This window comes from Biomphalaria glabrata, chromosome 7 (assembly GCF_947242115.1).
Source record: "Biomphalaria glabrata chromosome 7, xgBioGlab47.1, whole genome shotgun sequence".
NCBI classification, from domain to species: domain Eukaryota; kingdom Metazoa; phylum Mollusca; class Gastropoda; family Planorbidae; genus Biomphalaria; species Biomphalaria glabrata.
The window spans coordinates 1,511,634-1,571,901 of NC_074717.1; the positions used below are offsets into that span (position 1 = coordinate 1,511,634).

At 36.9% G+C, this 60,268-nt stretch overlaps 2 protein-coding genes across 6 annotated transcripts; one reads left to right on the forward strand and one right to left on the reverse strand.

Moving 5' to 3' along the window:
* The first annotated feature begins 1,769 nt into the window (after nucleotides 1-1,769).
* Nucleotides 1,770-53,734, forward strand: LOC106076930 (fibrinolytic enzyme, isozyme C-like). Its single transcript, XM_056035761.1, has 6 exons — nucleotides 1,770-1,821; nucleotides 2,387-2,535; nucleotides 3,244-3,453; nucleotides 44,393-44,606; nucleotides 53,326-53,430; nucleotides 53,603-53,734. Exons 1-6 carry the CDS (start codon nucleotides 1,770-1,772, stop codon nucleotides 53,668-53,670), a joined length of 798 nt encoding a protein of 265 aa, XP_055891736.1. The 3' UTR covers nucleotides 53,671-53,734.
* Nucleotides 18,052-27,174, reverse strand: LOC106063034 (fibrinolytic enzyme, isozyme C-like). Of its 5 annotated transcripts, none has more exons than XM_056036969.1 (6): nucleotides 26,987-27,172; nucleotides 26,315-26,463; nucleotides 23,466-23,684; nucleotides 21,740-21,830; nucleotides 19,192-19,299; nucleotides 18,052-18,191 (listed from the first exon to the last, which is right to left on the reverse strand). In XM_056036969.1, the coding sequence occupies exons 1-6, from the start codon at nucleotides 27,051-27,053 to the stop codon at nucleotides 18,124-18,126; spliced, it is 702 nt and encodes a 233-aa protein (XP_055892944.1). In that variant the 5' UTR covers nucleotides 27,054-27,172; the 3' UTR covers nucleotides 18,052-18,123. The 5 variants fall into 5 exon arrangements, with proteins under 5 accessions (XP_055892944.1, XP_055892942.1, XP_055892946.1 ...); XM_056036967.1 differs by having other exon boundaries at nucleotides 21,617-21,830; nucleotides 26,987-27,167; XM_056036971.1 differs by lacking the exon at nucleotides 19,192-19,299 and having other exon boundaries at nucleotides 26,987-27,174.
* Nucleotides 53,735-60,268: the final 6,534 nt, after the last annotated feature.

The window sequence follows — 60,268 nt, forward strand, 5'->3', positions numbered from 1 at the left end:
CATCACAACTCTTAGGATGAATTTGTTAATAGCAACTAGTTTGGTTCTCTTATTTAGTGACATCTATGTGACCAGCAGCCGTGGTAAGTACATTTCTATTCCTACGCTGACAAAGTAGTTCGGAACTCTGAATCAGATCGTGATAGAAAGTAAAAAAATCGACTAGAGAAATATACAAGTACCAATCCTTTTCGATTTGAATATTTACATAAAGTTGAGCTGTTAGCGTTGTTGTGGGCCGTTATTTAAAGTTATATTTCAATGTGTCGTACCAACATTAGCCTATCCTGTTTATTGGATATAGATCAACACCACTAATTGGTACTCAATGGCGTAGCTAGAAAGGGGTAGAATTTGAAAATCCCTTAATTGAGGGGGAGTGGGCTAATGAATGTTGTTACATCAAAAATTAAATATTCCGTAAAATGTTGGGGCCCCCCAAAGAGGTTAAGCCCCGGGCACTCAAACGATGGAAAATTTCCTAGCTACGCTCCTGTCGGTACCAGCGAATTCAAACAATGGCCTTATTTTGTTTGTGTCGCTATTTCTTATTTATGTGGCAATATTTGGGACGAATGTAAAGCTCACTTTTAATAGTATTGATGTTAATATTGGTTTAGATCAGTGATTCCCAAAGTGGTCTATATAGACCCCCAGGGGTCCATGAGGACTTCCAAGGGGTCTACGAGACAAAAATGTTTAGGAACCACTGGTTTAGATGAAGCAGGGCATGAGATAAAGCATGCCATTGAAGGTTATTCGCTTGAATACATGGCGATAATGTTACTCGAGACAAGATTTGTCAACCGTCTTTCTCCATTCCATTTTGTCTTTTGCATTGGATAGAACCTCTTTCAAGGGCAGGCCCGTCCATTCTTTTATGTTGTCCTCCCATCACTTTCTCTGTCTGCCTCTTCTTCTTTTTCCTGGTAATATTCCCTGAAGGAAGGTCTTTGCGAGCCCCTAAGACCTAATATGGCTAGGGATTTTTAGTTTCTTTGTTTTTATAATAGTTAGCTTGTGATGGAGGGTTTTAAATCGACCTTCTTAATTATATTACATTCAATTTAGGTTGAAAGGTCCATTATTGATTTTCAATAACAACGAGTAAGAATCCAAATATACTAATGATCATAGCATTATAATCTTATTAGAATAACAACGGGTAGGAATGCAAATATACAAATGATCATCTCATTATAATCTTACTAGAATAACAATGAGTAAGAATGCAAATATACTAATGATCATTTCATTATAATCTTATTAGAATAACAACGGGTAGGAATGCAAATATACTAATGATCATCTCATTATAATCTTATTAGAATAACAACGAGTAGGAATGCAAATATACTAATGATCATTTCTTTATAATCTTATTAGAATAACAACGAGTAGGAATGCAAATATACTAATGATCATTTCATTATAATCTTATAAGAATAACAACGAGTAGGAATACAAATATACTAATGATCATAGCATTATAATCTTATTAGAATCTTATCTTTTTCTTATTTATTTAATACAAACGTTAATATATAAAAAAGAAGATATTTTTGTGGTTTACACAGGGCCGTATGTGGAGGCCTAGGGGCAGAGTTTTCCATGGGGTCCCCTAAATTTTTTTCAAAACTTATTAATAAAAATACTAATATTTAAAAGCATGCCTTTTTTTTTTTAAAGAAAGTAACAGATTACTTGTAAATTTAAACTAATTTTCCTTCTTCAAAAAGTAATAAATTAATATGTACATTGTAAAAAAAATGGATATTTTTGAGTTTGTGGACTGTAATGCCCCTGGAATGACGTACTGGCGTAAGTCCTGAGCTGCATTGAAATGTTAAGAGCACGCTGCAATAGGATATTTCTGAATCAACTAAATGTTGCCAACTGATAGATTTAAAATATCGTCCCTAAAATTCGAACAAAAATCGAGTTGTTTTTTTTACCTATTTTGTGGAAGCCCCTCTGTTGTGGAATTCCCCGTCCCCCTTTCCATTAAATCCAGACCTAGGTTTATATCATTAATATCTAGAATACTGTCTGTTTTTATTTCTTTGCAGTATTTCTATTTTCAATCAAAAAATTGGTACATGGTTTGAATATTTCTTTATCATTGCATAGATCCGACAATGGGAGCTATGAGTTTTTTTTTATAACATAAACTCTCTTTGTAATTTAAATTTTTTTTTTTTTTTTACATTTGAAGAACTTAATTCATCAAATATAAATATAAGCACCTAAATGGCAAAATTTTTACTATTATAGCTTCGTACGAAGAATTTAAATTTGTCAAAAACTCCAATCGGAAAAATAAAAGAAAACAAAGTGTTTTGACTTCAACTTTGAGACAACAAAATTCTTTGTATTTATGTTTCAGCACGACATTCAATCGGTGGATTCAACAAGAGAATTATTAATGGCAAGAATGCCGAACTTTACGACATCCCTTCCCAGGTTGGGATATTTGTTCTAATCAATAACGAATGGAACCTGCTTTGTGGAGGAGTCCTGATTAAACCAGATAAAGTATTTTAAAAAAATTAAATTCCATCTTTGTTCATTCTTTTGAAGTGATGTATGCGTCAAGGTCATTAATTAAAAAAATTAAACTTGTTTGTTTGTCACTTGTGCATTTTGAGAATACAGAGTAATTGGACTCAGAGTAATTTGAGAATAGTATACAAGTTAATTTAAAACAGTAACTGGCAAACCTTTTTTGAGAAGAGAGGCAAAATCTCAAAATAAATATTTAAGCGGGCCATAATCTCAAAACAGATAAAAAAGTTAAGCGGGCCAAAATCTCAGAAGGATTGTGTATGCGGGCGCATAATTTTTATTTTTAATAGAAAAAGAAAGACATTGAGCATTGAATTTTATGGTATAAGACTTAGACGAATTCGGCCCTGCAAAGTAGCGGTCGACTAGTATGTCTAGTAATAATAATTTTAGCTTTCATATAGCGCTACGTTCATGCTTATCGCTTGCTCAAAAGAGCTATGGTCCAATCTCATATATGAACCAGTGGGGAGGGGGGTATCTGGGAGAAGGTTTTTCCGTTTTGCCTCAGTAAACACAACTCGAGTCCGGTGTCGAACCTCGAGCCCCCTTCATAGGTAGCCAAGCCAAGCGGAGTTCAAGCGTACTTAGCCTGTCGATCACGCTTCTTACAATCGTAAGTAAACATCGCTAATTAATTTACTAGAAAAACAATTTGTTTCGCCTTCTGGTTCAAAGGTTCTTACCGCTGCCCACTGCATGGAGGGTAAAACGGTCTCGAATGTCAAAGTTTCTGTCGGGATGCTAAACAGTCATGGACCACCCACTCAGTACGAGCAACTTAAGTGCGTCACTAAAATCAAAACGCACGAGGATTATGTAGACTTGATTAACGACCTGGCCATTCTGGCACTGGACACTCCTGTCATGCTTAACAAAAATGTGAAGGTGAGTCTCAGAGTTTCTCAAACTGTTATGCACACTTCCTCCTTATTGTAAATATGGAGTTGAAGCTAGGTGCTGAAACAAATGTGAAACATACATATATTAGACATACATGGATAGCAGCACCAGGGACCAAGTTTCTAAGAGAGAAAGTTTTGAATTAGTGAAAGTAGGGAATGCGCTGACCGAGGCTCGAACCTGTGACTCTGGATTCGACACAACCTTTGACCACTCGGGTGGTAATTTTCATGCGCGCGAAATGACTCTGGATCAGAAGAATGTTTTTTTGGACATTCCGATGGTCTAGAGCAGTGATGCCCAATTTTACTCGTCCTGCGGGCCATTTTAATTTCCAACATTCGTGTCGCGGGCCACATCAACGAAAAGATACAAACACGAAATGAAATTAGCCTGAAACTATTTGATTAGAAGCCCGTGGATCTAGAACCCGTAAGGTAAACAATCTTCTATTCACGTCTCAAACCAAGAATGCCGCCATATTTGTTTTAGAATGCCGTTTAGATGTTTTTTTTTTTTAAACAGCTCCACTTTCTTTATAAACAAATATGTTGGTTCATTATGTTCTACACGTAATGATCCTATCACTTTTACTAATAGATTCTTCATTCAGAAATGTTAAAGGTCACGGGACCAATCCATTCGAGAAGAAATGAGGGGCCTATTGTAGGTAAAGATACATTTTTCAACCTTTTTTTTTTTTTTTTTTTGAAGAAAAAAAAAGGGGGGGGGGGGATTTTCTATACTTTGTGCCGACGTATCGGTGGGCCGGATGAAACCACTTCTCGGGCCGGATCTGGCCCGCGGGCCGTATTTTGGGCATCACTGGTCTAGAGTGTCGTGCGCGCGTGAAGTTTTCTTTATATTTAATATTGGTGTTTTAGCGTATAGGAAGTAGTTTCTTTTAAGTGCGTTTGTTGTCTAGAATATTGTGTGTGTGTGTGTTTACGTCATCCTTAGTTCCCGCAAGAGAGAGAGAGAGAGCTTCTTTTGTGAGCTAGGTAGCTGGTTGTTTGTTTCCCCCTTGTAATGGGTGTTAGGCTTTGGGCTATGGGAAAGTGTATCGCCTTTCCGCCCTTGGAGTTGTGCAGTAACTATTGTTGTTGAGGTGTAGGGAGTTGAGGTTACGTTGGGCGCCGAGATGGAGTGTGAGCGTGAAGGTGTGTTATGGAAACTTATTGGCGTGATATTAGACTAATTATTAATTCAATGATGACTTCAATGATAGTGATGTATATGTAAATATGTAGATAACTTATAATTAATTATTATTAAATATTGTTCATGTTGACAACTGTTGTTATTCACTAACTGTTCAGTTGACTAACTGTTATTCGATGTTCGTACTTTACATGCCATTACCTTTAGGTTCTTGGGTTACTCTGTTCAGGCTGGGGATACGGGACCATCATATCATACCCTACTTAAGCGACTAAACCCACCTGACATAGAGGTTAGGTCGCTTGGTGCGTTATCGCTAGGCGGTGGTGTCGAATCCGGAGTCACCGGTTCGGGCCTCGGTCGGCGCATTCCCTTATTTTCGTAGCATTTTAATTCACTACTTTCTCTCTTAAAAACTTGGTCCCTGGCGCTGCTATCCATGTATGTCTAATATATGTTCCTCCTTATTGGATGCATGTCAAAGGGGGAGGAGAATAAGTCTCCTTTTCAAAAGACTGAAAATGTGTAGTTATTCCATTGTAATCATAGATCATTGAGCATTAATCAAATATCAACGATATGTACTAAATTAATTTTGAAATGAAGTGACATGACACCAACATTTAAGTAGGGTCTTTCATAAAGTGTTTGAGAGTTAATGTCTGCAACAAGGGACATTCAAAACGATCTCTTATAACAGATAATGTATTACGACTTAGTTAATACGGTTCTAGATCTGGGCAGTCCACAATATGTCAGAACTGTCCATTTTTTTCTTTACCGTGACGTATCAACCACCTGTTATAGTTTTTACGTAAAAAAAACAGGCCCTCTTCATCTGTAAGCCTCACAAGAGTTTGTGCCAATATTGTTCTTTCTAACACGTCACAGGTATCTGCTTTGTTTTCTCTGTTATCTTGCCTACGTACAAGAAATGACCCTGAATGCACCTTCGATAAAGTCCAATAGGGAATCGGAGCCGAAAGCGCCATTATCCGGTTGATCGCTAGAAAGGATTTTATCCAACGAACAGGCTTGGACTGGAATTCTTCACCTAATGTCCTGTCTGAGGGCCCCCCTTCACCTCATGTCCTGTCTGAGGGCCCCCCTTCACCTCATGTCCTGTCTGAGGGCCCCTCTTCACCTCATGTCCTGTCTGAGGGCCCCCCTTCACCTCATGTCCTGTCTGAGGGCCCCTCTTCACCTCATGTCCTGTCTGAGGGCCCCCAGCAGTAACATAAACCGAGTAAGACAGCGGTTCTCAACCTTTTAAGCTCGCGACCCCTTTTTACAATCCCCCACTCTGACGCAACCCCCCCCCCCACACACACACACACAGATACAGCAAAAGAAGAATAGACAATAAAAATCCATATTTTCGATGGTCTTAGGCGACCCCTGGCAAATCATCGATCGACCCCCAAGGGGGTCGCGACCCACAGGTTGAGAACCCCTGGAGTAAGGGGACCGTAGCGTTCACAGCGCACCCTGACTAAGCTCTGGTTCCACTCGCTATAAGTGGCCGAGGGCAGAGCTCACCTCATATTCCTATACTGTATCTTCCACGTTCCGTGCGGGGACCGCTACTCCAGCTGACGGGATACTGCTGTCGGCCCCCTTTGTGGCGGACTTTTCGGACTGGTCTCTGGGCAACTAGTTCCGTCCCCTCCCTGAGTGAGAAAAAAAAAACAACTCAGATAACTTAGAGAATTCAGCCCCGTCGCCTAAGCGTGGCGTCTAGTCTAGTAGTGTCTAGTAGTGTTAGTAGTGTCTAGTAGTGTCTAGTAGTGGAACTAGATAGGACAAGAACGGGAGGCGAACAAGCATTGGAAGCCGGGTCGAGAGGCAAATTACGCTTGAACTTGGCTTGGCTACTTGGCTTGTTAACAGAGCGCCTAAAGGCAGCATAAAAAAACCTCCGAAATACCCCCCACCTCCCTCATGAGATCGGACCACAGCGCATGAAAGTAGCGCTATATAAAAGCTCTAATTTAAGGCCCCGACGTGTCGGACCGTTAAAGTTGTTTTGGGTCACGTTGACCTCGTTTTTATGTAAGGAGCTTTAGTTGATCTCCCCTTTACTGATCAGAGCGTGATTTTAGACGAGTGTTAAATAAGTGGCGATAGATAGATCCACTAATGTACAGTGCAATGTGGGGCTGGTTCTTCAATATATTCAACAGACTCGACTAGAGATTTGATACTAGCAGTGGGTATTTGCATATATATATATATGCATATGTATCTTAACGAAATCACTCCATATTTCCATAAGAGAGCCTTGCGCTCCATGGCCTCTACGCTTCTAGTCGGGCCACGTTTCTCTCTCAAAAGTTGCGGACCTTTTCAGTGCACGGACCAAAGGTTTGGAACTCACTCCCCATTGATCTCAGACAGACAACACGCTACACTACATTCAAGAAAAACATTAAGACATAACTGTTTAAAACTTTTTTTTTTTAGATTAGTTTGTCATATTAGCTCTCGAGTTTATTTGTGTAATGTTATCATAGCTCTCTATAAATAAAAATTATTTTTATTATTAATACAAAACATACAAACAGACGTATATTCCCTTTATGCACTGCTCCTGACCAGGACCAGATCAGCTCTTTAACTATAAGAACTGACCTAACACGCATTATCTTCCCTGAATAAATGAACACAATCCCAGTATCCAGCTTACGACTCACAAAAAATAAACAAACTCAAACACAATCTTTCAAATCTTACAAACCCCTGTTCCTGACATGTTAGTACTAAAAAATCTGGGATAAAAGTTTTCTTCAATCCTATCAAAGGAGGCTTCAAACGAACAGTGCCTTGTGGGAAATCCTGCCGAATTTACTATTTTAATATAGATCTATAACTTCACTAATTCAATATAGATCTATTACTTCACTAATTCAATATAGATCTAATACTTTACTAATTCAATATAGATCTAATACTTTACTAATTCAACATAGATCTAATACTTTACTAATTCAATATAGATCTAATACTTTACTAATTCAATATATCTCTCCAAAATAGGGCTCCACAGCCTCATGAAAAAGTGTTCGAGATGAGCCATAGTCGTTCTACGACTGAAGGAGCCAACTAATTAATTAGTTTGGATCAGTCGTGGGAAGCGTGGTCGAGAGGCTAAGTGCGCTTGAACTTGGCTTGGCTTGGCTACCTAGAAGGGGGCTCCAGGTTCGACATCCGACTCGGGCAGAGTTGTGTTTAGTAAACGCCTAAAGGCAGCACGGAAAACCAACTCCTAGATAACCCCTCCCCCCACTGGTCCACAAATGCTATAAGCATGAAAGTAAAAGCTATAATAATAATAATTAAATTCTAATAGATCTAGACTAAGAATAATAAATCTGCGATTAGAAATGGTTAAACTATTATTTTTTGTTTAGCGCAATGACATGCTTTTAGTTTTCTCAAAACGCTATCATACTATCCCATGTCAGGACCAGTAGGAAAGGGGCAGTGGGAGAATTGTTATTTTTTAAAATTGATTCTTTTGTTGGTGTGCTGGAATAAGTCCGCCGATCGGTCCGTTTGTACTTCCCGGTGGGGACGATGGCCTGCGACTCCTAGTGGTAAAGTCTTAGAGCCACAACGTGGTAAATATTTTGTTGGCATTATATAGGCACATAGACAGACACAAGCAAAACGCAAAGCTTAATGATTTTGTGGAAGAACAAATATTTAATAAAGAATAATTAAGAAGAAATACAATCAGCGAGTAAAAGGGGGGGGGTGTACAGAATGATTTAGGATTTTATGATAACGTTTAAGATAATATCATCACTGGGATGTTGCTCATAAAAACTCGTGTATGGTTTGCTTATTCGGCTGTCTCTCACTTATCTGTATTCAATGTTCTCCTACGGGGTGGGGTAAGTTGAAGCTCCGTTGTGCTGGCAGCCAGTTGCTGGTGCCCTGCAGGTAAGCAGGCGCTAGTGTGGGCTTACTCCTGCGATAGGTGCAGACCGGTCCTGGGACTTCAGCCTGGAATGCCTTCAGTTCTGGTCGAGGGTGATGAGTGACTCACCCTCAACGGGAAGGTGTGGAGAGCTGCTGAGGTCTGCATTCAGGCAACCAAAACACGCCAGCCCTGATGTAGGAGGCTGTGAGATGAGACATGAGAGGAGCCTGAATTATTAAACCATACCGGCTGGTTGGCGAGGGGCGCATCCTTGATAGGAGCGTCTCCCTCAGACAAACTAAGATACATGTTAACGACATTTCACTAGGTCTGATAATAATTGCTGTACCGATGATATAATAACAATATTACGAATACACATATAATTGTACAAGGCAGGGGCATAAATGAGGAGGGAAACTGGGGGACCGTATTACAGGGTTGTAGCCCCTGTGACCTCATTGACCCACAGGTAAACAAGTCCACGGTCGCTCGTGACCAGAGGACTGTGACGAGAAGAAAGCAGGGGGGGGGGTAGAAAAGGGCACATAACTATGCAGGCCGACAAGCCGAAAATAGTGCGGTAGACACGCGAGACTGATTCTCGGACCTAAGGATGCATGGTAACTACACAGTATGTGTATAAAAAAAAAACAAGCATAATTATATGTATATAATTATATGCGCACATATACAGGTACTTAATGCACAGGTAAGGAAATAATCTAGACGCGAGTAGGTCCAGATGGATATGGATATGAATAAATAACAAATGCATAAATAGACAATAGGGTTAACTAAGTTGTAGGGTGGATGTCCCCCGTTGGGAGTACAGTTAACATTGACGAGTTAACGAGGAACAGATACTCATAGAGAGTTACAAATATAATATTTGGAAGCAAACAAGTGTTAACATGGTAATGATACATGAACATAAATGTTGCAGGTGAAGACACACTAAATAATAATGATAAAGTTTTTCCAATTCACCCGCTTTGCCTCACACAAGTTTCTAAATGAATCGTTGACTTGAGAGTTTTCTGACTTCTCAGTGATTCTGATATAGAATGGCATTAACCTGAAACTTTCGTCTCCGGCTTTTATAGGTTCCCGAGCGGTATGTTAAGAGTAGTGACGATCCAATGGCCATCGAGTCTTTCGAATTTAGAATTGTTAAATTGGACCAATCTTTTCATTTGGGGCTCACTCATTTGACTTCTTTAACCCGCGCCCCGGGAAGGGGGGGGGGGCGAAGGAGGATAAAAGCGGAACCATGCACCAATTATCAGGCTGGACCATCGCTAGATGGCACAGCGGACGGGAGCAATTTGAATAGCCCTGGGCTTTAGGAGTGTCGACTCAAAATTGGTGTACGTGGACATCAAATTTTAATTCCCCTGGACTTTACGACTGTATGTGTTTGTTCTGGCGTTTGGGGCGTAACTTTCAATTTTAATGTTCCTGGACTTAATGGCTGCCTACGTTTGTTTCGGCGTTTAGGGCGTAACTTGGGAGGTGTGTTTATGGCCTATAATTTGGGGGTTGGATCTAACTTTGGTGTAATAGGATGTTTGTGTTCTACGCTGGCCAGTTTAGTGTCGAGAGGGGGCTATACAATGCTAAACTAGTGGTTAAGAGGGGGGGGTAGTTCCGCACTGGTCAGTTCTGTATTGAGAAGTGACGCGTTTTGTCACAGTTAGCATGTAACGATTTTCGTAGAAATTTAACAGTTTATCGCTAAGAAAAGAATTACTAGCTCGTTGGCCACATTGGGAAAATCTCTAGTCGGACCGTTATAATTTTTAAAACTAAAAATGAAATAAATGTAAATTTGGCTAGAGACTAAATCTAGGTCTAGATCCTACATCGGTGTTGAAAGGACTATCGCTTTCGGGAATTTCCGAACCTAAGGCTTTGTTGATTAAACAGTTTTATAAATTAATGTTCAGGAAAATTTCTCCATCTTCTTTAAATCTAGATCTTAATGCTTATAATTAGGATATTAAAAGGTGTACTAGATCTATACATTCGCTTAACCAGGATTCTTTCTCAGGGAGAAGGGGGATAGCCGGGGTACGAAAATGTTCCGTTGTATTTTAATCTAACATTCAGTCATTTTTAAGAGAAAACTGTTGCTCTATACGCTGTAGAAAGGAGGTATTCTTTTAAATATTTTTTGTCTTGTTTTTATTTAACATGAAGATTCAAAGAATTAAATTTATAGTTAGCGTCGAGCTACGTCATTCAACATGTAAAACAATTTACAAACATACATTGTGCTGTGTCCTCGTTGTGTGTAGCGAAATTATAGGCACCTCCGAATCTTTGTATGCCATATGATTATGGAGACAATACAAAGCTCTAGCCAAATATAAACCTTAAGACACATATTTAAGAAGCCGAACAATACTATCACCTCGGTAACGCCTTCGACTTGCACAGGCCTATGTTCTATGCAAGAAAGTTGGATTATGGTTCTTGGTAGCTTGTAGAGGTATGTAAAGTAAGAGTTAAGTTTCCCTTTCAGAACTGCTATCTATAGGGCAGATGATGGTAAGGTCATCTGTTTCTTTGGCCAACGGTCAACGAGCAGGGTGTCACGTGGCCAGCACTACGACCAACCGCCTTTACATTCCCAAACTAATGTCAGGTACTCATCAGACTCAGGTGCGCCCTGAAAAAGCCGAAATTCAAAATCCCAGTCTTCACCACGATTCGAATCCTTAGGTCCAGAAGCCAAGTGCTTAACCGCTCAGCCACGCGCTCCCCTTCCCTTGCAGATGTATAGATTTTTTTAATTTCATACTCAAAATTCGGACAATTTTTACCTGCATAGCTTAAAAAAACAGATGATTCATTGCCATGAAAAAAATCCTTTGATGGGAGAGTGGCTACATTAAAGTTCTATATGAAAACACAAACTCTATTTTGTACTTTTTTTTCAAAATGCGTTTTCACTGAGAAAAGGTAATGTCATGTACTCTGATTCTAAAAAATCGATTATGTTATATTTATTTCCATATGAAATTGGAACATAGGCCTACTTTGCAAGTAACATAAGTACGATAACCGCCATTTTCTTTTCACACCCAAGGTAAACTCAGCAAAAGCTGTAGTGGAGATAGTGGCGGCCCTTTGCTGTGTGGCCCACAGCTGGATAAGCTGGTCGGAATCACTTCCTTCGGGATAACAGATTGCAGTAGTAAGTTAATGCATAGACTATATATATACAGGACTGCCAACACTAAGGGTAACTAAGCACAAGTTTCGTTCAACTCCAAAATGTGAGTCGAGGTACTTCCGGTATACACTAATTTTATGACATTCACGATGTTTGAATGATGATGCCAGCTTGGATAATATATTTCTCTTTACATCACATTTCACAATTTCTTTTTACATTGTATACTATTAATATGAGTTAAATGTAAATGCTCTTTTTTTTAAGTTGGTAAATCAGATTTTGTTGTTATAAAAATCTGGCTATGTCTATCGCACTGTTACCAAAAGTATGACTAAGAAATATTGGGAACGTAGTGTTTATCTTTAGTGATGGTTTCTTTCTATAGTAAACTAATTCACCTTAAGTCATTCTACTAACACTACACTGCAACCAAGGACGCCTCGGTGTACGGGACTTATTTAATTGAATAATGTAGGCGTGGTGCGCACAGTTGGCAGTCCTGTATATATATATATATATATATATATATATATATATATATATAGTCTAGGGTTTATGTTCTATGTTTCTTGTTCCTGTGTAAGAAAGTTTTCCTAAAAGCTTTGTTATGACTTGAATCATTAAGCTTCTGTAAATGTGTGATAATCATGTGAGTTCATCCTGATTTTCTGGAGGTGTGTAATTGTCCTTTCTTTTATTTATTTTCAATGTTATAGCTGAATATCCTGACATGTACACAGATGTGACGCAGTACTACCGACGTTGGATCGAGAAGAATTCTTAAATTATCATTGTCGAGTCGAAGAATGAAATAACATTACATAACAATAAAACAATGATAAAAGTCATTGGAGTTTCCAAGGAATCATTTCTTGCTATTTTTCTGTTCAATATTTTAATATTACTTTTTAGTCAACCATTTTTTTATCTTTAATGTTATCTTATAAAATACTAATACCGCGTGTTCTCGGATATAGGCAATAGATGCAAAGATATAGGCACATTCCTCGTTCCATATGCTAGGACAAAGTTATACAAACTCTCCTTTTTCCCTAGTGCTATTAGAGCATGGAATGGGTTGCCTGAGCTAGCAGAATGAAGTGGAATTAATTTGTTTTAGCTATTTCGTTACTCTTAATAACTGACATTTTTCTAGGTGGAAAGACATGCTCCATTTTGATTCCTAATTCTGTAATTCATCTAATTCTCTTTGCAAAATATCTAAGTCTTGTGTTGTTTTTTTTGTTCTTTTTATTATGCAATCGTCTGCAAATAATCCTACTTTTGTTCCTGGACTAATGCAATTATCTTATTCATGGTAAACCAGTAACACAGGCTAAAAACGCAAAATACCTCGATGTAAAACTGTCATGGAATCCCCATATTGATGAAACTATCAAAAATCAAACAAAGCATTCGGGTTTATTAAAAGTAATTTTTATAAAGCAGACACAAAATAGAGTACATTTGACTGTAATTGGTTTTTAATAGCATATAAAAAAAAAAGGGGGCGGCATAAATTCAAACTTTTGAACAGAAAGATTGACAGATTAAGTTGATTAAAGCTTTGTACAAAATTTAAAAAAAAATAAACGTAATTTTGAAACTACTACTGTGATGACTCTGTATTAAGACGCGCAGAAGTTGAGACTTATCCCTATTTTCTTTAGTGACGTGACGATACATTAAAAACTTTAAACGGAAAATGCTGGAGAAAGATTTACGGAATACAGCTTCTAATAAAAAAGCAGAATGAAAAATATTAATAAGAATAAAAACATAAAAAAGCTTTTATTATGTGTAATTGTATCAGTTAGTTTGGATCTGTCATGTTATTAAATTTGAAATGAAATGTAGTGAAGTACTCTTGGAATTAGGGACAGAGTAGACGTGTACTCTGGTGATTATTTGTTTATACGTAAAATAAACTATTGTGCAAAATTTCAGCTTAATCCGAGAGTGGGTGTGGGAGAAATAACGTGTACAAACTTTTTTACCAGACAGACAGACAGTGACTAAATATAAGCTTTATAAAAACGTGCCCGACTATCAAAAGTCAACTAGATCTTCAAAAGAATACACATATATCTCTTAGTAATGTTGACTTAGAACTTTATTACCACAATCTAATTAAACTTAATAGATTGTCATGAAGCTAGTCTTATCGACTTAAAAGCTTACTGCAAATGAAACAACAGACAAGGCGTTTTTCATTCAGTCTATGTGCTCAAAATAAAAGTCCGTGATTGAGTTCTCATCAGATCGAAGCTTGCCAGGGAATATTTACTATTAAATAGAAAACAACGTCACAACTCTTTGGATGAATTTGTTAATAGCAACTAGTTTGGTTGTCTTACTTGCTGACTTCACTGTAACCAGCGGTCGTGGTAAGTACATATCTATTCCTACGCTGACAAAGTAGTTCGGATCTCTGAATCAGATCGTGATAGAAAGTCAAGAAATCGACTGGAGAAATATACAAGTACCAATCCTTTTTTATTTGAAAGTTTACATAAAGTTGAGTTGTTTGCGTTGTTGTAGGCCATTTTTTTTTTAAAATTATATTTCAATGTGTCGAATTCACATAATCGTATCCTGTTAATTGTATGTATAAGTGTTGATCTGCTAAAAAAGATTTATAAACTATATATATGTATATTATTATTATAGCTTTTATATAGCGCTACTTTCATGCTTATAGCATGCTCAGAGCGCTTTTGGTCCAATCTCATTTGTGGATCAGTGCGGGGGAGGGGGTATCTAGGAGTTGGTTTTCCGTGCTGCCTTTAGGCGCTCAGTCAACACAACTCTGCCCGAGTCTGGTGTCGAACCTCGAGCCCCCTTCTAGGTAGCCAAGCCAAGTTCAAGCGCACTTGGCCTCTCGACCACGCTTTCCACCAATATATATACATACTCAGTGGCGTATCTAAGGTGGGGTAGAATTTGTCCCCCCCCCACGCACCCACTAATTAGTAATTTTACATTAAAATTAAATATTACGTAAAATGCAGGGGCCCCCAAAAAAGTTTAGCCCCTGGCCCCCAAAGAAGTTTAGCCCCTGGCCCCCAAAGAAGTTTAGCCCCTGGCCCCCAAAGAAGTTTAGCCCCTGGCCCCCAAAGAAGTTTAGCCCCTGGCCCACAAAGAAGTTTAGCCCCTGGCCCACAAAGAAGTTTAGCCCCTGGCCCACAAAGAAGTTTAGCCCCTGGCCCCCAAAGAAGTTTAACCCCTGGCCCACAAAGAAGTTTAGCCCCTGGCCCCCAAAGAAGTTTAGCCCCTGGCCCACTAAGAAGTTTAGCCCCTGGCCCCCAAAGAAGTTTAGCCCCTGGCCCACAAAGAAGTTTAGCCCCTGGCCCACATAGAAGTTTAGTCCCTGGCCCCCAAACAATGACAAAATTCCAAGGTACGTGTTATGAATATAATGGTAACAGAGTCGAGAACCATGTCCGCTTAGTATGGCTTTAACTCTTTCTCTCCGTAATTATTTACCACATTCTGGTGAAATCAACGCTGGTATCGTCAGTTAGGAGAAAAAGAGTTAATACACTGAATGACTTACACAGCACAAATTTCGTGAACACATTCTAACGGACGAGTTACAAGCACATGTAAACATAAGAACGACAACCGATACAGCATAATATATTCATAACATTCACCCCCAGTTCAAATTGTGCTTACTAGTATTATTGATAATGAAAGAATTAACCCTTAAAGTGCTGAGCTGTTTTTCCAGTGAGTGCAAACAAAATGGAATGACAATTCTGATGTTTAGAGGCTAAACTACCATACGCGTTTTAAGGGTTAAGTAAATGCAGAGCAATAATAGAGATTCAAGTAAACCAACAATGTAGAATAGCATGACATGCTGTAACAGATATATAACATGATAGATCAAATATGATATGACAGTCAGGTAACAAAGTAAAATGAAGATAATAAAATAAAGAAATTTCATTTAAGTCACTAGTATTGACACAATGAATGCCAACGTGAGTATTGTAGAAGGCTGATGAGCCTAGTTCTCCTTACTCTAAGATTGTATCTATGTGTAGATTAAAGGAGATATTATTTCTGCATCTTGTGTACTGAATATTTGGGGTAATACTATATTGTGTCATTGTGGGAAGCGTGGTCGAGAGGCTAAGTGAATCACTTGGCTTGGCTACCTATGAAGGGGGCTCGAGGTTCGACACCCGACTCGGGCAGAGTTGCGTTTACTGAGCGCCTAAAGGCAGCGCAAATGAGATTGGACCAAAGCGCTCTGAGCATGCTATAAGCATGAAAGTAGCGCTATATAAAAGCTATAATAACAATTATACCCCTAAGTAGTTTATTATCTAGTCTATGCGCCCTGGAGTATTTTAATTGGGCACGTTTAGTATTGTCAGTATTGATGATTGTGTATTCTATATTATATTATGTGTAATCCGTTGTTTGCTGTGAATAAACAATAATCTCTACTCTGCTGTGGAGTGCACTTTATAATACAAATACAAAAACAAAATTTAATAAAATACTCGGAAAGACACAAAAATAAAAGGCACATTCGTCGTCTCATATGCTAGGACAAATTTGTACAAATACTCCTTCTTCCTTAGTGCTATTAGAGCATGGAATGGGTTGCCTGAGCTAGCCAGGAAAACCAGTGACTTGTCAGAATTTAAGTCATTGGTTAATATGCATGACTAAATGCATGACGCGTAGGACGTAGTCATCTTCTTTTTTAAAGTAACGTCTGTATTATATAAGATGGGATAAGATAGTACTTACACGCTTTAAGGATCGACATTTTGAGAATCATACCCTCAGTACATCGACCCATTTGTTTACAGTGAGAATTAACCTAAAAGTTCTTTATATACTCATTAAAGTTACGTAGTCCATATTACCCCACAATCCTCTAACTTTGTTTATTTTACTTCTTGCCCTGCTCTCAGAGAGCTCAGACATAAATGAGTATTTCAAAGAATTAGAACACATTGAAGAATACTGTTAAGAAAATTTTTTATTATTAAATGTAAAAAAAACCAAAGAAATGATAATCGATTTTCGTAGGGACAAGAAGGAAAATGATATTGTTTCTGTAGCTGGAGAGACTATTGAAATTGTGCAAACCTTTAAATACCTTGGTACTATCCTAGACAATAAACTAAATTTTACTGCAAATACTGATTATATCAGCAAAAAAGGTCAGCAAAGATTACGACTACTAAGAAAACTGTCCTCGTTTAATGTTAGCGAAAAGGCCTTGGCTATGTTTTATCACGCTCACATCTGCAATATTTTAAGTTTCAATATCACTGCCTGGTATGGCAATCTGAGCATTAAAAATAAAAATAAACTTAATAGAATCCTAAATGCTGCTGGCAAAATCATTGCCCCATTTGGGCAGTTGTTTGATACAAACATCTATAAAAAAGCTAACAAGATCCTCGAAATAAAGAATCACCCTTTGTGTCAGGATTTTGTGATTTTACCATCACAAAAGAGATACAAGACACCGATAGCAAAGACAAACAGACACAAACACTCTTTTGTTCCCCTGGCAATCAAATCATTAAATAAGAACAATCTGGTATAAACTTTGTCACATGTAAATTATGAGTGAGTCTGGTGTGAATGTACACTTTGGTTTCTTATAGTTATAATGTTTTTTTGTTTGGTGTAATGCACAAATTGTAAGACAAATTTCCTTACGGATAATAAAGATTATTATTATTATTATTATTATTATTAAAAACAAACGATAGCTCAGGTCATGACATAGCTCAAAAACTGAATGTGTTTAAGTTAATTGTATGCGGAATAATGAGAAATAGAAAGATCATTATGTCGTAACATCTTGACAAGTCGGTGTACCCACATTCAGAAACTTATCTGTTACCAACACACATTAAATACAATGTTTTCTATGATGGACTGCTTTAAATACAGTGCAAATCTGACCAAGTAAAAATATAATAACTGCACAAATACTGATGTTGCCAACTCTTAACGTATGACATATGTTAATGTAATCTAGTGGTGTTTAGTAGAACAGCATTAAAAAAAACGCTTAAAAAACAACAAAATTTATTATATTATGTGTAATGGTATTAATAAGTTTGAATCAGGCATGTCATTAAATTTGTAACAGATCTAAACTAACCACAATGAATCTGTTGTTAGTCTGATTTTTAAACAATTGATTTTGTAAAGCTTTAAGCTATAAGATTAAAGATGAAAAAAGGTTGAGTAAAAAAGTAATATAAAAATATTGAACAGAAAAACAGCAAAAAATAATTCCTTTAAAAACGTCAATGACTTTATATTATTTTTTTTATTTATTTATTATTACTTTATTGTTATTTAATGTCATCTCCATCTTCGAATCTACGACGATAATTTAAGAATTTGTCTCGATCCAGCTTCGGTAGCACTGTGACACATCTGTGTACACGACAGGACTATCAACTGTAACATTAAAAAGTAAAAAAAAAAGGATAATTACACACCTCCAGAAAAAAATGAAAAAAACACACAGGACTATTGTTGTGGGCTAATCTAATCTAACTTGGATTCTATCTCAATTATTACTTATCATTAGCCACAAATTACATTACTAATAAGAGATATACTTAATAACTAATTTCCCTTCTATTCAATGACACTCTATTTCTCAATGGGAAATCCGTCTAGCCTTCCTAAAGCCTCTCTATTTCTAACTACTATTCAACTACTATTCAAAGCAGACTACTTCTATACTAACGCCATGTTGGTCTCTTGTTCGCCTAAGTCTACTACGTCATTAGCCTGTCTTGCTACGTCACTACTTTTACCGTCGCTAAAAACAACACACAATATTATTTGTCGAACAAAACTAACCTACTCTCTAAACTATAACATAACACCATCCCACATTTACAGAAGCTAGAAAACTATCTTGTTGATGTCTAAGGGCTGAGCCGAAGGCTCTTCGAGCCCTAAGTTTGAAAAAAAACCTGCTTGGACGCCAAACAGTAAAAAAAAAAAAAACCTGTGTGAACACACAGTTCTGTTTGGGAGAGACCCTAGACAATGCCTATATAAAGCATTGCTGTTGACCGATGCATTTGGCCCCCAACGCGTGGGCTAGACAGGGCCGAAGGCCGAGAATACACTGGGATCTTCTGCCATTTTCCTTCAATGTACCAAGCTAACTGTGCGGGACCCGCCATTTATGTAACGGTCCCTTTGAGGAACAGCGCATGGATTAGTGACAGGTTTGTGGGGACTTTTTTACAACACCGCCCGTGCAATGAGTGGACTCTCGTCTACCCGTGGGCATCCCCACGGGAGTCTTGTGTTGCTACCCTTTTAGCCTAGCCACTTCCTCTAATGGCCGTTTCCACGCGGGCGCCACGATGAGGCAGGGCAACGTGCCCGCGAGAAAACTATCTTGCACATCAACTATAAACTTATAACATAAACTTACTAGGACAACCATTTCTACCAAACGAAGTGACTCCAACCAGCTGATCCAGCCTTGGGCCACAAAACAAAGGGCCGCCACTATCGCCATTACAGGGAATGCTGGGTTCACCTTGGGTGTGAAAAGAAAATGGCGATTATCGTAGTTATGCTACATACAATGTAGGCCTATGTTCCAATTCCTACGATAATAACAATAAGATATACGATTTTTATAATCATTTTACCCAGGATTACCTTTGCTCCTTGAAAATGAATTTTGAAGTAAAAAGTGCAAAGAAAGTTTGTGTTTTTATATAAAATTAATGCTGCCCCTCTACCCACAGAGGGTTAATTCAAAGAGATAACTCATCTGGATTTTTTTATGCTATGCAGGTAAAAATGAAAATTGTCAGACTTTGAGCACAAAATAGAAAATTTATACATTTGCAAGTGGAGGGGCGTGGCTTGGCGGTAAGGATTCAAATCGTGGTGAAGACAGGGATTTCGGGATTTTCAGGGCGCCCCTAAGTCCAATTTTTATCTGACTTTAGTTTGGGAATGTAAAGGCGGTGGGTCGTAGTGCTGGCCACATGACGCCCTGCTCGTTGACCGTTGGCCAAAGAAACAGATGATCTGAACATCATCACTGCCCTATAGATCGCAAGGTCTGAAAGGGGGACTTTACTCTTACTTTACAATACCTCTACAAGCAACCAAGAACCATAATCCAACTACCTTCCATAGAACATAGGCCTGTGCAAGTCGAAGGCGTTACCGAGGTGATAGTATTATTCGGCTTCTTAAGTATATCTCATAAGTTTTATATTTGGCAAGAGCTTTGTATTGTCTCCACAATCATATGGTATACAAGGATTCGGAGGTGCCTATAATTGTTTTGCTACACGCACCGAGGACACAGTACAATGTATGTTTGTAAATTGTTTTTCATGTCGAATGACGAAACTTGGCTCTAACTATATCATTTTTCTTTAACAAAATATGACAGTACCTCCTTTTCAATATATTGAGCGATTGTTTTTCTGTTTAAAATTATTGAATGTTAGAATTAAAAACATATTTTTGGCCCATCGCCATTTCCCCCCCCCCCCCCTCCATTTTCCCTAAGACAAATTCCTGGTTAAGCGAATTGATAGATCTAGTAAACCGAACGCGATAGTCCTATCAAAACCGATGTTGGATCTAGACCTAGATTAAGTCTGTAGCCAAATTTACATTTATTTATTTTTACTTTGAAACATTATAACGGTTAAACTAGACTTTTCCCAGTGTGTTTAACAAGCTAGTGATTCTTTTTTCAGCGATATGCACCAGCTGTTAAATTTCTTGGAAAATTGTTACATGCCAACTCAAGAATTAATAAAAAAAAAAATTTAACAGTTCTTCCGCTACCCCTTTCCAACTGGTCCAGACATGTGATAGTATGCTATCGTTTTGAGAAAACTAAATGTATGTCATTGATCTAAACAAAAACAATACTTTAACTCTTTCTCTCTTTAATTATTTACCACATTGTGGTGGAATCAACGCTGGTATCGTCAGTTAGGAGAGAAAGAGTTAATTATTTTCTAATCGCAGATTTATTATTCTTAGTCTAGGTCTAATAGAATTAGTCTACACGACTAATCGAAACTAACTAATTATTGGGCCTCCTTCAGTCGTAGAACGACTATGGCTCATCTCAAACACTTTTTCATGTGGCGGTGGAGTCCTATTTTGAAGAGACAAAATATATCGCAGGTTAAGGTGACTTTTTCGCTTGGGTGGTAGAGTAACCTAACATTTTTCGCATAGCACGCTTTTTTTCCCCCAGAACAGAGGCCCATGTTTTTTCGTTGTCCTAAGCATAGGGCTATGGTCATTATCTACTTGAAGAAGCAGAGAAGACCGGGAAAAGCTGGGAAACCATAAAAAAAAGCTAGCAAGCGACCGTGGAGAGTAGCGTGTTTTTGTCGAGGCCCTATGTTCCATGAGGAACTCAAAGGAGAGATGATGATGATGATGATGATGATGATGGTCAATATCAATGTTCATGGTTTTAAGGTCCGGTTTTATTATATCCACGTAATGGAGATCATCATCATCATCATCATCACCAAACTCCATTAGAGTGAGGGCTTGAGAGGCTCAAATCCTCTCTTGCAAAAGCCCTGGACAGAAACCCTGCTGTCTTGCGTAGTGCATAAATGTCGTCATACAGGTCGAGAATTTTGGGTTTCCCAGACCTGTCGAGACGGAGATCAGCAAGTCTGGGGCTGTCAAACAGGATATGAGGCACGGTTTCCTAATGGAGATGGGGGAGATTAGTTTTTCTTGAGCCAGACACGAGTTGCCCCTAGAGAATGACTTTCGGGATGCGACTGTCATTCGTCCGGCTTTTTGATTTAAAAAAAATAATTTCTTCCAATAACTTTCTCTCTCACAATTACCTTGTTTATCTAAGACACACACTAACTGTCTGTCGTTTATTCGATCGCTGTATAATTTCCAATTAGATATGCACTCTTCTTTTGAGAGTAAGGTTATCGATGTTTTCTGGAGCCTATTTTTACCTGAAATATCTGTATAGTTGCTTTTACCCCATCCACTTACGATGCAGAGTTTATCAAAAAAGTCTGAGCTATCAACCGCTAATTGTGCCACCTAAGAGAAAAACAAATGTTAATATAATTTTACCACCCATGGCTAAAAGAAGAAAATGCTAACAGAACCATTTTTTTTTTTGGTTACAATATTCTAATATAACATCCGTTATGTCCAGTAATTATACTTCAACAAAGATATAGCTAATGACTGGTTATGTCCAAAACGTCTAAAAAAACAAACAAACTGTTTTTAGGATATGTTACAAATATTCTACAAAGGGAAATAATCTTTAAGCAATCTATAAATAGAATTAAGTTAAAGGCGTAATTTTACAAGAACCATAATCATGAGATTTTAACAAGGTCTGCACGAAGGTAGTTATTTAATTTTTTTTTTTAAAGGGGGGCGGATCAAAAGACACACGATCTATTGTGTTTACATTGTACTAATAAAAAGGTTAAGATAATAGTGAGCAAACAGATGCTATCTTATTAGATTTGTCCAAGGCTTTTTTGATAAAGTTCACCACCTTAGTTTGCTTTAAAAAAATTAAAACATTTTGGCATTATAGGTCCATTGCATCAGTGGGTTTTGTGATAGGGGGAGAACAAACTGTAATAATAAATGGCTCTAAATCAACACCAACAGTAAACTCAGGTGTACCTTAAGGAACAGTCTTAGGACCACTACAAGTTTTAATTTACATACATGACTTACCAAATTTTATTAGTTTAGGAACAAAAGTCATATTATTTCTAGACGATTGCATAATATATAGAACAATAAAAAAAGAAAAACACAAGATTCAGAAATTTTACAAAGAGATATTAGATGAGTTACAGAAATGGGAATCAAATTGGAGCATGTCTTTCCACCCAGATAAATGTCAGTTATTAAGAGTAACAAAAACACTAAAACAATAAGTTCCATTAATCTTAATAGTAATAATAATAATAATATTTTTTTGTTTAAAAGGAAATTTGTCTTACAATTACACCAAAAAAAAACACAACATTATAACTATAAAGAAACGAAATGTACATTCACACCAGACCTATATATAATTTACATGTGAAAATTTTGTATCAGATTTTTCTATTTAATGATTTGATTACCAGAGGAATAAATGAGTGTTTGTGTCTGTTTATCTTTGCTATCGATGTCTTGTAGATATATATATATAAAAATGTGTGTGTGTGTGTGTGTGCTGTATTTTTTTGTTTATACATAGGGTTGGGGTTTACTGGGCGATAGAGTTAGGGAGTGGTAAAAAAATTGCAATCCCCACTCCGAAGTTCTGGATCCGCTAGTCGTGATACGTCACGGTAAAAAAATAAAATGGACAGTTCTGACGCATTGTAAACTGCTACAATCTAGAATCGTATTAACGATGTCTTAATAAAATATGTTATAGAAGAGCTTATTGAATTTACCTTGTTGCAGACACTAACTCTCAAAACCTTTATGAAATGCCCTACTTAAATGTTGGTTTGATGTCACGTTATTGTAAAACTCAGTTAATACATATTGTTGATACTTGATAAATACTCAATGATGTATGATTTCAATGGAAATACAACACATTTTCAGTCTTTTGAAAAAAAAAAAAAGACCTACTTCGCCTCATTGACATGCATCCAATAAGGAGAAAGTGTGCACAACAGTTTGAGAAACGCTGAATTAGAGACTGACCTTCACATTATTGTTAAGTATGGCTGGGTTGGCCAGTGTCAGAATGGCAAGGTCGTTTATTAAGATTGCTTTTGCATCAAAGTCTTCATGTATTTTGATTCTCTTGACGTAGATAATTTGCTCGTACTGAGTAGGTGGTCCAAATTTGTTTAGCATACCAACAGAAACTTTGACATTTATAGCTTTTACACCTTTCATGCAATGGGCAGCGGTAAGAACCTATGAACCAGAAGATGAAACAGGTTATTTTTCTAGTATTGAATTAGCGTTGTTTACTTACTTTGACGTAGATCTCCCAACCCCCCGCAACTTTCAGCACACAAGGCGAAAAGCTGTCTCCATTGGGGTCTGTCACTTGCAACGCCTGCAGCCTCTTCTCAACTAGTGTCCATTGAGATTTAGTCAAGCTTAAGTATTTGTTTTGAGATTTTGGCCTACTTTAATTTTTATTTTGACATTTTTTCCCCTCTTAAATATTTTGTTTTGAGATTTCGGCCCGCTTAAATATTTTTGATTAAGATTTTGCCTCTCTTCTCAAAAACGTCTTCCCGTCTCTGTTTTAAATTAACCTGTATACTACTCTCTAACTACGAAGTTCCAATTACTCTATCTTACTCTATCGGTGGGAAGCGTGGTCGAGAGGCCAAGTGCGCTTGAACTACCTAGAAGGGGGCTCGAGGTTCGACACCCGACACTCCTAGATATCCCCTCCCCCCCCCCCCCCCACTGGTCCACAAATGAGATTGGACCAAGTGCTCTGAGCATGCTATAAGCATGAAAGAAGCGCTATATAAAAGCTATAATAATAATAATAATAATCTTCTCGAAATGCACCAGAGACAAACAAACAAGTTTCATTATAAATAATGACCTTGACACGTACATCACTTGAAAGCAAGAACAAAGATCGAATATATAAAAGTTTCATTTGTGCTTAAACGTTCGTGAGAAAAATTAGATCCAATGGACCTCATTCACCAATCGTAAACAAACAACATTTAGTCACGTGATCTCATTGATAAAACAATGAGAAAAACTGTCACGTGACAACCATCATGAATTAAACATGAGATCGTAAATTATATAGAAGAGATAAAGCACCACGTGGCTAAATGTTGTTTGTTTACGATTGGTGAATGAGGTCCATTGACATAACAAACTCAACACCAGAATAATAGTTACAACATGTAGTGTCTCGCTTTATGAAAATAGAGTAGTATAGTGAAAGCGGGAGGAGGGCGGGAGGCCAGTCCGAAAATTTCCCCCAGGTCACCCCGCCCTTGGTATGGGTTGAGTCACCTTGTCGCGATCTAGCTCTACTGGAGCGACCGGATCTTTTTACAAGATTCCGAATCGTATACTCTCTTACTAGATCCATGAATGTGTTTTGCTGTACCACATGTCAGCTTATTTTTAGTGACGGCTTGTGATATACCACATCTGTCTATGGCATTTACAGTCTTTATAATTTTACTTCTATTCAATCTCGCTATGTCGTGAATAAGATTTGATATATGATCATATCATTCCCTACCCCTTTATATATCTACATATTTACCCCATTAGTCATAAATGATTTATATAACATTGCCCACTAGAGATATATGCAACTCTCTTCTTTTATGTTGGTTTTATTACCATATATTCTTGTTCACTTTTAAACATCTTTTTTTGGGTTATCTCCCTTATTTTGTTTTGTTTTATATAATATTGAAGTTAGAAGTTTAAACCTGTGGTTTACTTGTATGATCGTAACATCATGGCTTACAGCCTCAAGTATTACTTAATGCAGTTATTTCCCCTGTTTTACTTTGGTTAAATGTATTCATTGAACGGAATGAGCTCTTTGCCTCTCGTGCACAATCTGATTGATTGCATGGCATACGAGAGTTCCTACCTATTGCCATGAGGAAGTTTCTAAGTGCTTCTTTCTTTTCAGCCTGGTTGTTTATTGGTGGTGCAATATCACGCACACTAGACTTGCAGTCTTTTTACTACTAGATCTGCACTGTCTACACATGTTAGATCGTCAGCTTCGACTGGATCTGCAGCGCCACCAAACCTGAGCCTACAACGCCTGAACCCCCCCCCCCCTTCTGTCAGCGAGAAGGAATCTCAGTAGTGCCCACTACAAACGGCCCTAAAGCCTCTAAGTCTACAAGTCTCGATCTAGATATAGAATCTTGATATAGACTATAATATATCTAGACTAGAACTCGTGTTATTAATATAGATCTATGTATATCTGGCCTCTATTTATTGTAATTTAAATTGTCATCAAGTGTATAGCCTCATAAGGATGTGCAAAAACTGCGCGGTGTGAAAGTATTTTTTTAAACTTACAATTGAAACAAAGTTTGTATTAAAATTATTTTTAAAACCAACATTTGAATCAGTGTTCTATTCCATGAGTTAGTTAATAAATGGAAAATCTATTTTATAATGATCCATTGATACTTTTTTCAATCGTGACCTTAGATACACTTGTTTTTGTACCAAAGGGTGAATCTATGAATGAAGCTTGATTTATTAATGAAGAAGCTTTTGAACTTTTTAATAAGATGTACTTCCCATGAAGTTTTCATTTAAAAGTGGTGTAATTTTTTGAAAAATCTGATTGCATATATAATTTTAATAATTTTAAAAATTAGATGGCTCACTTTCGGAAAAGAAAAAAGTAGCCTTGAATCAGAATTTTTAATGATCTAAAATATCATGATGTCCAATTCTCATTTTCTCTTCTGAGATCTAAAAGGGACAGACGGACGGACGGACGGACAGACATACCACACAAAACTAATAGCGTCTTTTCCACTTTCGGGAGCCGCTAACAAGAGAAAAAAAATTACCTTATCAGGTTTAATCAGGACTCCTCCACATTCCAGGGTCCAATTGTTTTCCCGTCGATAAAATATCCCAACCTGGGAAGGGATGTCGTAAAGTTCGGCATTGGTGCCATAAATAATTCTCTTGATGAATCCACCGATTGAATGTCGTGCTGAAAGAATAATATACAAAAAAATTGTGTTGTCTAAAAGTTTAAGGGAAGATCTTTGTTTTCTAATTTGAGCTATTGAAAAATTTAAATTCTGCGTACAAACTCAGAGGCAGCCCTGTCGGGTCCAATAGCGTATCTAGGGTATATGAAGCCCAGTGCTACAGCTCCTCATGTGGCCTCACATTCCATAACAAAAAGGGAGATAAAGCAGCACAAAGAAGTTTTTTTTTTCCGAACTGATGTATGGTCATTTTGTTTTTTAAATATCGCTGCAGCAAAATAAAAATAATTTAACAAAAAAGATACTTGCTTGCAAATTCATAAATAATTTTATCAAAATCTATAGTTTTGTAATCTTCTTTTTTTTTTAAGTAACGTCTGTATTATATAAGATAAGATAAGACAAGTAAGCTTTCAAATTAAAATGATAGGTACTATTAGCTCTCTACAGTCGCTTTATTGAATTTGTAGAATAATCTTCAAACGTTTCATCCGAGTATGAAAAAAATAACAATGTACTTACCACGGCTGCTGGTCACATCGATGTCAGTAAGTAAGAGAAACAAACTAGTGGCAATTAACAAATTCATCACACGAATTTTTTTTTTTTTCTTTTTAATATCAATTCACTGGCCAGTTTTGATCTGCTGAAAACTAACAATCACGGACTTTTATTCTGGGCTTATTGCTCAGCGGTTCTCAACCTTTTCGCGACCCTATTTTGCAATGTCCCTCTATGTTTTTGTAAATGTAAAACAAAATCGGAATCATAATTTTAAATGTCTGCCGTTTAGTTTTCTACTTTAAAAACGAGGATAAGAAAACAAGAGTTGTAGAACTTTGCTTCATGACAACCATCCGACCTCAGTGAGATATAGTTGAACATGTGTGATGCATTAAACACATTACAACACTTTGAAAGCAGTTAATTATTTCTTTAAAAAACAAAACATTAAAAGCACCGACCTTTTATTTTGTTAATTCTTGTGGAAATAACTAATAATAGGTGATGAATTATGTAATGATTTTGGTGGCTCATTTGATACCAAAAGTTGAGCTCAAGATACTAAAAAATATTTTTTCAAGAGATTTTAAGCTTTTCCAGACGGTAAAGCGCTTGGCTTCCTAACCGGGGAGTCACGGGTTCGAATCCTGGGGAAGACAGAGACTTTTGGCGCTTCTGAGTCTACCCAGCTCTAATCGGTACCTGACATTAGTTGGGAAAATGTAAAGGCGGTTGCTCGTTGTGCTGGCCACATGACATCCACGTGAACCGTACGCCAGAAAAAAAGAGATGACCTTTACATCATCTGCCCTATAGATCACAAGGTCTAAATGTGTCACACTCTCGGTTGACATTACCTGTTAAATGTTCCCCTCGGGTTAAGACGTTAATAAGACATGTGAAACTCCTGATATAGGAACAGGAAGTAGAATGACTAAAATTGACTTTTAGTTCAGTCAAGTCAGTCAAATAGTATCCTTTGGATCAGGCAGTCAAGTAGTATCCTATGGTCCAGAGCAAATCAGTAGTATCTTTTGGTCTGGTACGGACAGTAGAGACTTAGAGAGTCGAATAGTAGCTTTGAGTTAAGTAGTATATTTTAGGCAGTTGAAGCCAGAGGTCTTTTTGAGACTTGTATTTCTAGTAGTTATTATTCTGTGTTATTCCGTATATGGAAGTTCATGTTACCCGCTGTGATGCGGACGTTATTTGTAATCTACTCTGAAGAATTTAACATATTGGATATATTTGATACCGCTGTTATGCGGATGTGATTGTTTCTTATGGACTTATGTAACTGACAAGGAGTTCAGTGCTGTTATTGTTATCAAATAAAGTTTATATTTTGTCTGCTGAAATGGATTTAAGTCAATCTGTGGTATCTATGTTTGTCACGTGTCAAGTGTGACTCCAGGAAGCACGAACCCCCAGCATTCCACGACATTGGCGACACATTAGTAGTGACCAGTCCCTTATGTGTAGTATTAAAAGACATGTAAGCAAACGTAACGGTTAAAACAAGGGAAACTTTACTTTTACAGTATCTGCTGTTATAGTCATTTCAAGAGATTGCCCCTCTCCCCCCCCCCCCCCAAAAAAAAAAAGAACTCGTGTTTAAATGCGCCATCATTTGAAATTACCTTTCCTGACTCAACTTTACATCTGAAACACTGGAAATCTCCTGAAATTGCAAATTATACACACAAAAAGTCCTGGAAATCTCCGGAAATTATTTAAAATCTTTTGGAAAACTCAAAAACATTTAATAAAATTGTCATTTTTTGGTGTCATTCAATATGGAAATCGCCAATCCTAAGCAAGAAATAAATAACAGTTTTGTAAAATACCCGTAATTGTGTAATCTGGTGAAAGAAGCTTCTCGCGCCTCAAACTAATGATGAATTACTTCAATTCAACAATTCTTGAAGATAGATTGAAACATTTGGTAATTCCTGCTATTAAGCATGATCTATGTAGGAAAAAGAATTATTATGATATACTTTTTTTTACTTCGCTACACGCAAAGTAATTCTGAAACAATGAATAAAATGCAAAGACTTCCACTTATTATCCGTATCCCTCCTACCCAAACTTGGCCCCGCAAAATCTGTTTTGCATATGGCTCGCAATGGTTATATCCGGCCCCGCTATTCAGTGACGGGTGAATACAGAGAATATTACTTGTTCTCCCTCACCTCTCTTTTTTTTTCGAGAGTTTCGTGTGGTAACTCCAGTCCGACTCGCAGAAATAAAAGAGTTATATTTCCATGATTTTTTCATGAAGGATTAGAGACTCGGCCTGCTATCCCGCATGGTTGGGCAACGAAGAGAATTATATACATATATATATAGAAAGATGATTCTGCAATGGCGTAACGTGGCGTTTCACCTAGCCCTTTGATGGACAGTATTTTAAACTGTTACAAATATGTATACAGTGAGAATTAAAATGATTAAAATGATTCCGATTTTCTCGTCCACTCTACATCATCTATCTTAGAATGACAATTATAACAAATAGGTAAACTAACCGTTAAAAATTCTACACAGTGGAAAGTTGTTCTTTTTAAACGAAACAAAACCCCACTATCTTTCCAATGGTGCTAGGCGACTACTGGAAAAATCTTTATTCAACCCACAAGGGGATCGTGACCTACAGGCTGAGAACCTCTGCTATAGTTTGAAACAACACATTGTTTATTTTTCTACTGACAGTCAGCTGTTGTTAGAAGCATTAGACTATCATAGTGATTATGTGCAACATTCAATTAGAATATAGTGATGGAGCTTGTAGTCTTGATTTGTAAGATATGTGTAATCATTTTAAATTCTATTTGACGTGTAATAGTCGGATGCGTTTTGATCTGACAGATTCAGTAATTGGACACTGATGGCTACTCGGCGACAATAAAAGGTTAAGCTACACATGTGTGTTTTGAAACGCTTGTCTCGCTTCTCTCTCTGTGAGTGCTCCTTACTGTGTTAAGTGGTAATACACTCTTGATTGTCTTTCAGTGATTACTTTTAGTCAGTTTACTTCCCTTGATTTTAAGCGTGGAAGGGTTTGTTACATCCCCTTGTTGACGTACAACGCTTACAGACTTAAGCCTTAAACAATGACTCCTTCTGAAATCTGGGAAATTATTAACTCTTTCTCTCCGTAATTATTTACCAGATTCTGGTGAAATCAACGCTGGTATCGTCAGTTAGGAGAGGTAGAGTTAAGAGGGATGACTGTGGGAAAAATCTTACTGCAGTGATGCCCAACCTCGTTGGGGGGGTAGATGATGTCTCTATGGCCGTGGTTTACGATGAAGTGAATTAGCCAGCACAACGACCAACTGCCTTAATTGCCTCAATCTATGTCAGGTCCCTATATCGTCTGCAAACAATATAAGTTTTGTTCCTGAACTAATGCAATTAGGTAGGTCATTGATTTTAAATTAGAAACAGTAGTGGGATAAAACTGTTCCTAGAGGTACACGTGATTCCTGAGTTTACTATTATGGTGTTAATTTGGAGTCATTTATTATTACAATTTGTTCTCTTCCAATCTGGAAATACTGAATCCACTGATGTAATGAACAACTAATGCCAAAGTATTAATTCATTATTTTTTAATGGGATTAGATGCAAGTGAGCAAATAGATGCATATTTATTAGACATTTCTAAGGTAGTGCAAGGTCACTACCAAAGCTTTCTTAGCCTTTCAAATGCGTGTGATATTAGATAGCCTCTAAAACATCAGAATTGTAATTCCATTTTGTATAAACTCATTGTAAAACAGCTTATCACTTTCAGGGTTAAAAAAGCACTACAATACTTTGGCATTAGTTGATTACATATATATATATCTTACAAATCGAGACTTGAAGCTCCATCACTACATTCTAATTAAATGTTGTACATCAGTGATGCCCAAAATCCGGCCCGCGACGTGGTTCCATCCGGCCCGCCGAAATGTCGGCACAAAGTATATAAAATCCGCTACCCCCCCCCCTCGTCCAAAGAAAAGGTTTAAAAATGTCTCTTTACCTACGTTAGGGCCATCAATTTTACTCCGATTGATTGGTACTATGACCAACATTTGTGCGTTTATGAGACTCTTAATGTAGAATTTATTGAAACAAAAATTTACTTTTTTGGCAGAACATGACAATAAGCCAATATTTTTGAGTTGTAAATAAAGTCTGGCTGTTTTATTTTTAAACGCAATTATAAAACAAATTTGACGCCATTTGAATAAAAAGATTGCTAATCTACGTCTAGAGATTGGTAGATTAATGTTAATATTTACCAAAAAGAGTCAAGAATATGAGTGGTTGGTAAAGCTAGCTACACTGTTGCTCAAATTTTTAGTAGAGAAATGAAGCCTTTTTCTGACGCATGAAAAAAAAAAGATACTAATATATCATTAGTGAATGTAAGTGATAGATCCACAGGTTTCTAATCAAATAGTTTCAGGTCAATTTCATTTCATTTTTCTACCTTTCCTTTATGTGGCCCGCGACACCAGTGTCAAATAAACTGTGTCAAGTGACTGTGTCAAGTGACTGTGTCAAGTGACTGTGTCAAATAAACTGTGCGCATTCCAGAACTGATGAGAAAAAATAATTGTCTTCATTTTAGAAAAAAAAAAGTTTTCCCATTCAGTCCTTGAGATCTATGGGGCCGATGATGTTAAGGTCATCTGTTAATTTTGGTCAACTTGGACAGCTTAAAAGTAAGTAGCTTGAAAGTAATCGATACAATGAGCTCTTCTTCGCGTGGAGATGTGTATGTTCATGTTTTAAAGTACGTTGTAAAGAGAACTGCCATCGAGAAAAAAATAATTTTGAAAACACTTTATTTCAAATTTTAATATATATGGTGGTACAACAGATCTTTTTTTTTTTTTTAATTTCATTACGCCTAACATCTCTGTTTGGTAATATAATAAGTACTAACAATAAATCTTCAATTTAAAAAAATAAATTATATCTTTCATATAGCGCTACTTTCAAACTTTTTGCATGCTTAGAGCGCTTTGGTCCAGTCTCATTTTTGAACCAGTGATGGGAGGGGTATATGGGAGAAGGTTTTCCTTGCTGAGTTTAAGCCTCTAACTCTGCTCTAGCTCAGTGACTGTGGTGTATTGTTTTGTTTGTTTGTTGTTGTTGTTTTTTTTTGGTAAAAAAATATGCTACATTTTTAGTGGACCCCGAAATAGGAAAAGAAGGCATTATTTTTTTGTGGAATGTCTGTCTGTCCTTCCGTCCGTCCCATTTAGATCTCGTAAACTAGAAAAGATAGTGAAAATCGACATTATAATATTTTTTTTATGAAACAACAGTCTGCATAAGTGATTAAAAAAAATAGATATTTATTTATCTAACCTGTTGCGCCGCATAGAAAACATTATAAAAAGGGCATCAAAAATCACACGCGCATCACTACCATATTTAAATCAACTTTTTGAAATAAAATGTCTAAGAAAAATCGTAAAAAAATTTTGGAAGACAACAGCAACTCACTCCATCATAACTACGTCAAGTCGTCATGAAGTGGGTGACTTCTGTCAATCAAGACAAGAACAGAGCGTTACCGATGCCTGTGTGTAGTCGCTGAATGAACTCTTTATGTTGTGTCTGTTGTATTTATGTGTATGTTTCTGTTGTGTTGTCCTTATATGAGAAAAGAGTCCTTGTAATCACAACAAATTTCCATAAGGATAAATAAAGCAGTCTAAGTCTTAGTCTTAGAGATACTTAGGCTGACATTTTTTCTTATATTACATTTGATTAAAGTTTACAAGTTTTAAAAGTTAAGCTAAAGCATTTTAAAAGCTGATTTTTTTAGCTGCTTCTGTGATAGATATTCATCTTGGCCATTTAAAACCGAGTAATTTTTGCCAATTATTTTTATCTTCGGGATAACTAGAAGTCGAGAGGCTAAGTGCGCTTGAACTTTGCTTGTCTTGGCTATTTACGAAGGGGGCTCGAGGTTCGACACCCGACTCGGGCAGAGTTGTGTTTACTGAGCCAACTCCTAGATACCCCCTCCCCCCCCCCCCCCCCCCACTGTTCCACAAATGAGATTGGACCAAAGCGCTCTGAGCATTGCCATAAGCATGAAAGTAGCGTTATATAAAAGCTAAAATAATCATCTAAGCCTATTTTAAATCTCTGCTAAATAAGATTCTCCAATTGGAAAGACTTAGTTGAGTTCCAGTAGGGGGCGTGGTGGCTGAGTAGTTAAGCGTTGGCTTCCTATTAAATGTGTAATAGATCTAGACAAGTGATGCCCAAAATACGGCCCGCGACGTGGTTCCATCCGGCCCGCCAGACCGTCGGCAGAAAATGTAGAAAATCCCTACCCTTCAAATGAAAAAAAGGTTGAAAAATGTATCTTTACTTACGTTAGGCCCTCACTTTTTCTTTGATTGATTAATTGGTACCATGACCTTTAATATTTCAACGTTTATGAAATTGGAAAGCCGAACAAATCACAAGTAGACTCTGAATGTAGAAGCTACCAGGAAAAGTGAAAGTATCTTTACTTTTTTGTGGAACATGGGAATAAGCCAACATATTGGATGTGTAAAGAAAGTTTTTATTTTTTTGTTCTTTTTTTAAAGATAAAACAATATATAAACGGCATTATAAAACACATATGACGCCATTCTTGCTTTGAGCTGTGAATAAAGATTGCTACACTTCGCCTAGAGATAGAGGATGAAGGGAATATTTACCAAAAAGAGACCAGAAAATGAGTCGGTGGTAAAGGGAGCTACAATGATATATATATTTTAAGTAGAGACGTGAAGTCGTTTTCCGATACGTAAAAAGAAAAATAAACTTCAAATATCCCATTAATTAATGTAAGTACTAGGGCCAATTGTTTCAGGTAATTTCATTTCGTTTTTGTACCTTTTCGGTCATGTGGCCCGCGACACGAGTGTCGTTAATGAAAATGGCCCGCAGGGCGAATTAGGTTGGACATCACTGATCTAGACTAAACAACAATAACTCCGTGTGCTTCAAATCATTTTCACCAATTGTTTTTATTTGGCGTTACTTAATGCGTTTAGCTTTCTCATTACGCTATGATCCTATCACTTATCTGGACCAGTTGGGAAAATGGGGAAGGGAGGAATGTCTAGCTGAATACATTTGACTGTAATTGGTTTTCAACAGCATTTAAGAAAAAAAAGGGGGGTTGTCATATATTCAAACTTTTGAACAGACAGATTGACAGATTGAGTTGATATAAACTTTGTAAAAACTAATAAAAATGAACCTAATTTCGAAACTAATACTGTAATGACTCTATATTAAGACGCGAAGAATTTGAAACTAATCCCTATTTCCTTCAGTTTCGTGAAGGTACATTAAAAACTTTAAACGGAAATAGCTAGAGAAAGATTTACGGAATAAAACTTATAAAATAAAAAGCAGAATCAAAAAATATTAATAACAATAAAAAACAGAAACAAACTTATAGTATATGTAATTGTATCAGTTATTTTGGATCTGTCATGTTATTAAATTTGAAATGAAATATAGTCAGTTACTCTTGGAATTAGACATAGAGTAGACCTGTACTCTGGTGATTATTTGTTTATACGTAAAATAAACTAAAGTACAAAATTTCAGTTTATTTTGAGATTGGGTTTGAGAGAAATAACGTGTACAAATTTTTTAACCAGACAGACAGACAGACGGTGTAAAAACGTGCCCGACTATCAAACGGCAACTAGATCTTCAAAAGAACACACATATATATTTCTATAACTCTATTACCACAATGTAATTAAACTTAATAGATTGTCATGAAGCTAGTCTTATCGACTTAAAAGCTTACTGTCAATGAAAGAGCAGACAAGGCGTTTTTCATTCAGTCTATGTGCTCAAAATAAAAGTCCGTGATTGAGTTCTCATCAGATCGAAGCTTGCCAGGGAATATTTACTACTAAATAGAAAGAAAAAAAAAACATCACAACGTTTTGAATGAATTTGTTAATAGCAACTAGTTTGGTTCTCTTACTTGGTGATATCAATGTGACCAGCGGTCGTGGTAAGTACATTTCTATTCCTACGCTGACAAAGTAGTTCGGATCTCTGGACACTTATAGAAAATATGATTTTGGAAGACCATCACTTGACTCATCATCACTTACTTCAGATGTCTTCTCTGACTGTAGTAAAAGGTATTTCCCTGGAGTCTCTTCAGCACAAGGCCATTTTCTCTCATTAAGAGACATTTTCACTTCTTTGACTGCTGTATCTTTGTGTGAATTATCTGCATAGTGATGCTTTTCTTCGACACGTTCATGGTCTCCTTTGTTTTCAGGGCCTAAATTAGGTTTTCTTCTTCTTCTTAAATGACCTATATTACTTCATGAGAGTAACACGGTACTAGTCAGCGCTATGAAAGTTTCTCCTTGAAATTGAGAGTAATCCCGCACGGAAAGTGTTAATACTCTGTTTGGAATACATCGAAGCAGGACGTTTTGGCGCCGCCGTTTTGGCGCCGCCGTTTTGACGCGAATGTAGTTTTGGCACTTCCATTTTGGCGCAAGGGACGTTTTTGGCGCGAAATACATTATGTCCGTTTATTGTATTATTTCTTTAAAAAGAATTATGCATATCTATGTTTTGCATGAGTGTTTGTGTTAAGGCATATTTTTCACATACAGAAGAAGAAATATTTGTGTCCGCTATTTTTGGTATTTAAGTTTGTTATTTAATTATTGTTAAATCTCTAACATTACACAACACCAGGCTGCCATCCATACTTCACAGTATGCATGCATGAAATAGTCAAAATTATTAAGTTATTAAGACTTTTTTCCGTGGGAGCGGGGGAGGGTAGAATATATATATTCTGTTTGTATCGGTATAAATTAGTCAAAAATTCTGTTTGTTATAAATTTTTAAACAAATTTTTAAGCGAAAAACATAAATAGCATCGTACATTATATGTGTTATTTGAGTAATTATTTCATATCTGCTCCTAAGACCTTTTTTATGTAAGCTATGACAAGTCCATTAAACAATGTGAATTTTCATTTACTACACGTAAATGTGTGTTTGTGTTTCACATCATTTTCCCTAATAAACATTTTGGCTTGTGTATGTGTGTTTATTAAGAGGCACACTTTTATTTTAAAAAAAATAAAAATGTAACGATGATAGACAAAAAATTGATGCAATTATTTGTTTACATTAACATTGGAGTGAACTGTGCCCAGAAGAGAGGGGGCGGGATAGGTTTCACAGGTAATGACCAGTCCCAAGTAGATGATCGCCAGACGCATGACGCCAACGACCAGTGCTCGGTGCTGGTCATATCTTCATTTGTTTAACTCTACCTGCGTCAATGCGACATGTGTCACCCGAATCACCCCTACCCAATTTCTCAAAATATATCTTGTCAAAGTATCTTAGTGCCGTGAATTTGTTTCTATCTATTGTCGCCCCTAGTGTTTGTTTACATTTGTGGATTCACGTAGAGTTCGTACTGACCACATTCCGTGTCTTGATCTTTACTATGTGTGGAGTTATTGTCGGTCATTCAGCGTAATAGAGCTTTAGATGTTAACATGGTTTTTGTTATATTACAGTGTGACACTTAGCTAGTTCGTATATTACACTAATGTCAAATAAAAAAATGTCTTTTGGAGAGAAATCCAAAAATGTCATCCAGTGCGATTAGCAAAACTCATATAAAGGGGAGTGGTTAGCATGTCATAACTATTCAGGAATCTGACTTATTATATGCATATATTCATGAAATAAGCAAAACCTTTATAATTAAAAAAAAACAACAATTCGCTGAACGGTGTTAGAATTCATACTATACATACAATATTATGGTAGAGTGAAATAAACATTGTTATAAAAGCTACGTGCTTATTAAATTATCGTCAAATTATATCTCGCGCCAAAACGTCTCGCGCCAAAACGGCGGCGCCAAAACGTCTCGCGCCAAAACGGCGGCGCCTAAACGTCACGAACCGGGAATACATGCATCAGGAGCACTAACTTATATAACAACGTGAAAATCAAGATTACATGACAGTGACGTAATATTTTTTTTTTTTAAAGAAATTTCGGACACTCATTAGGGGGCCCCCTCAAGTGGTGGCCCTGGGGATCTTCAAAATCTCCCCCTCCTCCCTCCACCTTAGCTACGCCACTGCGTGAGGGCCAGGAGTTATACTAGTCGCCATGGTCTATTTAAGACACTTGCCATTAGGAAGTATTTTATATGTAGTGGAGTGCTTACATCGATTACCACATAACATGACAACATATTCCATACATTGTTTCTCTTTTAAGATAAAAGTGAACATTTTTTTTGTGTAAAAAAAACTAATTTACAAGACAGAACTTAGATAACTTACCAACACATTTGTAAAAATAAAAAAAGGTTATCACTTTTTTCTATAAATCGTTTACATAAACGTGTTTTAAAATATGGAATAATCGCCCTTACTAAACAACCTTAAGTTTTTGTTACTATTAATAGTAAAGAGTTGTAAAAATGGTGTATTTTATGAAAAGACTGCTGGCATAGTTGATTTTAAATATTAAAATTTTGCTTTTGCATAAGAACTATGAAAGGCCTGAAATATCATGATGCCAATGATAATATATTTTCTAGTTTACGAGATCTAAACGGGACGGACGGACAGACAGACCACACAAAACTAATAGCGTCTTCCAAGGGCCTCTAAAAATGGCAATGTGTTTACTACCAGCTTTATAAGCATCTCGATATACCCAAAACATATGCACGAGTCATCTTCGTATATTTCTCCTCGGCTTTCAATACCATACAGTCACATCTAATGATAAACAAACTGAGTAACATAAATGTAAGCCCTTACTTGCAAGCATGGGTTCTAAACTTTTTAACCCAACGGCCCCAGTATGTTAAAGTCAACAACACCAAATCGTCAACTCGAGTACGGGTGCTCCACAAGGTTGTGTACTTTCTCCTGTACTATACACTCTTTACACTAATGACATAAGAAGCATATATAACTCGTTAAATTCGCTGATGATACTGCCATAGTCGGTCTTATTTCAGGAGACGAAACTCAGTATCGAAGCTCGATAGAAGAGTTTACAAACTGGTGCACTGACAACTTTCTAGAACTGAATGTAACAAAAACTAAAGAACTTATAATAGATTTTAGAAAGAAAAAACAAACTATACGTGAACTGCAAATAAACACTACATCTATAGAACAAGTAAAGGCATATAAATATCTAGGCGTTATCATCAACAACAAGCTTTCATGGGAAGACCACCTTGGAACTCTGACAAAGAAAACAGCCCAGCGACTCTTTTTTATATACAAACTCAACAGTTTTAAATTAAACAAGAAGATCCTTGAGACATTTTACGGCGCGACTGTACAAAATCTGCTAACATACGGAATAAGTTGTTGGCAAGGCAACGCCTCATCTAAACAGTTGCGACGTCTAGAAAACATCATTAAAAAAAAGCATCAAAATTACACTCACAACATTACCACATTTAAAGGAACTTTTTGAACAAACGTGCCTAAGAAAAATCGAAAAAATCTTGGAAGACAACGGCCACCCGCTCCATCAGAACTATGCCAGGTCGTCGAGAAGTTGGCGACTGCTGTCAATCAAAACAAGAACAGAGCGGTACAAAAACTCGTTCGTACTTCACTCGGTCAGACTCTATCACCGCCACTCATTGATCAGGGAACATGAAATGCACCAAGATACCTGTGTGTAGTCGCTGAATGAACCCTTTATGTTGTCTGTTGTATTTATGTGTATTTTTCTGTTGTGTTGTCTTTATATGAGAAACGAGTCCTTGTAATCACAACAAATTTCCGTAAGGATCAATAAAGCAGGCTTAGTCTTAGTCTTAGTCTTAGTCTCGGTCTCGGTCTCGGTCTCGGTCTCGGTCTCGGTCTCAGTCTCAGTCTCAGTCTCAGTCTCAGTCTCAGTCTCAGTCTCAGTCTTAGTCTTAGTCTTAGTCTTAGTCTCAGTCTCAGTCTCAGTCTCAGTCTCAGTCTCAGTCTTAGTCTTAGTCTTAGTCTTAGTCTTAGTCTTAGTCTTATTTCTAACTTCGTACGAAGATTTTAAATTTGTCAATAACTAAAATTAGAAAAGAAAACAAATAAATGTTTTCCCTTTTACTTTTAGACAACAAAATTCTTTGTATTTATCTTTCAGCACGACATTCAATCGGTGGATTCAACAAGAGAGTCATTAATGGCACCAATGCCGAACTTTAAGACAATCCTTACCAGGTTGGGATATTTGTTCGAGGGAAAAAGGAATGGAGACAGCAGTGTGGAGGAACCCTGATTAAAATTGATAAAGTAATTTTTTGGTTCGATCTTTGTTCTTGCTTTCAAGTGATGTACGTGTCAAGGTCATTATTTAAAAAATAAACTTGTTTGTTCTGTATTTCAAGAAGATAGAGTAATTAAAATCCATAGTTTGAGATTTGTATACAGGTTAATGTAAAAAAAGGGAAGGGTAAAGTTTTTCAGAAGAGAGGCTAATTCTCAAAAAAAAAAAAATATCTAATGCGGCCAAAATTTCAAACAAATATTTAAGCGGGCCAAAATCTAAAAAAAAATATTTAAGATGGCCAGATCTCAAAACAATGTCTAAAGTGGCCGAAATCTCAACACAAATATTTAAGTGGGCCAAAAATCAAAACAAAGATTTATAGGTGCCATAATTTGAAAACAATTATTTAAGCTGAAAAAAATAAATAAATAAAGGGGTCAAAATCTCAAAGGAAATACTTAAGCGGGAAAAAAATTCAAAACAAATATCTTAGGGGGCGAAAATATCTAAACAAATATTTAGGCAGGTCTGAATCTTAAAACATCTAATCGGGCCGCGTAAATTTATTTTTTTAATAGAAAAAGAAAGAAATGGCTTATTACATTTTATTGATTAATAATTTAACGAATTCGATTCACGAAAATTGCTTGAGTAACGGTTTGTTATTATTTTGTTCAAATTTGGAAGTAAGTATTCTCAATTGTGGACTATGGTTACCTATCACAGATTTTTTAAAGTACCGAGTTAAACAAGTACAAGTACTGAACAAGACCACTCAGCACCGTTATGGATGACATCAGAGCAATGGACACTAGTTGAGATGAGGCTTCTGGCGTTGCCAGCGACAGATCCCTATGGAGACAGCGTGTCGCCCAATGCGCTGAACGGTGCCGGTTGGGGTGGGGGAAGAGATCTAAGTCAAGGGAAGTAAACAACGCTTATTCATTTACAAGAAAAAAAAAACTTTGTTTCATCTTCTGGTTCATAGGTTCTTACCGCTGCCCATTGCATGGAGGATGAAACTGCTATGAATACCAAAGTAGCTGTTGGGATGCTAAACATATTTGGAGCGCCCACTCAGTACGAGCAATTCATCTATGTCAAGAAAATCAAAATGCATGAAGGCTATGAGAACGTGGCTAGCGACCTGGCCATTCTGACACTGGCCACTCCAGCGATACTTAACAATAACGTGAAGGTAAGTCTCTATTTAAGCGTTTCTCAAACTGTAGTGCGCACTCTCTCCCTATATGCTGCATATCAAGGTGGATGAGAAGTTATTCTCTCTTTCAAAGGATTGAAAATGTGTTGTACTTCCGTTGAAATCATTCTGACACTGGTCACTCTAGTGATACTTAACAAAAACGTGATGGTAAGTCTTGTGACGAAACGCGTCCCTTCTCAATATTAAACTGACCGGTGCGGAACACCCCACCCCCTTAACCACTAGTTTAGCACCGAACAGTCCCCTTTCAAGACTAAACTGACCAGCGTAGAATACAAATACCCTATTACACTAAAGTTAGATTCAACCACAAAATTATAGGCCATAAACACACTTCCCAAGTTACGCTCCAAACGCCGAAACAAACGTAGGCAGCCATTAAGTCCAGGGACATTAAAATTGAGAGTTACTCCCCAAACGCCAAGACAAACGCACACAGTCGTAAGGTCCAGGGACATTAAAATTGAGAGTTACTCCCCAAACGCCAAGACAAACACACACAGTCGTAAAGTCCAGGGACATTAAAATTTGGTGTCCACGTACATCCCTTTGAGTCGACACTCCTAACGCCCATGGCTATTCAAATCGCTCCCGTCCGCTGTGCCATCAAGCGATGGTCCCGCCTGATAATTGTTGCATGGTTCCTCTTTCATCTTCCTTCGCCCCCCCCTCCCCAGGTCGCGGGTTAAAGAAGTCAGGTGAGTGAGCCCCAAATAAAAAGATTGGTCCAATTTAACAATTCTAAATTCGAAAGATTGAATGGCCATTGGATCGTCACTACTCCAACATACCGCTCGGGAACCTATAAAAGCCGGAGACGAAAGTTTCAGGTTAATGCCATTCTAGATCAGAATCACTGAGAAGTCAGAAGACTCTTAAGTCAACGATTCATTTAGGAACTTATGTAAGGCAAAGCGGGTGAGTTTGAAAAATTTTATCATTATTATTTAGTGTGTCTTCGTCTGTAACATTTATGTTCATGTATCATTACCATGTTAACTCTTGTTTGCTTCCAAATATTATATTTGTAAATCTCTATGAATATGTGTTCCTCATTTACCCTCAATGTTGACTTTACCCCCAACTGGGGATATCCATCCTAGAACTTAGTTAATCCTATTCTCTATTTACGCATTTGTTATTCATTCATAACCATATTCATCTGGACCTACTCGCGTCTAGATTATTTCCTTACCTGTGTATATGTACCTGTATATGTGCGCATATATATGCATATATATTTATGCTTGTTTTTGTTATGCACATACTGTGCTGTTACCATGAATCCTTAGGCCCGAGAATCAGTTTCGCGTGTCTACCCGTGACCTCCGTGACCCTATGTCGAAGGTGCCGGTCTACCCCACTATTTTCGGCTTGTCACAGGGGCTACAACCCTGTAATACGGTCCCCCTGTTTCCCTCCTCATTTATGCCCCTGCCTTGTACATTTATATATGTATTTGTATTATTATTATTGTATTATTTGTACAGCAATTATTATCAGACCTAGTAAAATGTTTTTGACATGTATCTTAATTAGCCTGAGGGAGACGCTCGAACCCAGGACGCGCCCCTCGCCAACCAGCCTGTATGGTTTAATAATTCAGGCTCCTCTCACGTCTCATCTCATAGCCTCCTGCACCAGGGCTGGCGTGTTTTGGTTGCCTGAAGGCAGACCTCAGCATCTCTCCACACATTCCCGTTGAGGGTGAGTCACTCATCCCCCTCGACCAGAACTGAAGGCATTCCAGGCTTAAGTCCCAGGACCGGTCTGCACCTACTACGGGAGTAAGCCCACCGCGTGGCATCCTCATCCTCATCACACTAGCGCCTGCTTACCCGCAGGGCACCAGCAACTGGCTGCCAGCACAACGGAGTTTCAACTTACCCCACCCCGAAGGAGATACTTGAATAACAGATAAGTGAGAGACAGCCGAATAAGCAAACCATACACGAATCTTTATGAGCAACATCCCAGTGATGATATTATCTTAAACGTTATCATAAAGTCCTAAATCATTCTATACACCCCCCCTCTCTTACTCGCTGATTGTATTTCTTCTTAATTATTCTTTATTAAATATTTGTTCTTCTACAAAATCATTAAGTTTTGCGTTTTGCTTGTGCCTGTCTATGTGCCTATATAATATCAACAAAATATTTACCACGTTGTGGCTGTAAGACTTTACCCCTAGAAGTCGCAGGCCATCGTCCCCATCTGGAAGTGCAAACGGACCGAACGCCGGACTTATTCCACCACAAGTCTCTATTTCAGCGTTTCTCAAACTGTAGTGCACACTCTCTCCCTATATGCTGCATATCAAGGTGGATGAGAAGTAATTTCTTTTTTCAAATTACTGAAAATGTGTTGTCCTTCCGTTGAAATCATAGATCTTTGAGTATTAATCAAGTATCAACAAAAAGTATTAAATGACAATGATATGACATCATATCAATTTTAATTAGGGTCTTTCATAGAGTTTTTGATAGCGCTTGCAACAAGTTTATTTCAAAGCGTTCTCTTAAAACAAATATTTTGTTGCGATGTCCTTAATACGATTCGATCGTAGGATCTTTGAAAGTCACATGGAAAGAAAAAGTGTGCCATACTGAGATTTTTGCGCGATCAGGTATTCCCAGCATCTTTACAGCCCTCAGACAACGCCGCTTGCGCTGGCTTGGACATGTTCGCCGGATGGAGGACAAGCGCATCCCGAAAGTCATCCTCTTTGGACAACTCGCGACTGGCACAAGAAAAACTGGTCGCCCCCACCTCCGTTACATAGATGTAATAAAACGTGACCTTAAAATTAAAAGAGTGAACATCAATACTGACCATTGGGAAGACATAGCTCTAGACCGCACCAGATGGAGAGAGACTGTGACCAAGAAAGCTATGGACAGTGAAAGTACATGGGTCTCAGCTCAAATAGAAAAACGGACAATCCGAAAAACGGCCAGCTCCTCTACCACCGAAGTAAAAGCCACCTTAACCTGCGCTATCTGTGGACGGGAGTGTCTCTCCAAAATAGGGCTCCACAGCCACATGAGGAAGTGTGCTCCGAGATGAACCATAGTCGTTCTACTACTGAAGGAGGCCAATGATGATGATGATGAATACAATTCTAGATTTTAGAAAACCAATTCCACATACATCTGTCCATTGTTTGACTTCCATCTTCCTGATATGAACTCTTTCAGTGTCCGGTTCTTTTCTCGATCGGCTGGTTAAGGGGTTACCCTAATAACATTTTTATTTGTAATTAGAAAACTTTACTTTTGGTATAGAATTTTAGCAAATGCAAGCTCTTTTTATATACCACAAATTAAAAGTTTTTACAACCAAATTTAATTTAATTTATTAGTGGAATTAACTTTACGAAGATATCGTTAATTAGGAGAAAAAGAGTTACAAGATTGTTTCCCCATTGTTGAATATTTGTAACAAATCCTAAAAACAGTTTGAGTATTTTTTTCCTGAGACACCATGGACAGACCTTTCGTACCTATATATTTGTTGAGCTATAATTACCCGACATTAACGATGTTATTTATAAGAATACTGTAAGGGAGGCAACTCAACGAGATATAAGTGTTTATTTACATGGAAACATGACAAACAAAATAGGACATCTGCCTTGAACATAGTCTCTTCATCTTGGCTCTCGACTTGGGCGGAAATCATTATTCTCTTAATGTTAACATCCTTTTCTAGTCTGGTTTCTAGAAGTGCGCACCTCTGCACTAGCCCGGATGGCGGTGCGCATGGCAGAGTTATAACATTATTGTAAACAAAATGTCCTGTTAGCATTTGTCTTCTTTAAGCATCGTGTGGTACAATTGTATTTTCACGTGTTTTCCTCTTAGGTGGCACAATTAGCGGATGATAGCTCAGACTTTGTTGATACACCCTGCATCATAAGTGGATGGGGTGCAAGCAACAATTCAGAGAATGCATTTCCAAATAGACTCCAGAAAACATCGGTAATGTTACTCTCACAAGAAGACTGCCTATATTATTGGAGTGAAGAAACCGAGGGTATAAACAACAAAGAGTTTGTGTGCGTCGCAAGTAAACGAGGTAATTATGAAAAAACATAGGGGAAGAGAACTCGCGAGATTTAAAAAATAAATATTGGTTTAAATCTTAATATTTATATTAAGCGTAGTTGTATTAATTAGTTGTCTAGTGCTATGAGAGCATGGAATAAGTTGCCTGAGGCAGCCAGGAAAGCCAATCCACTGATATAGTATTTAAGCCATTGGTTAACTTGCATCACTAGATGCGTAACGCGTAGGACGCAATCATCTTCTCTTTTTTTTTTTTTTTTTTTTTGAAGTAACGTATGTATTTTATAAGATAAGACAAGATTATCAGTCAGTTCTAATAGATCAGAACTAAGAATAATAAATTATTAGATTAGAAAAAAAATGTAACTAGTATTTTTTTTTTTTGTTTAGCGCAATTACAGGCTTTTAGTTTTCTTAAAACGCTATGATCCTATCACAAGTCTGGACCAGTTGGAAATGGATTGCGGGAGCATTGTTGTTTTAGCGGCCAACGAAAGGGGAAAAGACGCTTTAAGTTTTGTGCAAAATGTCCGTCCGTCTGTCCGTCCGTCCGTCCCGTTTAGATCTCGCTAACCACAAAAGAGAGTGAAAATTCGACAGTATAATATTTTAGTCCATTCATAGTTCTGATACAACGGCAACTTTTTTCTTTTCTAAAAGCGAAATATCTAAACAATTAGAAAAATTAGATATCCATTATAAGACATCAGTTACGCCAGGTTCGCATCTAAATTCACATTCACTTTCACCTATTCTTTGGTCTACTGGACCGCTGAGGCACCACACTCAATCTGTCAACCTTCTTTCTCCATTCTTCTGTAATTGTCTTTGATAGAATTTAATATGATGTTCTTTCTGAAAATATTGATACCTGCCTTATTACCTAAATGGGTGGACCACTCCGGGGGCCAATTTTGAGTTTGCGTTTCCACACAAACTATCTTTATAACTTTGTTTTTCTAAGATTCTTGTGTTGGCACGTAACGATTTTCCTCGAAATTTTACAGTTGATGCATCTCGCTGAGAATAGAATCACCTTTCCTTTGGCCACATGGTGAAAACTCTAGTCAGACCTTTATAATTTTTCAAAGTAAATATAAATAATTGTAAATTTGGCTTGAGAATAATTTTAGGTCTAGATCCTACGTTGGAATTTCGGAACGTATGGCATTAAGACTAAGACTAAGACAGCTTTATTGATCGTTATGGAAATTCGTTGTAATTACAATGACTCATTCCTCATACACAGACAACACAACAGAAACATACACATAAAGAGATGTAGTGATGATGGATTATTCATACAAGAGTTCAATAACAAAATGTTTAGAAAAGTTGTGCGCACCATCTTCTTAGTCTAGATCTCATTGATTATAATTGGAACATTAAAAGGTTTACTAAATCTTTACATCAGCTTAACCAGGATTTTTTTTTTATCGGTGAGGGGAATGAACGGGTTAAAAACTTTTTTAAAAATAATTTAACATTTATTTACGTTTAAGAGAAAAACCATCGCTCTATAAGTTGTATAATAAAGATATTGTCTATTTTTTAAATTATATTTAATGTTTTATTTAACATTGAGATTCAAAGAATTAAAATTATAGTCAGCGCAGAGTTAAGTCATTCAACGTGTAAAACAACTAACAAACATACATTGGGCTGTGTCCTCGTTGTATGTATCGAAAATTTATAGGCACCCCTAAATCTTTGCATGCCATATGATGGTGGGGACAGTGCAAAGCTACTTGGCAAATATAAAAATTGTGACATATACTTAAGAATCCAAATAATACTATCACCCAGGTAACGCTTTCAACTTGCACATGGCTATCTTCTATTGAAGAAAATTGGATTATGGTTCTTGGTAGCTTGTAGAGCAGCGGTTCTCAACCTTTTTGGTTCATCGACCCCTTTTTACCATTGGCCACTCTGCGGCGACCCCCAACCGTAAAAACATATTTTCGCTTATGTTTTAAATTCATATTAATAATATAAATATCTGATACAAATTGCCAAAGCAGTATGTTTAATCACGAAACACTACATATTTCAGCTTGTAACCAAACTACAGAAATAAATGTTGCACTTATTACCTGTATTTATTTACTTTTATATCACGTGATCACCATATTCATCTTTTATACTTAAGTGTCAATTTGAAAGCATTACGGTGATAGTTAACAAATGGTTAAGCCAACTGTATACTACCTTGGTACAAACGTGTTGCGACAGGGACAAATATCAACGTGATTGTGAAGGCTGAGCTTATTTCTGTTTCAGCGGATTAGAAATTTTAGAGCAATTATTTCATAATCTTAACGAATTTAATCTCCGAATCTCCATCACGTTATCTTCTGTATTTAACAAGTTGGAAAATACTGTTTCACAAGGAATATGTTGTAGGAACTTGAACTCATTTAGACTGGCAAAGCTGCCAAACAGGAAGTCTCTTCTGTAGTTCACCATCACCGTTTATCAACGGATTCCAACTGTAATTTTGTTTTCTAATTAAAACATGTTTTAATTCATCACGAAGATAAAAAGAAAAGTTTTAGAACTCGACATCAGTCTCATTTCAGTGTAAAATAGCAGAATAGCCTCTTGACATCAATTTCAGTTCAGTGTAAAATAGCAGAATAGCCTCTTCACACCAGTCTCAGTTCAGTGTAAAATAGCAGAATAGCCTCTTGACATCAGTCTCAGTTCAGTGTAAAATAGCAGAATAGCCTCTTGACATCAATTTCAGTTCAGTGTAAAATAGCAGAATAGCCTCTTGACATCAGTCTCAGTTCAGTGTAAAATAGCAGAATAGCCTCTTGACATCAATTTCAGTTCAGTGTAAAATAGCAGAATAGCCTCTTGACATCAATTTCAGTTCAGTGTAAAATAGCAGAATAGCCTCTTGACATCAATTTCAGTTCAGTGTAAAATAGCAGAATAGCCTCTTGACATCAATTTCAGTTCAGTGTAAAATAGCAGAATAGCCTCTTGACATCAATTTCAGTTCAGTGTAAAATAGCAGAATAGCCTCTTGACATCAGTCTCATTTCAGTGTAAAATAGCAGAATAGCCTCTTGACATCAATTTCAGTTCAGTGTAAAATAGCAGAATAGCCTCTTGACATCAATTTCAGTTCAGTGTAAAATAGCAGAATAGCCTCTTAACATCAATTTCAGTTCAGTGTAAAATAGCAGAATAGCCTCTTGACATCAGTCTCATTTCAGTGTAAAATAGCAGAATAGCCTCTTGACATCAATTTCAGTTCAGTGTAAAATAGCAGAATAGCCTCTTGACATCAATTTCAGTTCAGTGTAAAATAGCAGAATAGCCTCTTGACATCAGTCTCAGTTCAGTGTAAAATAGCAGAATAGCCTCTTGACATCAGTCTCAGTTCAGTGTAAAATAGCAGAATAGCCTCTTGACATCAGTCTCATTTCAGTGTAAAATAGCAGAATAGCCTCTTGACATCAATTTCAGTTCAGTGTAAAATAGCAGAATAGCCTCTTGACATCAATTTCAGTTCAGTGTAAAATAGCAGAATAGCCTCTTGACATCAGTCTCATTTCAGTGTAGAATAGCAGAATAGCCTCTTGACATCAATTTCAGTTCAGTGTAAAATAGCAGAATAGCCTCTTGACATCAATTTCAGTTCAGTGTAAAATAGCAGAATAGCCTCTTGACATCAGTCTCATTTCAGTGTAAAATAGCAGAATAGCCTCTTGACATCAATTTCAGTTCAGTGTAAAATAGCAGAATAGCCTCTTGACATCAGTCTCATTTCAGTGTAAAATAGCAGAATAGCCTCTTGACATCAATTTCAGTTCAGTGTAAAATAGCAGAATAGCCTCTTGACGTCAGTCTCATTTCAGTGTAAAATAGCAGAATAGGACTCTTGACATCAGTCTTATTTCAGTGTAAAATAGCAGAATAGCCTCTTGACATCAATTTCAGTTCAGTGTAAAATAGCAGAATAGCCTTCAGTGTAAAATAGCAGAATAGCCTTCAGTGTAAAATAGCAGAATAGCCTTCAGTGTAAAATAGCAGAATAGCCTCTTGACATCAATTTCAGTTCAGTGTAAAATAGCAGAATAGCCTTCAGTGTAAAATAGCAGAATAGCCTCTTGACATCAATTTCAGTTCAGTGTAAAATAGCAGAATAGCCTTCAGTGTAAAATAGCAGAAAAGCATTCAGTGTAAAATAGCAGAATAGCCTCTTGACATCAGACTCAGTTCAGTGTAAAATAGCAGAATAGCCTCTTGACATCAATTTCAGTTCAGTGTAAAATAGCAGAATAGCCTCTTGACATCAATTTCAGTTCAGTGTAAAATAGCAGAATAGCCTCTTGACATCAGTCTCAATTCAGTGTAAAATAGCAGAATAGCCTCTTGACATCAATTTCAGTTCAGTGTAAAATAGCAGAATAGCCTCTTGACATCAATTTCAGTTCAGTGTAAAATAGCAGAATAGTCTCTTGACATCAATTTCAGTTCAGTGTAAAATAGCAGAATAGGACTCTTGACATCAGTCTCAGTTCAGTGTAAAATAGCAGAATAGCCTCTTGACATCAATCTCAATTCAGTGTAAAATAGCAGAATAGCCTCTTGACATCAATCTCAATTCAGTGTAAAATAGCAGAATAGTCTCTTGACATCAATTTCAGTTCAGTGTAAAATAGCAGAATAGGACTCTTGACATCAGTCTTATTTCAGTGTAAAATAGCAGAATAGCCTCTTGACATCAATTTCAGTTCAGTGTAAAATAGCAGAATAGCCTTCAGTGTAAAATAGCAGAATAGCCTTCAGTGTAAAATAGCAGAATAGCCTTCAGTGTAAAATAGCAGAATAGCCTCTTGACATCAATTTCAGTTCAGTGTAAAATAGCAGAATAGCCTTCAGTGTAAAATAGCAGAATAGCCTCTTGACATCAATTTCAGTTCAGTGTAAAATAGCAGAATAGCCTTCAGTGTAAAATAGCAGAAAAGCATTCAGTGTAAAATAGCAGAATAGCCTCTTGACATCAGACTCAGTTCAGTGTAAAATAGCAGAATAGCCTCTTGACATCAATTTCAGTTCAGTGTAAAATAGCAGAATAGCCTCTTGACATCAATTTCAGTTCAGTGTAAAATAGCAGAATAGCCTCTTGACATCAGTCTCAATTCAGTGTAAAATAGCAGAATAGCCTCTTGACATCAATTTCAGTTCAGTGTAAAATAGCAGAATAGCCTCTTGACATCAATTTCAGTTCAGTGTAAAATAGCAGAATAGTCTCTTGACATCAATTTCAGTTCAGTGTAAAATAGCAGAATAGGACTCTTGACATCAGTCTCAGTTCAGTGTAAAATAGCAGAATAGCCTCTTGACATCAATCTCAATTCAGTGTAAAATAGCAGAATAGCCTCTTGACATCAATCTCAATTCAGTGTAAAATAGCAGAATAGTCTCTTGACATCAATTTCAGTTCAGTGTAAAATAGCAGAATAGCCTCTTGACATCAGTCTCAGTTCAGTGTAAAATAGCAGAATAGCCCCTTGACATCAATTTCAGTTCAGTGTAAAATAGCAGAATAGCCTCTTGACATCAATTTCAGTTCAGTGTAAAATAGCAGAATAGCCTCTTGACATCAATTTCAGTTCAGTGTAAAATAGCAGAATAGCCTCTTGACATCAGTCTCATTTCAGTGTAAAATAGCAGAATAGCCTCTTGACATCAATTTCAGTTCAGTGTAAAATAGCAGAATAGCCTCTTGACATCAATTTCAGTTCAGTGTAAAATAGCAGAATAGCCTCTTGACATCAGTCTCATTTCAGTGTAAAATAGCAGAATAGCCTCTTGACATCAATTTCAGTTCAGTGTAAAATAGCAGAATAGCCTCTTGACATCAGTCTCATTTCAGTGTAAAATAGCAGAATAGCCTCTTGACATCAATTTCAGTTCAGTGTAAAATAGCAGAATAGCCTCTTGACGTCAGTCTCATTTCAGTGTAAAATAGCAGAATAGGACTCTTGACATCAGTCTCATTTCAGTGTAAAATAGCAGAATAGCCTCTTGACATCAATTTCAGTTCAGTGTAAAATAGCAGAATAGCCTTCAGTGTAAAATAGCAGAATAGCCTTCAGTGTAAAATAGCAGAATAGCCTTCAGTGTAAAATAGCAGAATAGCCTCTTGACATCAATTTCAGTTCAGTGTAAAATAGCAGAATAGCCTTCAGTGTAAAATAGCAGAATAGCCTCTTGACATCAATTTCAGTTCAGTGTAAAATAGCAGAATAGCCTTCAGTGTAAAATAGCAGAAAAGCATTCAGTGTAAAATAGCAGAATAGCCTCTTGACATCAGACTCAGTTCAGTGTAAAATAGCAGAATAGCCTCTTGACATCAATTTCAGTTCAGTGTAAAATAGCAGAATAGCCTCTTGACATCAATTTCAGTTCAGTGTAAAATAGCAGAATAGCCTCTTGACATCAGTCTCAGTTCAGTGTAAAATAGCAGAATAGCCTCTTGACATCAATTTCAGTTCAGTGTAAAATAGCAGAATAGCCTCTTGACATCAATTTCAGTTCAGTGTAAAATAGCAGAATAGTCTCTTGACATCAATTTCAGTTCAGTGTAAAATAGCAGAGTAGCCTCTTGACATCAATCTCAATTCAGTGTAAAATAGCAGAATAGCCTCTTGATATCAATCTCAATTCAGTGTAAAATAGCAGAATAGTCTCTTGACATCAATTTCAGTTCAGTGTAAAATAGCAGAATAGCCTCTTGACATCAGTCTCAGTTCAGTGTAAAATAGCAGAATAGCCCCTTGACATCAATTTCAGTTCAGTGTAAAATAGCAGAATAGCCTCTTGACATCAATTTCAGTTCAGTGTAAAATAGCAGAATAGCCTCTTGACATCAATTTCAGTTCAGTGTATAATAGCAGAATAGCCTCTTGACACCAGTCTCAGTTCAGTGTAAAATAGCAGAATAGCCTCTTGACATCAGTCTCAGTTTAGTGTAAAATAGCAGAATAGCCTCTTGACATCAATTTCAGTTCAGTGTAAAATAGCAGAATAGCCTCTTGACATCAGACTCAGTTCAGTGTAAAATAGCAGAATAGCCTCTTGACATCAATTTCAGTTCAGTGTAAAATAGCAGAATATTTTGGACAGTTTAAAACACTCAATCTCACAAAATTGAAAGCATTAACATCGTTTTCTATGACTTCTTGTATTTCGTGGAACATTTACTAATAGTCGTCGATGAGTTTTGTTGTCTTTAGGTGACTCATACGTCCTCCAAAACTGCTCTCTTTACCAAGAGGCCCATATAAGACACTGGCCCCAAATCACCCCAATAGAAAGAAAACTATATGGAGAGCTCCCTGATTTTGAAACCACTGCGCAGTTCATCTCATGTATTGATCTAGTCTTATGAACACTCCAACATAACAATGAGAACGATGAAGAAGAAAGAAGGTGACTCATTCTGTACCAAAAGTTGAACTCTACACCAGCACCCAAGCATACTTGGAGCAGCAACTTGGCAGACACGCAATAATTTTTTTTTTTCAAGATTTAAAACATTTTCGGGAAAAATGTTTTTGTCCAAGACATCACGTGCACAGGCACGACATGGCCTCAAATTGTGCCGACTTGCCTAAAACCAAAACCAAACCATCACGTGCTGTCGTTTCAAGAAGATTGTAAAAGAGAAACCCTCCTTTAAAATCGCATATGGATCCAACGTCACCTTACTAGCCTTCACCTGGAACCCCAACTAATACATGGCGCCGTTATTCCGAAGCCTATGCTAAGCGATTGGGACCATTGGAGTGATTTGCCCAGAAACGAGACGCCCGGAGGAAGCTGGTTAATGCCCTATGCCCCAAACGAACCCAAAGACAGAATTACATAATTTTCAGTATTATCTGATCTGATTGTCAGTTATTCTGTCCTTCGATACTGAGATAGAGCTAAAATTAGTAGACCCAACAACTTCGGCTCCAATCCTTATTAAAACAATGTGTTTGGCCGCTGGCAACAGTAAGTCCTGGGCTATGATGTGAGGTTTCATAGCTACAGCAATTCTGAGGGCCATCAAATGAGAAGTTTCAACCATTCGTTGAACGCTATATTTCGTTTATTGTATTGGCCAGTAGTCAGGTTTGTGCTTTCCAATACTGTTTGATGTATAATAATTTAAACTGTTACAATCAAATGCTGTGGCAATTAAAAGTTTGGAATGATTCTGATTAGTTCTTTGCATCATCTATTCTCAAATAACAATTATAGTTAAAATAGTAGCTAAGCATGAAGATTGTATACAAAAAATATATATTTCCGATGGTCTTAGGCGACCCCCAGAAAATCGTCATTCGACCCCCATGTGGGTCGCGATCCACAGGTTGAGAACCCCTGTTGTAGAGGCATGCAAAGACACCACCGTTTGCAGACGTTTATATTTAATTTCGTGCACAAATTTCTTACAATTTTCATTTTTACATCAATTGCTTACAAAATAGATGATTCATTGTCATGAAAAAGCCCTCTTTAGAGAGAGGGGCTACATTAGAGTTTTATAAAAAAAAAACACAATTTCTTTTTTAATTTAAAAAAAAAGATGCGTTTTCAATGAGAAAAGATAATAACTATTCCCCAAAAAAATTAAATATCTTATATTTATTTCAATACAAATTTGAACATAGTCCTAACATAAAAACGATAATGGCCATTTTCTTTTCACACCTAAGATGACAGCTCTAGCTGTAATGGTGATAGTGGCGGCCCTTTGTTGTGTGGCCCAAACCTGGATAAACTGGTTGGAGTCTGTGCCATTGTGGTAGCAGGTTGTCCTAGTAAGTTTGTGTTATAAGTTTCTAGTTGCTGTGTGAGAAAGTTTTTTCTAAAGCTACGCCATGACTTGAATCATTCAGCTTCTGTAATTGTGTGATGGTCATGTGTGTTCATCATGTTTATGTTGAGGTGTGTAATTGTGCTTTTTTTTTTTACTTATTTTCAATGCTATAGAGGATTTTCCATTCGTGTACACAGACGTGACACAGTACCACCGAAGTTGGATCGAGAAGAATTCTTAAGTTATCGTCGTCGATTCGAAGAATGAAATAACATTACATAACAATAAAACAATAATAAAAGTCATTGGAGTTTCCAAGGAATTATTTCTTGCTATTATTCTGTTCAATATTTTATATTACTCTCTACTCAAACTTTTTTAGCGGCCCCCGTAAGTGGAAAAGTCGCTATTAGTTTTGTGTGGTCTGTCCGTCCGTCCCGTTTAGATATCAGAAACTAGAAGGAAAAGATAAAAATCGGACATCATGGTATTTTAGATCATTTAATGTTCTAATGCAACGACTACTTTTTTTCTTTTTTCTTAAAGTGAATCATCTAATTTTAATATTACATATGGAAGCAGATTTAAAAAAAAAAACAAGATTACAATGACAGTTTGTGTGGAAACACAAACTCAAAATCGGCCCCCGAAGTGGTCCACCCAGGCAGGCTTCAATATTTTCAGAAAGAACACCCAAATGAAATTATATCAAAGACAAATGAGAGATAAGAATGGAGAAAGAAGGTTGACAGATCTTGTGTAGTGCCCCAACGGTACAGTAGATCAAAGGATAGGTGCAAGTGAATGCAAAGTTAGATGTGAACCTGGCCTAACTAGTTCCCCTTTCAGACCTTGTGGTCTATAGGGTAGATGATGTAAAGTTCATCTGTTTTTGTGGCCTACGATTAGCGAGGGTGTCATGTAGCCAGCACAAAGACCAACCGCCTTTACTTTTCCGCAACTAATATCAGGTACCCATTGGAGCTGGATGGACTCAGAGGCGCCTAAGGATTCCGAAGTTGAAAATCCCAGTCTTCACCAGGATTCGAACCCGGGGCCCCCGGTTCAGAAGCCAAGCGCTTTACCACTCAGCTACCGCGCCTCTTCTGGGCCTAACTGAAGTCTTATAATTGATGTAATTGTTTTGAAAAGGCCCAATCTAAAAAAAAAATCAAAAAAAAAAAATCGTAATAACGAAAAAGTTCACGAAAATGAAGTTCGTTTTTTTTTTTTTTTTTTTTTTAGATTGGGCCTTTTCAAAACAATTACATCAATTATAAGACTTCAGATGGGCCTAATTTAAAATGCATACTAATTTGCTTTTTCTCTTTAAAAAACTGCTTGCATAACTGATTTTAAAAATTAGATTTTTCGCTTTCAGAAAAAAAAAAGTAGCCGTTGCATCAGAACTTTGAATGGTCTAAAATATTGTAATGTCGGATTTTCAATATCTTTTCTAATTTACGAGATCTAAACGGGACGGACGGACAGACGGTCAGACGGACAGACATTTCGCACAAAACTAATAGCGTCTTTTCCCCTTTCGGGGCCCCCTTAAAAACACCACTTCTAAATGAAATACATTAGGGGAGGTAAGTTTTTTAAAAAGGTCACAGATTTCTTCATCAATAACTCAAGCCTCATTCATAGATTCGCGCAGTGGTAAAAAAAAATTGCGTCCAAGGTCACAATGAAAAAAAGTGCGAACGGATCATTTTAAAATGTATTTCCATGTATTAACTAATTCATTGAATGTAATAGTGATTCAAATGCTGTTGTATTTTTAAGAATTTTGATACGAACTTCGTTTTAATTATAAGTTTTAAAATGTAAAAAAAAAAACGAACTACTTTTATATGCGCAGTTTTATACACTTGTCAGTCTAAATAAAACTAAATAGAGCCCAGATCTAGGTATATTTATTATATTATAAATATATTAGTAATTTGAACAAAGTTTTAATTATTAAGACAATAACTTATCTTCTCACGGCTTAGGAGGTGCAGATTTATTTAAATGTAAACAGTAGTATTACATTAATAAGTGAATCGGATACGGACTACATAGTAGGCCTGCAGTATTACCCGGTACCAAAAGGCATACTATTCCTGATCCTAACATTGCCTAGGTCTAGTAATAAAAGGTTAAATGTGTAAATTCTAGTCTAGATCTGGTTGAGGTAAAAAATGTATAGTCATCAAATCTAGGAAATTGAAAACAACAGGAGTATCCTTTTAACATATTGGTATGTTTGGTATTTCTCGCTATTTTTCTATTGAATATTTATTTATTACTTTTTACTCAACCTTTTTTTAATCTTTATCTTATCTTATAAAATACTGATGCCGCATGTTCTTGGATAGGTATACACATGACGAAGATAAATGCACATCCCTCGTTCCATACTCTAGGACAAAATTGTACAAATGCTCCTTCTTCCCTAGTGCAATTAGAGCATTTTATTTATCTATACCTTGATAAGGATTTGATTTTTTTTTTTACAAATCTAATATTAACTCACTCTGTATGTTTCTTGTATGTTCTTTGATGTTAAGAAGTGTGCAATTCTTTTTTTTAACCTTTTCTTCATTCCTTTTGTCATAAAATTTTGCATACAACTCCATGCTCGATAAAACACATGAATCAATAAAAAAGTTTGACCAGTTATTTTATTTAAACGCAAAGAAAACATATTTAAACAAATTCATTTAAAGAAACTAAGGCCATAAAAAGCCTATTTACATTAAAACACCTCCACTAAAAAATTAGCATACAGCTTAATTTTATTCTTTAGTGAATTCAGAAATAATAATATTTATATAAAAAGAAAACAATTAAATTTATTTTTAAAAAGTAGACTCTATCTTTCATTACTTAAAAAGAACTATTGAAAGGATTAGAAATAAAGTAGTGACAATGACATTTCTTAAAGTTTTCACTATTACAGAAGCTGAGTGATTCAAATCAACGAGTAGTTTTAGAAAAACTTTCTTACACAGCAATATAAACCTCAGGAAATCAGAAGTCATGTTCCAGAAGTCACTCAATAAAACATACTCAGCCCCACGGATCACCGCAAACGGACAGCCCCTTAATGTGGTAGACCACTTCACATATCTAGATAGTATAGTGTCAAATGACGCCTCACTTCCAAGGGAAGTTGATAACCGTCTGGCCAGGGCCAGTAGCGCTTTTGGACGCCTTCAGGCAAGAATTTGGCGGAACAAATCACTCCGCCTGCCTACAAGACTGTTTCTTCAGATACTCCTGAGTTAACTTTTATTGGTGTTGATTTAAAGCCATTATTATTACAGTTTGTTCTTTCCCTATCGGAAAATCGTTAATTCATCTGTTACCGGATTGACAATTGAAAAACAGCGAGTTATTTGACATAATATTTATAAAATTACCGATCTGTTATTGACAGCATAAAAATGAATAAATAAATGACAATTTATTCAAATTTGCCTTCTCACGCTTCACGCGATAGTTTGAAGTAGCCCGCTCACTCGAAAGTGGGAAGCAAAAGTGGAAGAATGGTTTCCAGGTGGTCATCTCGGGATGGCGGGGCAAGGTTAATTTGTCGTGAGTCTGTGTTTATCCCGTGAAAGGGAGGGTGTGTACCTTGGCAAAGTAAACATTTAGATTGACCAAGGGCCGCATCACAAACCAAGAGATTGACCATTACTGCAAGCGATAGGACTCCATGATGACCTATCGTAAAAAAACAACAACGCAAGATTGCAAAGACCTTCCTTCGGGGAACAGTACCAGGAAAAAAGAACAAGAGACAAGACAGAGAAGCGTACGCAGGACAATATAAAAGAATGTCGGGCCTGCCATTGAAAGAGGTTTTAAGCAAGGCAAAAGACAGGGATGAATGGAGAAAGACGGTCGTCAAGTTATGAATGGTGCCCCAACAGTCCAGCAGACTAAGGGATAGGTGAAGGTAGGTCAACCACAGGGGAGATAATAGAGACCAAAAGGATTAAGGGGTTTGAAAAGAAGGTGTTACACGTTCCCTCCGATACCCCCTTTTCTCCCCTCCCCCTTTCAAAATGGTTCAGACAAGTGATAGGATCAAAGCGTATTGTCAAAACTTAAAGCTTTACAAAATCAATAGGTTAACTATTTCTAATCACACAGATTCATTGTGATTAGTTTAGATTTATTGCAAATTTAATGACATGACTGATCCAAACTCATTGATACCATTACATTTTATACAATAAGCTTTTTTTTCTTTTTTTTTTGAAGCGTTTTATATACTATTCTAATAAACACCTCTAGATTACATTATGTATGTCACACTTTCAGAGTTGGCAACATCAGTATTTGTGGTTATTTTTTTGTGTGTGTGTGTCTATAGAGCAGGGGTTCTCAACCTGTGGATCGCGACCCACATGGGGGTCGATTGACCATTTGCCAGTGGTCGGCTAAGACCATCGAAAATATGAATTGGTATTGTCTACTCTTCTATTGCTGTATATGTGTGTGTGTGTGGGGGGGGTATTGCGGCAGAGTGGGCAATTGTAAAAAATGGTCGCCGAGAATAAAAGGTTGAGAACCGCTGCTATGGAGTTATATTATTATACTTTTGCATGACTTTTGCTTGATCAGATTTGTACTGCAGTTAAAGGAGTCCATCATAGAAGACATCGTATTAAACGTGCATTGGTAATTGATAAGTTTCTGATGTTACGGTATAATAATCTTCGGAATAATTCTAATTCTAATTTTAATTCTATTATTATATCGCATACAATTAACTGAAACACTATCAGTTTTATAGCTATGTCATGACCTGGGCTATCGTTTTTTTTTTATTAGAGGAACCTTAAAATAAACGAAGTTAAGGGAATGTGGGGTAATATGGAATACCGGTACTTAACTTTAATGAGTAATCAAACTTAAAATTGATACGTATTTACCAACACTTAATATAAAATGAATTTAGTCTATAAGAATTTAAAATTTCCACTAAAGATCGGATAAACTGAATCATTTTTTAGGAGTTATAAGCGAGTGTTCTCTGGAATATAAACAAATACAGGGTGTGACGTGTCCTCGCGTGTTGTTTTAGAAGATACTAGCAGTGTTTGTGCAACTTTGGAGAAGCGATTAGGGACTCTATATAAGCCAGAGAGTTAATGTGAAAGTCATTCGTCGGTAGAGTCGTAGGTAGAGTCTTCGTTACTGTTGTCTACTGTGCGAGACAGTAGAAGAGAGATGTGTACGACTCGATGCGAAATAACTAGGGTAGAGTTAACTGGAGTGGACCACAGTGGTTAAAGTATATGCAGCGAACTACTGTGGACTTGAGCCGTTACAGTCGATACAGTCGATGTAAGACGTGTACGGCTCTGATTCGGTAGACTTGAGTACGACTCGGAACAGCTGAGTAGAGGGAATACGGCTCGATGCAAGTTGAGAAGAGATGAATTGCAACGAAGTGAAGAGATGAAATGCAACGAAGTATAGCTAACTGTAAACTGACAGATATTGTACAGTCTTCTACGCTACATGTCACAGTGACGAATTGCTAGAGTTAGTAGTCAATAAAGTTATATGAAGCTGAAAATTGAGTCGTCAAGTTCTTTACAGTGTTTCTATTTGTGTGCATACTAGTACATTTAGCCAGAAGATCAGAAATACGTAACAAAATTATTGGCTAGTTCAGCTCTTATACGAGTTGATAATACTCGTCTTTCTACCTGACTGAACACTCGCCACCTTGTGTGATCTAGATTTAATATGTAAGCAAATGAACATAAAAAAAAAATCGTATCCTAATTTACCCCAACTCATAGTATCTCATAGTACCCCCCCAGAGTAGAACACTGAAAAGATTGTTATTACAACCACATCGCTGTGCTGATTAGAAGTTTGAAACTGTTCTATGCCTAATATTTGCTCACGTGTTCTTTATATACCAAAAAAGAATATGATAGCTTCTATTTTAAGCTTGTAGACTTTCTTATAGAAATGTGAAGTAATGTAAAGAGAACACAAAATTTTTTTAAAAATCATTTTATTAAACTAATTTTGCAATCCACAACGTGAAATTTAAATTGCGGTTGGTGTAACGTAGCTTAAGCCTGGTTTCCACTTCACCAACTTTTATATAGACCTAATACCGACCTATCAAAAAAAAAAAAAAAAAAAAAAACACCAGGTACTCATATTGCCCATTATCCCATATTACCCCACTTTTCCCATATTAGTTCTAATACGATACAGATCTATACAAATTGCTAGAAAAATTTTAATATGTCTAGATAATGACAGCTAAATTAGGATTACCGTAATTGAGAAAGTAATCGATACAATGAGCTCTTCTTCACGTGAAGATGTGAATGTTCATGTTGTAAACTACGTTGTCAAGAGAACTGCTATCCGAAAAAAAACTATTTTGAAAACACTTTATTTCAAATTTAAATCTATGGTACATCAGATCTTTTTTTTTTATTTCATTACGCCTTATATCTCTGTTTGGTAATATAATAAGTACTAACAATAAATCTTCAATTATATCTTTAATATAGCGCTACTTTCAAGCTTATTGCATGCTCAGAGCGCTTTCGTCTCATTTGTGGACCAGTGATGGGTGGGGGTATCTGGGAGAAGGTTTTCCTTGCTGAGTTTAAGCCTCTAACTCTGCTCTAGCTCATTGACTGTGGTGTTTTTATTTTGTTTGTTTGTTTGTTATTTTTGGGGTTAAAAAATGCTACATTTTTAGTGGCCCCTGAAATGAGAAAAGACGCTATTATTTTTGTGTGGAATGTCTGTCTGTCCTTCCGTCCGTCCCATTTAGATCTCGTAAACTAGAAAAGATAGTA

What these genes read in the sequence shown, in the direction of transcription:
- LOC106063034 (XM_056036967.1), bottom strand. Translation starts at nt 27,053, where the DNA reads ATGAATTTGTTAATTGCCACTAGTTTGTTTCTCTTACTTACTGACATC. An exon ending in TCCTGATTAAACCTGATAAG is followed by an intron (nt 23,685 to 26,314) that starts GTAATTTTTTTT and finishes TCTGGTTCATAG; the next exon opens with GTTCTTACCGCTGCCCATTG. An exon ending in GTGTGTCTTAGATAAACAAG is followed by an intron (nt 19,300 to 21,616) that starts GTAATTGTGAGA and finishes TTCACACCCAAG; the next exon opens with GTGAACCCAGCATTCCCTGT.
- LOC106076930 (XM_056035761.1), top strand. Translation starts at nt 1,770, where the DNA reads ATGGATATTTTTGAGTTTGTGGACTGTAATGCCCCTGGAATGACGTAC. An exon ending in CCCTGGAATGACGTACTGGC is followed by an intron (nt 1,822 to 2,386) that starts GTAAGTCCTGAG and finishes TTTATGTTTCAG; the next exon opens with CACGACATTCAATCGGTGGA. An exon ending in TGCTTAACAAAAATGTGAAG is followed by an intron (nt 3,454 to 44,392) that starts GTGAGTCTCAGA and finishes TTTTCCTCTTAG; the next exon opens with GTGGCACAATTAGCGGATGA.